Below are 72,089 nucleotides of genomic sequence, written 5' to 3'. Positions count from 1 at the left end.
TCCTACATGGACGACACACTTACCATTAACAAAATCTACGCAACCATCCAAACCTGGATGGAAGCCAACCACTTATGCCTGAATGATGGCAAGACAGAGATTCTGCTTATGGGCTTGCCCGCTCTGCTCAGGAAACCTAATGGTGAATTCACCTCCTTCAAAATATATGGTCTCCAGATACCAATATCCTCCTCAGTAAAAAGACTAGGGATACACCTGGATGCCACGCTTTCCTTCACCAAACAAATGAACGCTATTGCCTCTTCGGCTGCTTGCACAACAAAACTCATAAACACTGCCAGACACTTCCTCTCTCCAGCAAATTGTCTCACCATCTCCTAAGCAATAATCGGAGCAAGATTAGACTACGGCAATTTCCTCCTCGCAATGTGGATAAACCACGGATCATCCAAAATAATGCTCTGTGGGCAGCTCTGAACATTTCCAAAAGAGATCACATCTCAGCCACCAGGAAAAAAACGTCATTGGCTACCGATTCGGGAGAGCATCATATTCAAAACTCTATCCATCACACACAAATGCCTCTATAGTACTGCTCCCCAATATCTAAAGCCAGTAAGAAAAATCCATGCAAACCACCTATCTGTTCCAAACATCAAAAGGACAAGAGGAGGAGGGACCAGCTTCCCATCAGTCACAGCCAAACACAGGAAATCCCTACCGCCTGAACTAAGAGCAGAAACCTCTTACTGGCCCTTCCAAAAGGCTCTAAAAACCGGGCTCTTTGAATAAACATGACCCATCTTTCACATGACCTCCAACTTCAAACTCCTTCCGAATCTGAGTGCAATTGTTTGCAACAGTGCTCTTATGCCTTTGGACTTGGGCGCTTTCCACATATAAAAAAGAAAATAAATAAATAATTTAGTGCTTTATATAGCGCCTCATGTAATTGGACACTTTTACGCGCTGCATTCAGTGTCATTACCCACTGATAGTACTTGATTAATCGTCCTCGGAGCGAAGAAGGGCCTAGTCGGTGCCACCAGGGTTTCATACTTGTTCCATGTCATTGCCTCATTTCCAATCCATATCCTAAAAATGCTCACAAGAATATGGAAAACTAGCCACACAAAAAACTGCAGAAATGAAGTTGAAATCGAATACTGTCTGGTCACGTTTCTAGCAAGTCAAAATATTGGCACCCCCGAATAATGGGGTCTTGGATACAAAAAATCTTGTACCCTTTCAACAACTACAAATTCAACTCTCCTAAACTCATTTAGCACATTTTAAACCATCTCAGGAAAAAAGTGTTAGAACGTGTAACATCTTGAAATCTTGCTTTATAAATTGTGCAGCTCAGAATCCTACAAATATCCCAGGCCTACACATTACTCTCTGTGAATTTGGAAATTGATATTTCCAAAATAGCAGAACTCTAGCTCACAAATCAAGAGATAATAAAAGAAGTAGGGGCGATCAGCCAATCATTGGAAAAAGCACACCCTATGCTTACAGCTACAAAACTCCATTGGCAGCCCGCAAAGACAGTGCTATATCTTGTGGCAGCAAAACCTTTAAAATGAGTAAAACAAGTCATCCACGCCCTTGATATCAGTGCAGAAATGCAGATGTTGAGCATAGGTGAGCCAGCTGCTAGGTCATCTCTAATTTTGGGAGACATTCTTTTATTTATTTTATTTTTAAATGTATTGTTTAATGTGCTGACCTAGTATTGCAGTACTGCGAGCTGCAGTCCGTGCTTCCATTCGCATTAGTCCATGGCCAGGTGCTGTTGAAAGATGCCACGTTTTGAGAGATTTGTAAAATTGGATAATTGTGGGACATGCCAAGCTGATACTCGGATTTAATTCCAGAGGGTGGGTGCCTGGCAACAGAAGGGTTGTTTTTGGGTCCTTTAATACAATTATCTGGATTTGTGATACAATACTGGCACCGTCCCATGCGACCATGTTGTAATGCTGCCTAGAGTTGTATGATATCAAACTGTAGCCTAATAGTAGTTAAAAGTTGGCTGAAGCCCAAACGACCAACATGGTGACAGTAGATGTCAGAAATCTGGGACTCTTACCCTGATAGCATCACAGGTGCTATACAGGCCCGGGCGAGACCATTTGAACTTTCATGGGAATTTATATGGCGAACAAGTCAAACTTTTTAAACTGAGGAGAAGGTCCCTGATTAACAGTTTTTGAAATGAACTTAAAATAAGCTGAACATTGGAAGTATTTCTCTATTGACAATTTAAATGGAGAATAGGCCACGTTTCAATAATAAAAATGTGCTAACATTGTGTTCATGGAATCTTCGTACCTGATGAATGAAAAGGGCGTGAAAGCTTTAATGCCCAGATGATGGAAGTCATTGCTACAATGGTAACAGGATGAATACTGATAATAACTCTGTCTGTATGGGTAAAGGCAATAGAGGGAAACTGTAAAGAAATAACGCCCAGAGCAGCCAGGACACTAGCAATCAGGTAGTGGGAGTAAAAAGAGAAATACACCCAAGAGATTGATGGACTTACTGTGTAGGGACCCGTTGTAAGCACGCACATCTTGTTAAGTGCCTGAATGTGTACATGTCTCTGAGGTTATTTTCTTTCCTTTGTGTTTTTTGCAATGCCAGTATGTAATAATGGGAGTTTTGTTTCAGATTCATTAATAGTATTAAAAGCATTGTTGGGGCTGATGCCCTTAATTTGATGTGACCGATGACTTCAAGTACCATAACGCATTGGGCAGACAAATATAACCCGGGACTTCTCTTGCGGCTATATTAGCAGCAGCTAGTCGCCCCGACTGGCTGCATGTGAGTATATGGATATAATTGACCACAATGAAATACTGTTTTGTACTAAACGCTTCTCCAAAATAAACGTCAGATAAAACAGCATTAGTTGACCAAGGGTGCCTCATTTAGAATATTATATGAACTTCAACTAGTCAGCAAATGTTATCAAGGACAAGCAGACCGTCCTTAAATGTACACGCACGTTTTAACTTTCTATTGTCTACTATGGTGTATTGTGTGTTTATTGAGGATGACATTACTTTCTGCAGGCAGAACATTGTGAAAACAGTGCATTTTCAAGACATTTATACAAATAGCACATGGTGTTTGTTATTGACCCCATCTCATCCAATCAGAATGTTCCGAATGCAGTCAATAACTACTGGTATTAATTTCATTCCAAGCATTCTTACTTCAAAAGCAAAACAATCCTCTGCATTCACGAACAGCAATGCCATTTGCCAGCAACATTCATTTGAACAAAGCACTTCAATTTAGCACATCAATGTGAAAAATAAACAATGCTTTTAAATTCATACAGGAAAACTATTTACTTTAACATTACACCTAATGTGCGCTCATGATAGACATTTTTCAGCTCAACTCAGTTTACAAAGAAAATGCTTACCCAACACATACAGCCTTGTCATTGAAATATTTCAAAGGAAAACATTTAATTTACTGTCAGCTTGACAGATTACACTCTCTCGGAGTCTGTGATTTGGCACTCAACTGGATTGTCCCATTCCTCACTAATAGACAGCAAATTAAGTCTCTCCCCCTTTCATCTTCACTGCACGCCCAGTGATCACTGCGGTGCCCCAAGATGGCTGCCTTTCACACCTTCTCTTCAGCCTTTAGCTGATCCCTCTGCTAGGGATCATCCAATCTCACAACCTCACCTGCTATAACTACGCTGATGACACTCAAATCATCCTCAGAATTCCTAAATTGTCCTCCAATTCCCTCCCTGACCTAGCAGCATGCCTCACAAATATGGTCCTCTGGATGATATATAACCATCTCCTTCCGAACCCACGGAAAATTGAGATCATGGTGTGTTTCCTCAACCTTCTCCCTGGCCACCCTCCCTCGGCAACCCCCACCACTGTCATAAACCTGTGCTGCACAATGGACTCTGACCTAACCCCTTCTCATCACATAATTAATGTATGCAAATCCTGTCACTTCCACCTTAGGCTTCTGAAGCGCATCTTCCCTTACCTCACCTACCCCAATCGACTGACTGTAATTATGTCCACCTTCTTGTCCAGACTTGACTATGCAAACTTCCTCTACCTGTGTGCACCGGTCTACCAACTAAACAAACTCCAAAAAGTCCAAAACCTGGCTGCCAGACTGCTACTTGCACTGGGATGAAGGGATCACATCTCTCCTGATCTCCGTACCCTACACTTGCTCCAAATTGGACGAAGGGCCACTTTAAAAATCCTGTGCATTACTCACCGAGCAGTGCTTAAAGCCTGCCCCAAATAGCTACAAGATAAGATTCTGCCTCACCTCCAAACCTGCACCTTAAGGTCAAGCACAGCACTCCCCCCACCTCCAATTTAGCCAGGATTGCAGGGTTCACCTACTCAACTCTGGAACTCATTGCCTCCCCACATTTGACACAACCAAGTCTACATGGCTTTCTAGAAAACACTAGACACCTAGCTCTTTCCATAAAATAATTGTATGGCACTATCTGGAATCTAATACCTAAGACTCCAAAGCCGAGTCCTAGTAGCACTTATGTTGTCACGCCATGACTGATCTTGATCACTATCTTCCTGTGGGTATGCACTACGTTATCAGTCCAGGTGTCTATCTCTGCTTATCTTACTTATCTGGGAATTATTACACAGAACTATAAACTCAGAGCCTAGTAGAACTTAAGTTCAAACAATACGACTGGGCCTGCTCTTGTCAACTTCCAGGTATGCAATGTGGTTTAGGATCAGGTGATGCTTACACTGATCTCTCTGGGAATTGATGCCCTGAACTCCTTTACCCGGAACCCAGTATCACCTATGCCCTGATGCTTTGTTTGCGCGTTCTCTTCAGTCTCTTGTGGATATGCACTTCCCTCTCCTAACATATGACCTTACTAGCACACTCAGCTGTAGCAGGAGACAATGATACTGCACATTTCCACAATTCAAACCATAATTTACGTTGGGACTGCCCTTCCACCTGGTGTAAACAAACACCTGGGTCCCCGGAAAATGGGCCCACTAGCAGCTATACTACAGCATTAGAATTGGACTGACGTCATTCGACCTGCAAGGGAATACGCTCCTAAATCAGGCAAGGAATCTGCCAAGGTATACTCCCACAAGTGACATTGATGTGCTATTGCCTGCCATCTATACTCAAGCTACTCAACAGACCAGTAACAATCCATGCTCCACTGCATGTGACAATGTCAGTTAGACACACTACAGTTAACATAGCCTGGTCTTTTGCTTGACCTTCGGGTTCACTGAGTACCAGTTATCATGTTTGGTATGTACACGTAAGTCCGATAAAACAGAAATGGAGATACGTCATCTATTAAGTAATAGAAGACTCATCAAGACACAGGGATGACCATGGATGCAGATGATGGACCTTTGGGCTCACTCGGGAAGCAAGACAATGCTGAGCAACACAGGTTTGATCCCCGGGTCTGTGCTTAGAAACCTCTTGGTAGTAAGCATGTTATAAATAACAAATTACAATTTACAATGTACAATTACTCAGCACCAGTCATCTAATCTAGACTGTACTCGTGGGTCCGATAGAACATAACTGGATGTAACAGCACAATGAGAAGATGTCATCCAATAAACAATTGCAGACCCAATGAGAGACAGAGATGACCATAGAACTGCAATCAACTTAGTCCAGTAAAGTTTTAAATCGGACAACTAAACACTGATGGCACTGGCAAACAGGGAACAACACACTCAAGCCTGGTAATCAGAACAAACTCCACACTCGACCGAGAATGCCTCAGAGAACGAAGGCTCTGAACCTCTAAAATAGATACGGTCACCCCAGCATAAACTGGAAGGTAATGGGGAACAGGGATCTCCTTGCAATTTGTACAGACACTCACAAATACCAATATGCTCACTCTCTTCTCTGCACAAACAAACAACAGAATGCGGCTATATCCCTCAATCAATTCAGCCTAGTTGCACACATACCTATACACATCCATGAACATCTCAACAGTCTTTAGAACGCAGCTATACCCCATGAACAATCTGCCTAGCTGCACACATAACCTCACACACAAGCTCCACCACCACCAGAATGCAGATCCTGAGGTCAATTCAGCCTTGCTGCACACATTGTACTGATCTGACGCAACCACATCACAACACCTAGCATTAGAATGTAGCTACACACCACGTAATCCACACTGGCTGCACACATACTTAGTGTGCCCAAGCACTATCTACCACCCTACTCTCTCCACTGACCTGGACTATGGACCCCAAGGGTGTCAATCCGCAGCGCTTTGTGATCATACAGTGATAAAAAGGCGCTATACAAATGCCCAATAAAATAACATAACTTTTTGTGAATTTCTTGTACTCACTATTAAAATAATGTTTCTTTATTTTACCAACATAACTCTGGACCCAATTTTGCTATTCCAGCAAAGTCCTAATAGCCTTATAGACCTCAAGAGAGGTCATTATCGCTTGGGATAATGATCCTTGCCTACCTGGCTTTGCCTCAGGCCATAACATGAAAGCGGGTTATTATCCCAAAATAATGATCCCTCCCTTGCTCTAGAAGGCTATATTAAAAATACTTTAAATACCTACAGTAGTATTTGCATATAGAAAAATATATTGGAGAATCACATCCACAATGGGGGCTCCCAGGGAATTATTCTAACCTCTGGTCCATCAAGGATCTGGCAATGATTCATGTTTATGTACCTGAGACTCATTCATTTTGGGGTTCCCAAACACCCCGTGCCACCAGCAAATGCTAAGAGGCCTTGCTTGCTTTTACTGAAGCCTTTGAGGCTGTTGATCAGCACTTGCCCCTGACGGAAAAACATGCAGCACAGTGTGTGGGAGTGCTCAGATGAGCAGCAGCTAGCCACACATTGAGGGAGAGAATTTATAAACAAGCAGAATGACGGAGATGAGTGAACCATAAAATGAGTGCAGTAAAATCTGTGTGAAAAAATAGATAAAAGGAAATTTAGACTAGTCCTGCATGTTAAGCGGAAATAAGGGAACAATATTTTGAATAACTTCAAATTAAGCCTTTTTTTAACATGAAAGGCTACTCATCATGCTCCCCTTTAATTAGTTGTTTTAGTATGATCAGATAGCCTGGTCAGCCTGCATAAAGTAATATAATTGTATTCGTTTATTTTTTATTTCTGCCTTTGTTAATTGTCTTAAAAAATAAAAGTAATGACTCAGTGATAAGGCTTGGACCTAGCACACGTCGCTGCTCACTTCTTCTGAGGTGAGTGTTCTAACCTTGAATACACCAATGACCTGCCTATTACATGCCCGGGCGCTCTTCAGTGTCTGCGAGCAGGGCACCCAAGGGCTTTGTGGTCTGAGAATGCATGTATTCTTCGACCCCTGTTGATTGACAAGGAGACGCCTCATGGCAGAACAACAGACATGTTTATCTCCCTTACATGTATCAGCCATGCATTGGGGATATCCCACAATATTGGCAAAATGAGTCCATGAAGTGACATTTTTTGGAAATAAATCAGAGGAATATCATTCAGTTCCGGTCCTCAAATCCACAAACATTTGGTGCCCAAGGAAATGCTGTCCATGCATGCCTTGCCACTTTTATAGAGTGACAGATTTAGAAAAAACAGAGAGAATGAAAGAAGAAATGAGCTCACTGATACATGGGGCAACGTGCTCGCCTTGGAAACAAAATGACAAGGAGCAACACGGGTTCGATCCTGGGTCCGTGCTTAGAAACCTGTGGGTATTAAGCGCGTTATAAATAATCTGTCATCATATTGACTCTAGATAGATGCCATCCTTATGTGAGTAAACAGTATTTCCAGGTGATGACACATAGGAGATACTGTCAGGAGGAGAAAGAGGCACAGTTGCTAATAACAAGCAACTCAACGTAAGTCCTCCATTTTGAACAGTTAGTCTCTGCCTTCTCAACGAGATGGAAGGAGGGCGTGCACCTATGAAGATAGAATGCGTGAATGAGTCTGCCGTGATGCTCCTTTCTGTACGTTGAAGCCATACCAGGCAACCTTCTATTGTGAACTGTTGCAGAATATCGTGAAACCATGCTTTTTGGTGGGGAACGGAGATCCCTTTGAGTTTGTGACAATGCCCACCTAAAACGTATTAACCAGTTTGATCCGTTTAAGGATGAGCTTGAGAGCTTTTGACGATTGAGGTGGTAAGCTTTCTTCAAGAATTAAAATTAATGGGAAAAAAGAAGCTGGACCTCAAAGTGACCTGAAAGGTGCTCGATGCGTTGGTTAATCCTTAGCTAGGTCTTTCTCTTTTTTCTTGCTTGGTTTAGTTATTTTACATTTTTTCTTACTGATTATATTATGTAAATCTGTTTTTTAATGACTAATGTTTTTTTTCTCCTTTCTTTTTCTTTTCGTAATAGAAATACTGAGTATTAAATGCGTAAAAAGTACAGCTTTTTTGTTGGTTAATGCACAATAAAATATATATTTTTAAAAAATGATGTGCTTGAGAACGCAAGCCCAGAGTTGTAAAGTCAGGCACAACGCACTGCAGTGACACTGGAAACGGATTCCTTGTAGCCTCATGTATGAAACGTATAACATTCTTCACTGGTCCCATGTGGTGTGCAAGGCAAGTAGCTAGGGTGTATAGTCCCTTAACACAACTGCATGTGATGCACTAGAATTGAGGCTAAGCAGGCAGTCCTGGAAAAATAAAGTGAACTACAGTATTAATGATATATGTGTTTAATTTTCTTTTTTCTGCAGCACAGACAAGTTGTTTGCATTTTCCTTTTGCTTATATGTTTTATTAGAGTTTTATAAGGAACATAATACTCTTTTCACCAGTTGATATATGATAAGTCATTTATAATGCCCCTCTACATAAGTGCTTCTAGGCATGACAAGACAAGGGAGGGAAGGCAGAGGGAGGCCAAGACAAACGATCTTACTATGCTTCATGTCATTCAGATCGTGCAAGTGCGACAACGCTAAGTGCAGGTGGAATGAAGATGGGGAAGTGTCAGGGAGAGGGAAGAAGGAAGTGCAATCAGGGCAGCAATGCTCTGAGTAAGTGCAGCCAGGGCAGCGCGGTTCTGTGTAAGTGCAAGGAGGCAGGTGACTGTAGACGTTACCGTTACAACCCCTAAGTGAGCGTTAGGCCCTGAGGCACTGCAGGGGAGACTGATCCTCGAGGAGCCTGGTACCCAGTGAGAGTCTGAGGGTAGCCAAACAACCAGTTGGCGGTGCAGACAGTTGGTCAGCAGGGGTGGGAAAGAGAGAAAGCAGAGGAGAAAAGGAAAGTCTGGAGCTGCTTTGGGAAATTCAGGTGGTCTGCCTCAAGTCTCAGAGGGGCAGGGAGGCCATTCCAGAGGGAGGCGCCTGCAGAGAAGAGAGATCTACCCTCCACTCTCTGCCTGGAGAATCTTCTGACTCTCAGAGAGTTAGAGGTAGATGAGCAAAGGGCGCAAGAAGGAAGGTATTTTGGAACAGACAGTTGGATGTAGTGCGGGCCTGGCCCCAGAAAGCCTTTTGGATGATGCAGAGGGTCTTGAACTTGATCCTTGCAGCCACCGGGACCCAGTGGAGAGATTTCAGGACTGGAGAGATACTGTCCCTGGGCTTAAGGCCAAGCATACGTCTCGCAGTCCTGTTCTGGGTTAGTTGCAGAGTGCGGAGAGAAGAGGAAGGAAGATTGAGGCTGTTGCCGTAGTCCAGCCTAGAGAAAACCAGGGCTTGAGAGATAGTGAGCTTCTTGGGGAAAGTGAGAAAAAGAAGAATACCTCTGAGGAGGTGCAGCTGGTAGTGGGTCTTCCTGGCAAGGTCTGTGATGTGCAGAGAGAAGGAGAGGGTGGAGTCGAAGATGACACCAAGGTTTTTTGCATCCCAGGAAGGCAAAAGAAGAGGGCCCAAGGAGGGAATACAAAGAATCATCTACAAACCTTCCCCTTCACAATGTTCCTTTTTATCAACGTCATAGTCTGTCAGAGTTCCTAAGGACTGGGTGGAAGAAGAGGATGTGTGGAGCAATAAAGCTGCATTATAGTGCAATGTACCTTGAACCTAATAGTGCCTCAATTTCAGGCCAGAAACGAATGACTCTGGCAGATCGCCCACTATATAAATAACCGTATACAACAATTCCATTTGTTGAAGCTGACTCATTAAGATTAAACTTCTGTAAGAAAACCTAACAGCTTATGTTAAAATCACATAATTCATTATTTAATTTTAGAGCCTGCCTCTGGATGAACAGGATAGCTCCAGATATAGGTTTAAGGTGTCTCCACTGTGAGCCTAAAATGCACCTGACTTGGTCCTGCAAGAGGTTGCCTGACTTGTAACTATTTCTACCTGCTTATGAGTTTTTTAATGTGTATTACCACAAAGACAGCGGAAAAATTAGGATGCTGTAGCAAAAGCAGCACTCATGTTTTCAAATCCACCCCACCAATGCAGATCTTGGATACCACTTCAGTGAAGCAGACTACTGGGGCTTGTAAACACATCCCATGCGCTCTAATACCCGCTCATAAAAGGTTTCAAGAAATGTTACCATATCTACCTCATTTTAAGTGACCTACACTAGATACCCATCACCACCAGTATTCTCTTCAAAATCACTGGTATCACATACAAAGCAACCACCACCCAAACGCCTGCCTACTATGCTGCCAAACTTACCACCTATGGTGGCACACGCTCCTCGAGGATCAGGGACCCAATGGGCTATATGTAGGTTTTCCTTTCTGGATACTGTTAAAATACAAGCAATTATTTCTGGAGAGGTGCAGTACCACTGACAGCATACAGAGTTATTATTATTATAGTGTATAGAAGTTGGTTATAGCCCCCCCCGATTGTATTGGGGATAGACCCCCTCCATCTCAAACCGAATGTTCATAACTCATTAGGTTGATTAATGACTCTAAATGTTGCAGAAGCACTTTAAAGGATGATCTATTTTTATGAGGTCAGAATGTCCTGTGTGATAGACGGTTTGTTAAGTAGTATATGCTAAGTATATTTTACTAAAAATCTAGATTCGAATCGGAGCAGTTATCAAAATATGACAACAAATTAGGTAATCCACCATTTTGTGATAGGTCAGGCATGGTCAGGCGATTCCTAAAATGGTGGATTTCTGTGAGTCTTAATGACATCAGTGGAGATATTTTTTTTATAAAAGTTCACACAGAGGACACTGGTGGGGAGGATGAGTGAGTAAAACCTGTTTAGACTAGTTCTGAGTGGCAGATAGGCCAACGATTCACAAGCAGGAAGAGGGGTTGTACATTGATCATGCCATTATAGGCCACTAATCACAGGCAGGAAAGGGGATGTACTTTCGATCAGGCCATCAAATCACCTCCCTAGAGTGTATATAAGACAGGAAATGCTCAGAATTGTAGCAGAGTCCCAGAGATGTCATGGAAGCTGTATGATGTATCCTGCCTGGAAGAAAATAAAACAGATGTCTTTTTGAAACCAGTCTGAGTGTCCTGCTTTGCTCCAGAGTGCCTTTGTTGCCCAGAGATGCCAATGCCCAGTGTGGGGATGATGGGACCCACATTTACAATGATTATAAAATGTATAAAGCGCAAACTATGGCCTGAAAGAGAATCTAGGCACTGGGAGAGGAAAAGCAGCTAGCAGCAAGCAAAGCCAGAGGATAACCTAAGCAGAAAAAAAGGAGCTGAATAGATGAGTCTTCAGGGCTTTCCTGAGTGAAGAACGCTCAACAAGTGATCTCAAATGTAACTGCAGAGCGTTACACAAACTAGGGGCCAGTACTGAAAAGGAACATCGACCCAAACGCTTACGTTTGTATTTTGGAATCTTAAGAAGTACAAGAGATTTGGACCAGGGACTTCTTACTGGATAATACCTTTCCAATTTCTTCTTAAGGTAGTGTGGACCGACATTGTGCACAGCTCGAGGGACAGTGCACAGAATCATAAAGTCGATCCGTGCTGCCACCGGCAACCAATGCAACCACTGGAGAAAAGTGACAGAAGAAGTCAAACGAGGAGGCTTGAGTACAAGATGCTCTGCAGAATTCTGAAGGACTTGCAGTCACCGGATCTGGTACTTTGGTTGACCCAGCTAAATGCTGTTACAATAATCTAAGGAGCCCATTGTAATAGACGTCACCAGTGTAATGTGGTTTTCTGAGGGAAGCAAGGGAAGAATTTTCCTCAAAGCTTTTAATCTTCCAAAGCCCGCACTGCAAATGGCAGAAATCTGGGATTCCCTTGATCGATTTGGAAGGAGTTTTACTCCCAAACTCTTTACTGAGGCACAGGGGGCTGGGCAAGGACTGAGTGATTCAGGCCAATATTGTGGATTCCCGAGGTTGTCACTTCCAGGGGGCCCAACCCCCAGTTCCTCCGTTTCTGTTTAACTGTAACCAGTTGGCTTCCATTCACCTGCCCTCTTTCTCCAAGCAGTCACGCAGCCTCATGGGGGATGCAGCTTGAGAAGAGCCCACCCGGAATATTAGCTGCGTGTCATCTGCGTAAGAAATTCTGTAATGAGGTCAGCCAGAATACGCACATACAAATAAAACAGAAGAGGGGATAAGGCCGACCCCTGTGGGACTCCACAAGGCAACTCCACAGGAGAAGAGAGACCTGCTTGAAAGGACACTGTTTGAGAATGGCCTTCCAAGAAGGACCTAAACCATGCCAATAGCGAGCCAGGGACACCGGCCTGCTCCAGCCTAGTCAATAGGATTTCATGATCAACCGTATCAAAGGCCACAGAGAGATCCAGGAGAATAAGTATTCTGGTCTCTCTGTGGTCCTGGAGCAGCGCTCGACCATCTAGCAATGAGATCATTACGGCCTCCGTTCCCATGGGATGATAACCTGATTGAAAGGGGGTGAAGGCAGTCATTATCTTCCAGAAATTTAGAAATCTGAGGACAATCATCGCCTCCAACAGCTTCATCATTGCTGGGAGCATAGAAAAAGGCCTATAATTAGCAGGCACTCAAGAGTCCAAGATGTTTTTTTTTTAAAGTGGCAGGACTACTGCATGTTTAAGGGCAGACGGCACAATGCCCATTGAAAAGAAATACTGCAGTGCGTCAGTTAACAGACACCTGACCCTTTGAGGAAGAGCTTTTAAAATGTGAAGTGGAACCGCATCAAGGGGTGAGGCCGATTTGAGGCTGAGCAGAGCTTTCCTGATAGTTTTGTCACTTTCAACAAACAAACAAACAAACAAACAAACAAACTAATTGGATTGAGTTTAAAATTGTTGAACAAAGTAGAGGAGGCTGAGCCACTACTATGGCAATTTGCGAGATAGCTCCCATCCCATCATTTGTCGAGCGTTAATGCCCTTGCGAATATCCAGAATATTTTCAAAGAAAAAAGTGCTGACTTTGTCACATCTTGATTGGGCGCCCAAGGGATCACCTGGGTTACCTGCCTAGCATAATAATAGCTCTTTAGCTACTGCGAATAGTTCTCGAGATGCACAAGTTGCTTCAGTGATTCGTGTAGCATAATATTTAGCTTTTTCTGATTCATCTGGTGATAAGCGAGCACGGCTAACTTATAAAGGCTATGGGAGTCTGTGTCGTATTTCAGATGCCAATTTCTCTCGAAGCGTCTACACAGCTGTTTCTGGATTCTCATTTCAGAAGTATACCACGCCTCAGAAGGCTTTGATCTACCAAAGTGAAGAAGACTAGGCGCTACTTTGTCAGCTACCGTGTCAAGGGAGCTCAGGAGGGAGGAAAAAGGATCATCACCCTTCTCCCAAAAAAAACCTGCATCCCTAGGAGAGTAGTTCTGTCATGTCACTCAGATCAACTTTGTGCCACCTTCTACGAAGTTGAACACTGTGAGAAACCTTCACAGGCCAGAGAGGAATCTGAACCAGGAAAGGAATCAGGCAATGATCTGACCAGACCACTGCAACCGGGGTACAACTAGAGACCATTCCTGCCTCTGCAAAAATGAGGTCAAGCGTATTGCCACTCTCATGGGTAGGGAGATGGTTACACAAACTCAAAGAAAGATCCTAAAGACATATCACTAAATTGTTAGCATAGTGGTCCAAGGGATCATTAGGATGCAAATTGAAATCGCCCAACACCAACAAAGTAGAGTGTGCCAGACTCAAATTGGCCAACAGTTGAACAACAGTAATTGCACAAGCCACATGGTTGGCGGAAGTCGGTCTATATACCAATAAGAAGTGGATGGACGTGTTTACATTAACATGTGCTCTCGTCAGCAGTAGTTCACAGGGCAGGGAGTGAGCCACTGGGATAGAAAAACACTGGTAAGAGTTACGAAAAATGATTACTAGCTCTCCGTCCCTACTGGGACGGAGCATATCAACGCGCAATGCAGCATAAGCGGTGGGCATTAGTTGGCAAATATCAGAATCTGAGCTCTCCGGAACTAAGTCTGTGTAATGCACATACAGTCCGGCGTGGTATCTTTCAGTATGGTGTAAATATGATATCTATGTGCTCTAGCAGATCTAGCATTCATTAGCACACATGCCAAGAAGGTTGTGATATCATCTTCCCTCCCCCTAGAGGAGCGAATCACGGGCCCGATGAAATCTACCTGTAAATCTGACCAAGACAGTGTCATCCCCCTCTTTTGGAGGGTAGCTCAGTGTGTGAGTGATGTTGGCTGAAAATGTGCACACACAAGACACCCCTCCAAGTATTGGTCAAGGTCCTACCCCATGTGTGGCCAGTATGCAACCTCTCGCAAGATTTCTAATGTAGTATCAAACCCCAGGTGAATGAATGTGGCCGCATCAGGGGCGTGACTTAGCATCAGGCTTCGGAATGAAGTAGGGACCATCCACTGGTCACAGCCAGATATGGATCTCCTCACCAACAAACTGTCTTGGATTCGGAACATTTTTGGACATTTCATCAACACTCTGAGGTCCTCTTTCCCAATGCAATCGGTATCCGTCAGGGGAAGGTTTCCAGGGTACTCAATGTGTTGATAAAACTTAACAATGATTGGATCCCCTTTTTGAGCCATGATTAAATCAGCATCTGGGGTCTCGTTTTCCACTGGGCAGTTGAGAGTTCACTGTGAGCATTTGTTTGGGACCTAGTGATAGCAGTGACCTAGATTTCCCCAAACAGGGACTCGGTCTCAAGGAGATCCCCTTGGATGGCTCCAGTTTTGGCCAGTTGATCAGCTAGGTCATTTCCAGTTTTGTCTGGTCCCTCTATTCTGGAATGACCCTTGATCTTTTTCCAGTAGATGGTCATCCCACTAGATGTGACCAAATCATCAATATTTTATATTAGCTTGCCATGTTTGAGTGGTTTGTTGTTAGCACATAGCATGCCTCTGGTTTTCCAATTAACCAGGTTCTCCACGAACCCGTTCCGGACATAATCTGAATCAGTGATTATGACCAGTTTGTGGAGTTGGTGTTGGACAGCACTGAGGATGGCTTGATTAACTGCCATCAGCTCTGCCACCTGACTACTACGGGAACTGATTTTGTACCCAGCGGAGGGTTCCGGGGCATCATTCACCCAGGCATTCCAACGCTGGCCACCAGTTCCATTTCCCCGTTGTTGTCGACATGGTAGGAGCACCCATCCACGTAAACAGTGGGCATTCCCTTGAACTTGCTTTCTTCATAGACTTTGTGCGGGGAATTCAGGTACGCCTCCATGGTGTCCTAGGTTTTGAGTCTTTCGTCCTCGAGACAGTTTTCTCTGGCACAATCATGCAAGTCAGCCAGACCTTGCGCGAGGGGACTCTTCTTGTTTTGGCCATATCTGACCTCCACAGGAAAGCCTTGCATTGACAGAATCCAGGAAGTAATTCTGGAATTACTCACATTTCCGGGCCGGATTCCATCACTTTGGAGTTATTGCAAAGGCTGGTGTGGAGTCTCCACTATGATGTGTTCCCCCTGGATGAACGGGCGGTAATTCTTCAATGCCCACACCGTTGCCAGGAGTGCCTTCCCACAAATGTTGAATTTTTCCTCCACAGAGGATAAAGTCTTACTTGCATAGTAGATGACTTTATTGACATTGTTATGCTTTTGGTATAATACTGCAGTCAAGCATGTATTTGAGAACCCTGTCTCCAAGAGAAGAACTCCTTGTTTTTGACAGGGTAAGATAGACAAGGTGCTTGTTGGAGAGTTCTTTTGAGTTGCTTTACTGCCTCGGCTTGTTCTGGACCCCACTCCCACTTGACCCCCCTTTCAACAGACGGACCAGGGATCTTGTGATCTCTGCGTAATCCTCAATGAACTTCCTACTGTAATTAGTCAGTCCAAGGAGGCTCCTTAGCTCATGCAAAGTTATGGGGTCTTTTAGTTTCAGGAGTGCTTCCACTTTCTTTTCCTGGGGACAGAGATCTGTAGGAGTTATCTCATGCCCCAAGAAAGACACGGGTCCTGCACCACTGTGCCTTTTGGAAGGATAATTTTGCTCTGGCAACCCTCAACTATGTCAGAACATAACAGATTTCTGGCTATGTGTTCCTCCACAGTTGAGCTTTTGATCAAGACATCATCTACATAGGCCAGGTTACCCCTTTCACCCAGGTCGGGCATGATCTTGTGTAAGAATATGTTAAATTTGTTGCCGGAGTTGATGTATTCGAAGGGAGTTTGGGTCCAAGTGTATTGCTACCCCCGAAGGTAAAGGCCAGCTTGTATAGGTCCTCCCTACTGACAGTTACGGTCCAGTACCCATTGGTCAGGTCAATGGCAGTGTATACCTTTGACCCCAGATCTGGCCAGCCCTTGGTCAATGTAGGGGGGGGCCATCGGGACATATGGACCCATTTGATTAGCTCCCTTAGGTCAGCACAGAGTCTCCACTGGTCATTGGGTTTTAAAAATCCTAAGCACCGGATTATTAAAGATGCTGTGGACTAGACGAATTATCCCACGGAACTCAAGGTTTTTGATTATTTCTGTGAGGGACTCCATGTTTTTTGTATGGACTTCGGTGTGACCACAGTCATATGAGTACACTGCAAAGAGATCTTGAAAATCTAAGAAAACTTGTTTCAACTTTTTCTTTTGCTCCAGAGTCTCACAGGCATCAGCTAGGTTGACTCTCTCTTCAACAATTTGCCTGAAGCCCGGAAAGAAGCCCGGAAAGCTATTTCAGCGGCCTCCTCCAGCTGGGTGGAGAGGTCCCTGGTTAAAGTATTGAACTGGAAAGAGGGTTCCATGCAGGAGAGGCAGTCCTTGTGGACCTGGAAGATCACCTCATCCCTCCTGAAGTCACAGGTCACCTCTTCCTTACCATAAGGGCAGGAAGAGCACATCAGGAAATTCCCCCTTGCCTGGTGAAGATCATGTCTGGTGTCATGTCATTGTCGCTATCACTGTCAAAACAGTCATTGGGGATTGGTCCAATCAGTTCATTACCTAAATCTATGGAAAAATGTTGGTCATCAACCGCCATCACAATAATGGTGCCTGCGCCCAGAGTGATACTCCTAAGGTCACTGTTATCCATCAACATTGGAATGGTGTTGTGTTCTACATTGACTAATAGTTTTGGGTTTAAATCCAAACCCTTGTTGTTGCAGATGGGCGTTGAGGTGAACATATGCATCATGATTCTGCTGTTTCCGTCCTCTTTTGATTTTGAAATTCAAGTGGGAATAGACGTGTCCGTCCTGGGATGGAGACTTCCTCTCCAGTTTGAACTTCAACTGCATACAGCAGCAATTGGGCTGACCAAAATGCTTTTTCTGAATCATCAAAGTCCATGGGATTACCCCCTAATCGGGAACAGGTTTTGTAGTTTATCAGGTCCAACTTAATGCCAAAGCAATTGAGAATGTCACTGCCTAAATAGAATGCAGCAGGGACATCTCGCACGACCCAACAATTATGTACTATGCTTCTGTTACCTATAGAAATATTGAGCATAGACCTGCTAGGCAGGAAATGTTTGGAATCGAGGGTTTCCAGGTCCATTTCCCATTTATCAATCAATTTAAATGTGGGAATGGCTGGATCTTTTCGGAGCTGTCGGAACATGGCTTCACTGATGAAGCTCTTACCGTTGTTCACGCACACTCGGGAGAGAACAGATTCCATCCCCTCATTTAACTAAATAGGCATGAATAACTGTTCTCTAATTTTCTAAATGTCATCTAAACTTTGAGCTGGTTTCTCATAATTTTGGACTAAGAAATGGGATTTTCTGATTGTGAATTAGTGTAGAATCTTAGGGTATTTCCTTCCAGTGTGGAATGTCACTTGAAACTGGAAGGAAGGTTGATTTTCAGAAATAGAGAGGAATTCTCATCACCAGTTTGCTGTCCTACAGAAATTACTGTCAGATCAGGGATTTGGTGGTTTTGAAAATGGAACTCAATATGATCCTGTTCTTGTTCAACCATGTGGCATGTACCATTTAAACTAACAGGGTTGACACTATGTTTTAATTTTATTGGCCGGTTAGTCTGGGTCTAGAGGACCTTGTAGGACCTTTGCAGGATGTCATTCCCCAGTAGACAGGGTGTTCCCTCTGGCATCACGACTATGACCAGGTGTTTCACCTTGTGTCGCCCAATTTTAATTTCCAGATCCGCAGTCCCCTCGACAGGAATTTCATTCCCATCGAAGTTCTGAAGTTGTCCAGGAAGAGGGGTGAGAGGGATCTGGTATCTCTCTCTCCCCTTCCTGAATTCAGCAGATCAAAGGCCCTCTTTGACAGATGAGTTGCTTGGGATCCAGTGTCCACCAGTGCCGACACTGTACACTGCCCTTGTACTTTGACCGGGGCATAACATCTTCCCTCCTTCTCTGCAAGGGGTCAACGATAATGTGCATTTTGGGCAAGTTGGCTGGTCAATTTCCTGATTCTAGACTCCGACACAGGGGTAGTTTGGGCATGATTCTGTGTGGGAGCTTGAGGATCTGCAAGGGAAATATAGCAGTTGGATATTTGGGGAGTTTTGGGCTCCCCTTTTTCTGGCTCTGGGTGCCCCCCCCCTTTTTGGAGGTAGTCACCAGAATAGGTTGGTGAGGTTTGGGGTTTCTCTTGTGGGGTTTCTCTTGTGCTGGTTCTAGGCTTCCCCCGCCTTCTGGGAGGCGCTCCCCTGAATGGAGTGGCATAGTTTGGAATCCTCTTGTGCTGGTGTAGGGCTGTCCCCCCTTCTAGGAAGCAGTCCCCAGAACTGAGTTGGGTAGTTTGGGAATCTGAAAAGAAACTTTCGCACTCAGGGATTCGACGAGACTCGGGATCCTCCTTTTCTGATTCTGGGCTGCCCCCCCTTTTTTGGAGACAGTCACCAGAATGGCTTTGGGGAGCTGGGGAAACATCCTTTTTTGATTCTGGTCCACCCCCTCCCCCTTTTTGAAAGCATTCACCAGAATAGTTTTGGGCAGTGTGGTTTTCTTGATTATCGTTCTGGGGTTCAATGATGGGCGATTCTAACTCAGTCCCCATATTCACCCAGTCTTCATTAGGATCTCTTGGTACCCATTTTTCTTTGGGAAGAGTTCCCCCGTCCCTGAAGGAGAAGATCTTTTTCCCAGAGTCCTCTAAGGATCTCTCTCCTTCAAATTGGAGGATACTAGCCTCCTCCACAAAATGGGTCTTTTTGGGTTCTTTATTTCTCCTACCCACCCTCTGTTCCTTGGGTTGCAGACTTTCGGGGCAGGAAATTTTAGTTCCAGTTCCTGGGTGTCCAGGGGCTTTTTACTGGTGGGGAAGGATGCTTCCTCCAAGGCTTTACACCTCCCTGTCCCCCGTGCCTCCTCCTTTGGAACCAATGAGTTGTCAGGGTTCTCTCCCCGTCATAGTTCTGGAGTAGGAGACCCTTGGTTTGTGGAGTTCTGAGCCACTATGTTCATCTGAGGGTTCTGTTGAGCCCCCAACGGGCCCCCCAGATCCTGGGACAAGTTCTGGACCTGGCTCTCCAGTTGAGACACCTGTTCCGGCTGGTACCGGGGTCTCTGTTCCATCCTAGGTGATTCACAGGAAGGGTAGCTATCCCTTCTCCCATAGTACCCTGGGTTTGGAAAATTGAGGTAACCCTCCACCCTTGGCCACCCCTCTCCCGTTTTGGGCTGTCTGGGCTCTGGAAAGTGGGGAAAGAAAGGAGGGTTGTTCTGTAAATTGAAGTTTTGAGGGTACCGGGGAAAGAAACTCAACCTGGCGTTTGGGGGATTACTGCCCTCCTGGGGAAAGTGAGGAGGGAAGTTTCCTGGGATGTTACCCACCTGGTTGGATCCCACCCAGGTGGGTAACAGCCCATCTGCTTGGACTCCCCCAGCCCCTTGGGCTGGGGGAGTCCAAGCATACCCCAGTATGGGTTTGTTACCCTTGTATCGGGGACTGATGTAATCAGGGGGTTTGGGGGTCCCATTTGTGGAATTACCTCCCTGACTACCACCTGTCTGGGATTGGCCCGAGGGCCTTCTGGTTCTTTGGCTGGATGGATTTTTACAGGGATAGTTTTAGGCCCCCCCATCTCCAGATCTAAAATGGGGGCAACCTTCACCTCCGCCACCTTAGCAGCAGCAGGGGTGTTGCCTGGTTTGGGGATTTGGTTTGCGTTCTTGTTATCTACAGGTTTTTGTACCTCATAAATGCAGGTCGCCTGTTCTATGACCCAGTCCAGGGATCTCTTCTCATGAAAGTCCCTCACCAGCTGGGTCATTATATATTTGGGGAGTGCATGGAAGAAGGTGGTGATGAACTCCAGACTATCTGTGCGTACCCTGCTGGTGGTCTGCGCAAAGGCACAAATTCTTGTGGGTCCTGATCTTCCCCACACTGCAGATTGTATTCCACCTTGCGGGCCTCAGGGGGTTTCTATGTAAAGAGAAATGTTTTAAGATGGCCCCCCTGTAGGTGGACCATCTTGAGTGGTTCTGATCCTCCGGTCCCGCAAAGAAACTTGAGTATTCAGGAGGGAATGTCCATTTCACATACTGTATGCAATTAGGGCTGTCCTTCAGATGAAATGTGTCCATCATCTGTTCATATAATTCTAGGTGTTCCCGGACAGAATACTTTGCATTTTTATGATATGGAGTTAGATCACTCCTAATGGCCTTTATCTGCTTAAGGGGATCTTTTTGCATAGCTCTCTTAATTTTGTTTGCCTTTTGGTTTTAGTCACCCGAGTCCACTCGTCCTCAGACTCAGAGGAACTGCTACTGGAGGTGGCTTCTTGATCCTCTCGGCACTTTACTGATTCTGCAAGCTTGAGAAAGGCTTGCGGAATGTTGGGGCCTAGTTTCCCTATTCCTGTGATGCTCAGAAGAGTCTTCTGACTCCCCCCTGCTCCCAGGATTGGAGGAGTACCCCCTACCACTGCCATAACTAGGTAGAGGTCTTCAGGATACTCTTTTGGGGCATTATTTCCAGGAGTTCCTCACCAAATTTCACAAATGGATCTTTTGGAAGGCGGTATTTTTGTGGATCCAGTTCCCTGACTCTCTTCTCATAGGAGTCTTCCTGGTCAGAGATATTAGCCCTAACATTTGGGGATCTGTACAGGGATGCTCTTCCATCAATTTCTGGGGGGTGCTGATCTGTCAGTTCCATCTTACCAACTCTATTGAATTCTACCATCCCCATGGCCCCTGGTTCATATCAGCCAGTGGACATGAAGGTGGCAGAGTTCATGGTATTGAAGGGGTTTGAGTCCCTGAGTACAGGGGTCCTTATGTTTTGATCAGGGGTTGCTCTGTCCCTCTCTAGCTTTTCTTTTTCAACCCCTATTTCCTGGTGATAAGCAAAAATCTGAGCCTTTTGTTCCTCTATCAAGGCCTTACTGTTCTCAATGATTCGCTCTTGCATTGCCACTTGTTGGTGGAGAACATCATTCTTTTCGCATAGAGCCTCATTTTCTCTATGCGCTTCCTGTCTGCTCTCGGAATACTGGGCCAATTTCTGCTGCAGGAGACTCACCTCCTGAGTTTTAGCATCTTTGGTCTGAGCATCCTCTACCCATCTGGTGTGCTCTAGTAGCTTCCCATATTCTGTCTTTAATTAATTGAGCTTGTGGAGGGTCAGCTTTCTTCCCTCTAACTCGGTTTTTAATTGGCTTACTTCTTGGCCTCTCTCTCTTGATTTAGGATGCCCCTCTGTTCAGCCAGGTCATCCCTTTGTTTTTTGATGGCATTGGATTTCTGGCGCTTCTCGTCAAATTCTGTTTGAGAGTGTAGGTCTCTCATAATTAATTTATAATTTTCCTCTTTCAAGGTTTCTATCTGGTTTTGTAGGGTAACTGTCTGTTCCTCGCAGGCTCTATTATAATTCAATTGTTGTGCCAGTTTCTGTTGACTCTGTTGCAGAGATTCAACCCTTTCCTGACACTCCTCTTTAAGTGTCTGTAATTGGGTGTCTTGCTCTGCATTCTCTCTCTGTAGAAGAGACAGATCTTCTTTTAATTGTGTGACATGATCTCTAGATGTTGCCTCTAATTCTTGGCTCTTCGGTAGCCTTTGTTCTGCAGAGTCTGGATCTTTCTGGATTCTCTCTAGTGATTCAACTTGATTCTGTGCAAGAACTATGTTTTCAGCATGCTGTTCCCGCATCACTCCTATGTGAAGGTATAGGTAGGCCGCAATTCTGGCAATTTTGCTTTGCTCCTCTTTAACTTTTGGAGCCATGTACAATTCACTGAGAGCTTGGTGTAATGGGCCCTTGTCCTGCCATCTATCCAGGTCCATGGCAGAGACCTATTCTGTGATTTCCTGCAGACAGACATGTTCATTCTGTTCTGGCCACTCACCCCTGACAAAATGTTTGTGCAGGAGTTGCTCCCTAGCCATTTTAATTTCTACAGGAAACGCCATTTTGAAAATATCAATTTATTTATTAATTATTTTGGGGTTGATTTACTTTTACTTTTACAGACCGGCCTGGTCTTGGAGTATTTGTTTTGGGAGGTGCTTGTACAGTGTAGCACAGTACACCAACCAAGCAAGGTGTCTCCACGCTGCAGGTTAGTCCGCTGTGCTAGACTGTCACATGTGGTAACTCAAACTCAAAACACAGCACGAGCCCCCAAATCTGTTAATTATTTCAGTCAGGTGATACACCCTGGCCTCAGCCTAATTTGCAGCACACAGCTCAAATGCTTATTTTATTATGTCTATAGGTTTAATATTCTGAGTGATATACTACTCATATCACACCCCTTCTCAAATACCCCAGGTCACAACGGACCAGGAATCAGGCTGGTTGGTAAAGGTAATATTTATTTATTTATTTATTTAAAATTCAAATCAAACATATACTTAATAATAGGGAGCAGCAATCACCAATGTGATGACAATAACAGATAAAAAGGTATGTAATGCACTTAAATCACTCTTTAGCAACACAGAAGGAAAACACCAGAGAAAAGAACACTTTTGGCTGGTTTGGAAAGATAGCATTTAAGTTAGGATTTCCCTCTGCAATATTCCTCAACCCACAAACAAAAAATTCTAAATAGATATAAGAAAGCAGCAGGTGATCAGGAATATGGAATGGAAGACAGAATTCAAATCCAACCTTCCCTCCCAAAACAAGAGAGAAAAACGGATTTGAAATCTTACACTTTCAAATGACATTTCGGAAATGGCTGGGTAAAACAATGAATGTGTGCAAAAATCCTTAATTCAGTACACATCTTTAAGGGAGCAACATTGGAAAGATGCTAACAATCATGAGCTATAGTTTGAGAAAAAGTAAACACTTTGAATCTGAATTGAAGTTTGAAAATAATTTAAAATAAAAAGCACACATGTAACACTTTGCAAAATTGCGTATTCCTGCCTAAAACTAACCAAACGGTTTTTAAGGAAAACGGGTGAAATACACTGATTTGTGTGGTCTTTGGGTTGTGATATAGGTGTAGGTCTTGGATATAATCCAGAGTTGAAATGAAGTCTCTAGCTAGCAAACTGATGGAGATATACAAGGTTGAATGACAGGCGTTTTTAGCAAAATCGGGCAGTGAAAACAGAAAAGAACCTCAGTTTGGACAAGAACATATTTACTATAGTTTTACTCTAGACTAGAGCATTCCGGCTAGAATACCAAGGAGGAACAAAGTAAGCTCTGGAGTTGTTTCATGACTTCAACACCAAATCCCCAGTGCCCACACCGGCAGAACCAGTCGGAACACTCGAAGTAGTATTGTTAATTTAAGATTTACACAAAATAAAAATGACTAAAGAAATGGCGCTTAGGTAGATAAATCAAGACAGGATTACAATAAGGATTCTGACAATGTTACAATTGATTAGGGTAAGGATAGGATGATTTAGAGTTTGCGATAGGACAAGGCAAGGCAAGGTATGCTATGATTTTCTATGCTTCCTATTAATAATTACAGTCCACTTTAATTTAGGATTTTGGATTGTCAAGGGTTCTGGTCATCACACGGATCAGGTCTAACCAAGGACAGGTGGTCAACTCTGGCTGGACAGGATCATCTAGGTTGTTCTGGTGGTTTAGGTCAAAATTACCGAAAACAAATGGTCGCATTGACCAAAAGTTCTAAAAATGCTACCATCAAAGGTTCGAACACCAAAAGTTCGAACCTTTGGTGGTAGCAATGAAAAAAAATGGGGGCTACTTGGGTGACCCCCGCATCCCCTGCTCACTATACTTCATGGTATAGTGAGTGGGGGCGACGGGGGACACCCCCGCAGCCTTCCGTTACAAAAAATAAGAAAAGAAAAGAAAAGGACTCTGAAGCTCTGATTCCCGATCACGGAAGTGAAAGGGAACTGGTGCTGCAGGAACCCAGCGTGAAGATGAAGGTAAGTGGGGTTTGTTTATGTTGAGGGTGTGGGTGGAGGTGTGCTGAGGGTGGGGGTGTGCTGAGGGTGTGGGTGGGGGGGTGTTATGGGTGTGTTGTTCGCATGAGAAAGGTGCAAACTTTTGGTAGTTTGCACCTTTCTCATGCGAACGATTTGCCCGCGGTACTTTCAGCCACGGGCAAATCACTTGGATTCATTCTGGTCAACGATTGGACTGGACTGGGCTTTCTGGTTACTGGAGACTGGAGATCAGTGGGATGGCGAGTTTGGACCAGGCATGCATTTAGTAGCAGCAAGCCAGGTTGGATCAGGATGCTTCCCTTGGGTTTTTGGGATTTTTAGAGTTTGCAGCCTAGCTGAAAAGGAGTTCAGCAATGCATAGGTCTCGGCTTTGCAATGAAATCTGGAACCGGTCCGATAGCACAGCGAGTAGACGCCCGCTTTGACATCCGTGCAGAGCCTGCTACCGCAGGTTCGTATCCCGGCAGGGCCAAACTCAGCCTTTCATCCTTCCGAGGTCGATAAATGAGCACCACACACCGTGGGTAATAATAAGCAGCGCTCAGATACCTGAGGGTTCGTAGCGCTATATAAATGCCAATTTATTATTATTTATTTTTATTTAAGTAGGATGAAGATATCAGGAACAGGACACCACAGAGGAAATCAGGAAGAAAGTCAGGAATCAGTGTCTTTTTGTGTGTTGTCAGGTTCCCTTATTTATCATGCCAGATTACATCACTAAAGTATATGGCAGGGACAGGCTTACTACCCACACCCATAATGCTAGGATTGGGCAAGAGCATAGTTTCTGCCTTGCTCTTCGCTTATTGGATCGCAGAAAAGGATGTCATGTTCATGGTGTTACTTTTACAATGTCTAGAAACCTCCCCTAGCCACTGCAACCAAAATCTAACTTTTCCATAAATACATATGTATACAGTTATAACCTCTGAGAAAATCAGATGCACGGGCTACATATGTTGTGGGTCATGTTTCAAGCGAAACCCCAAGTCTGTGGGACCTCTTTTGCTTTTCTGCTACATTTCAGCAATAATAACCATGAAAGATTTGGCCTAAAATTTCCCAACTGTGTACATATATGTGCATCTACCACTGGGATGTGTGTACAAAAGGTTATGTTTGCAATATCAATACTTTCCCCACAATCTGTCATTCTTTACAACTTCTGTTCCTTATGCAGTAATGAGTTCTACCAGGTCTTCACAGAAAGAGCATGAAATTTGATTATAAACTACAACTTTTCATATTGTTGCTCATTCTTGCTGCAAAGTTAAATGTCTTTAAAGTTCAGTTTCATAATAGACTTATTAAAACCAACAGGAAGTCTATTGTCACTTATAAGTTTTTCTTTTCTTTTCCCCAACTGCAAGCAAATGTCAATTCCTTTGAAGCAGGATGAGGGGCTTCTCTCTTGACTGAAGTTTACTGCCCCTCCCACTTGACAGTTGAGAGTCTTGTCTCATCCTGGAGCAAAGGCGAATGTCTGATGAAGACTTGGCAAGTCCCTTTGTCCTGGGTATTCAAAGCCTCCAAGCTAGTAATTAGCCTTTACTGTGCCAGCAGTTTATGAGGTGTCACCCTTTCTCAGGGCTAGTACTGGCAGATCAAGTTTTTTATATATATATATATTATGTATATATATATATATTTTGCCTACTCAGCCTGGGATTTAGCTTTGATTTTCTCCTTTTAAAACTTGATTTTAAACCTATTGTAATAATTATCACACAAATATTTTAGCATGGCTTGAACAAAAAATAGGAAACACCTACCTGAATCTTTTCCTTAGGACTTCTCCTCTGAATAGGACGAGAATGGGGAAATACCTAGAAGTCCCTCCGCTGACCGGAACTACAAGGTCCAGCCAGGGGTGAGCCCTCCAGGGAAAACCCCTGGAGGGGAAAAAACCCTGTGCCAGGAAGAGCTGCTAGGGTTCGAGGTTTTAGACAAGTATGCAATAGGTCGTTCTTGGCCCTGGTCATCTTGTTGTAGCAAGACTGCTCCTAGAGCATGTTGGGAGGCATCAGTCTCAATGATAAAACCCTGATTTTGATCGGGAGTCCTCAGTATAGGAGCGGTGGTATACCGATTCTTTAATTCCTCAAAAGATTGAGTGGTCTTGGTCCAGACAAACTGAACTCCTTTCTTTAGTAGATTAGTCAAGGATTGTGTAAGGGAGGAGAAATTTGGAATAAATCGCCTGTAGAAATTAGAAAATCCCACAAATCTCTGGATCTCCTTACAGCTTGTGGGTACTGGCCAATTTTTGACGGCAGAAACCTTCTCCGGATCCATTGAAATACCTTGAGCAGACAATATGAATCCCAAATAAGTCACCTGTGGTTGATGGAACACGCACTTCTCCATATTGCAGTATAAATGGTTCTGGTATAATCTGCTAAGGACTTCCTGGACCTGGGATTTGTGATCTGGAAGATTGTCTGAGAAAACCAAAATATTGTCAAGATAGGCGATAACTGAATGAAGGAGAAGGTCGGAGAAGAGATGGTCCATGAACCTCTGGAAAACTGCCGAGGCATTCGAAAGACCAAAAGGCATCACTTGGTATTGATAGTGTCCAAATGGAGTCCTGAATGCAGTTTTCCATTCGTCCCCTTGTCTAATTGGTTTTAAATGATATGCCCCTATTAGATCTAGTTTGGTGTATATCTTGGCCCCTTGGACGGCTTCTAATATATCCGGAATTAGGGGCATTGGATATTTGGCCAGAATGGTGATCTTGTTAAGGCCCCTGTAGTCAATACAGGGTCTGAGCTCTGAAGAATTGTTTTTTGGAATAAAGAATAATGATGCCGCCGCTGGGGATGTGGACTCTGTAATCAACCCGTTCTTTAAATGAGTGTTTAAATATTCTCGAAGTACTTCTTTCTCGGTGTTAGAGAGAATATACATTCTACCAAATGGGAGAGGCTGTGCAGGCACCAGCTCAATGGCGCAATCATCGCAACGATGATGTGGTAGTTTCGTATATTCTGAGGTAGAAAAAAAGTCAGCGTAATTCTGATATTCCTTCGGTAAACCCGATATCTAGCTGACAATCTTAGTCCTCGGACTCTCTAGGACTGAGAATTTTGGAGCTTCTATCTTCTTTCCCGGGTCTCCAATACAGTGACCCACACAGAACTGCGACCCTAAGAAAAGGGATCCTGCCGTCCAATTAATAAAAGGGTTGTGCTTTCTTAACCAAGGCAACCCTAATATAATGGGATAGTGGGCGGCACGGATTATGTCCAGAGTTATGATTTCATGATGAGGAGATATTGACATAGACAGACTCATAATTGGGCCAGAGGTTAGAGGACTCCCGTCCACACTCTAGACAGGAATTGCTTCGGGCTTTGCAGAGCGGGGTATGTTCTTTTGTCTAGCCCATTGGTCATCAACGAAATTACCAGCGGCTCCACTGTCCACCAATGCTGAGATCTCGGGAAGGAAATGTTCTCCGAATCTTAAAGTTACTTTTAGAACCAACATATACGTCAGAGAGGAATCGAGACAAAGGGAATATTGCAATTTGTGTGAGGAACCTGAAACTAGAGAGGGTTCCCGAACCGTGGTTCCTCCTGCGGCCGGGCGCTGGCGTTTCCCGACTTTCTAGGGGGAGCGACGGGACAATCTTGTACCACATGAGTATGTGCTCTGCAATACATGCACAAGTTATTGGTTCTCCTCCGGGTACGCTCCTCTGCGGATAAAGGACCTCACGGAGTAGTGGTTCCCAACTGCAAAGGTTCTTCTGTACTGGGTTTGTTAGTGGCCGATAAGGACTGCGAAGGAAAAGGGCGTAAGACTCTGCCTTTTCGTTTTTCATTGTTCCGTTCTCGAATTCTATAATCCAACTGCATAACCAGCGCCACTAATTCTGCCAAGGATGATGGGCGAGGTACCCTGGAGACCTCATCTTTCAGCTCCTCTGACAGACCTCTACGGAATATTGTAACCTGGGCATCGTCTGACCATGTTGTCTCGCTAGCCATCTGTTTAAACCGGGTGATGTAGGTTAGTATGTCTTGGTTTCCTTGCTTGAGATCTAGTAAGTGTTCTTGAGAGGCCACCCTTATTTCCTGCCTAGCGAACATGGTTCGGATGCTGTTACTGAATGCCATGTAGGAGTCCAGAATTTGATTATTGGAAGTAACCAATGGGGTGGCCCAAGCTAAGGCTGGTCCCGACATTTGAGAAATCATATAACCAACCCGGTCCCTATCATTATGAAAAAAGGCATGTTTGAAAGCAAACTGTACGGTGCAAGCATCGAGAAATTCCTTTACCCGATGAGGGTTCGCATCAAACTGTCCCCCTGGTAGAGCCCCAGGGGGAACCTCTGAACACTGAGGGATCCTCCCTCTTGCAGCCTGCTGTATAGCCTGCTGTTGTGCAATTTGTTGCTGGGCAGCCTGTTGGGCTGCCTGCTGTTGATTCTGTAATAGTGTAGCATTTTCCTGCTTGAGGGTCTGAACTTCGCTGGATTTGCTGATCCATCCTACTCTAGGTGTCACTTGGATATGTCCAAGCTGTGTCAAAATACTTTCTCTCTATTTCTTTTTTGGGCGTTGCTAACTGTAATAATTATCACACAAATATTTTAGCATGGCTTGAACAAAAAATAGGAAACACCTACCTGAATCTTTTCCTTAGGACTTCTCCTCTGAATAGGACGAGAATGGGGAAATACCTAGAAGTCCCTCCGCTGACCGGAACTACAAGGTTCAGCCAGGGGTGAGCCCTCCAGGGAAAACCCCCGTAGGGGAAAAAACCCTGTGCCGGAAAGAGCTGCTAGGGTTCGAAGTTTCCTGATACCAGCTCCCCAGGGATGATCCACATGATACGGATGTTACTTCTCAATGTGATAAATGATCTTCACGCAGTCAGTAAGGACTATTGGAAACGAGCAACAACAGAAGAGGACATTTAAGTTTAACCCACAAACATATTCATATAAACAAGAATGGAGTAGAAGAAAGAGGAACTAGGAGGCTTACCCAGATCTAGCAAAAGATATGCTCCGAAAGAGGAAAAGCAAGGCCCCCGATCTCAGACCCGGGGTGCTAGTAGGAACTGACCAAGAGGCTGTAAAATAAGCAGAGGAGTAAGAAATGAATAGAAGAGGGATCTTGAACTAACTTCCTAGAGAAACTCTTGGGGAATCTTACCCTCAGAGAAGGATGGTGGAAAGAGATCTGTTCTGAACGTGGGTCGGAATAAATAGCTAAGAGAGCTGCATCCCTTGTGGACGAATTGAAGCTTTTGCCCGATCAGCGAGCGTTTGTTGTCAAAGGAGACGTCTCCGCCACACCGTGCTGGCGAAAGTATCCTGGAGCGGAGATGGGATTCCTTTCCAGATGGGGAGCGTAACTGGACTCGGTGGAGAGTAGCAACACGTTGAACTGCCTTCGCCGTCTCCTGATAAGCGTTGCGTGCGTCGGGGGACGTGGCAATGGGTAGGTCAGTCACTGCCTGCAACACTAGTCCACTGCCTGCAGTACTGAAATCCACCATGTTACAGGAAGGAGACCGGTATTGCGCTGCCAGATCGCCGCGCTGTGTCCTCATCTGGACAGTGTTTATTACACCTATGGAATTAAAACAGTTTGTAGGTGTATTTCTATCAGTCACACATCCTTTTACATTTCTAAGTAATCAGGTCTTTACACAACAATGTACTTTTAAATAGGCGATTTTTCTCTTCATTCAGGAAAAAGCACATTTAACTTATTTCTTTAAATTCGGTTTTCTTCTGCAACAAATATACACTTTGTGCAGCTCTCGTTCTTTCTTGGAGTTATTTTCAGCATGGATACATGTATGAAGCATCTGTTTAGAGTCTTTCTCTTACCGCTGATTCTTTAGATACACTTGCAAAGTTTTAGCTGCGTTCCCAGTGTAAAATGAAAAATCAAAGCCCCTGGTTGCTTTTCCTAAAATACTTTTGACAGGAGCTGTCATTCAAATGAGGCCCGGTTCCTCTGAGACTCAAGGATGATCCTGGGCATTGCAGGGCCCTTTTAATCACAGTGGTTCATGAGAAATTATGGATTTAGCACCAATCAGCACTTTTTAAGGTTGAGAAAGTGTCATTTTAAAGAGTTATTTTGGGTTTTCAGCACAATGATGCTGTCTCTTTCACTTTTCTCCGTGTAAAATGCTGCAGAGCACACTGGAACATACCTGCAGTGAGTACTCTGTTCCACCCCACCTGAAATGTGTGTTGGCAGGGCGGTGCAGCCATTTTCTGGTTGTTACAAAATGCAGTTTAGAGATCTTGGCGTGCACAGGAGTCAGCGCGGCCATTTTGTGCTGTTTCTTGTAGCAATGCAGTAATGTGATGTAGTGAGGCACATCTGAGTGGGTCATAATATCCCACAATTGTAACATGCAATCTGATTGGCCCTTGCAGGGGCTGTACCCGACCGGGAAACCCTCTCCTGATGTTCTTTTCCTTTGTCCCCGGCAGGGGTATGTGGCAGCCCCTCAGCCAATGAAGAGGCTCTGAACGGGGTAATCCCCGCTCCAAGCCACCACACAGCTGGAGGCTGCCATCCTCCCCCACCGGAGAGTGAGGTAAGTGTTTTTCCTTCCCCTCTCTCCTCCCCCCACACCCCTCAATCCAAACAATCCCTTCCCTGCCCTCCCAACCCCCCTTACCTTCATGTTGGTCCATTTAAGGAGCAGACACACTGGGAACACTTCGGGCCCCAGTGCGTCCACTTCCGATCTGCGACAGGCCATCATGGAAAGGGAGAAGGAACTACACGTAGTCCCATCTCCCTTTCCATGGTGGCCATTTTATTTGTTTACCTTTTCCAATGCACTTTTAATGGAGGGCATGGAAAGGTAAAACGGACTCCATTTTCCCGTCCCCGGCCACCATTTTTTAAACTTTTTTTTTTCTGATCCGAAATACTCCAGCGTTTTAGAAAAGAAAACAACGCTATTAGTACCCCAGTCTTGTGTGCCGGGGTACTAATAGCAATATGCCCCTCGCTGCGGGGGCATTACCGAGTTCAGTAAAGCCCTGGGGCCTTCGTTAAGGCCCTCGCTCTGCTCTGGCCTGTAACTATGGGCCTCAGAGCTTTACCAGACTCGGTAATGCCCCCGTGGGTCGGCGCTTATTGCTTAGTTAGTGCTTTATGCCAGGCACTGAAATGTCAGCAGGGGTGCTCCCAGTACTACAACACTGTGAGCATATATATGGTGCTACTGCGGGCAGGCAAAGTTGACAATATTTGAAGGATTAGCCATTTGTGCATTAAGGTGAGCCCTGCATTACCTTGTGGGATGCTAAATTAGAGCATCAGCAAACCTTTTGTGAAAAATATATTTTGGGGGCATTTAGTAAATCCCCCACACCATAATCTAAGATCACAGCTTCAAATGTAATTTATTGGTGCTTGCAATGATCCGGACATGGCTTCAGGGTGCCATGCTGCAGTTTATTGGGCGGTCACACTCAACTCAAGGAGTTCCTTTCCCCCCAAGCAAAGTGGCGCACACTGAAAGCGCTATTTATTTCAGATTCACTTTGGTGAGGCATCCAACCCGTCTTGCACCCACCACAACAAATATCCTGTGTCACCAACGGACTAGGAACCAGGCTGGTTTATAGTAAGAATAGTTATTTATTTATTTATTTAATATTTGACAAAGAAGACTAGCAGCCAATATCAGCCACCAATGCTGTGGCAACACCCAATATCACAACTCCCCAGTACTTTCTGTTATTAAAACAATAGAGGTAACATTTTGAAACATGCAGTCACAAAAACATTTAATTTAAATTTAATGAAAAGTATACATTCACAATACAATGGAAAAATAGTTTTGCAACACACATTCAAAGGATAGGCACTGCTTTGGGATTCTGGTTTGGGAGGCAAGGGATTCAATGGGAAATTTATTTTTTAGGCTTTCATTTGGAAGGCACAGTTGGGAAAAGGAACTCAAAGGGAAATTGTTTTTAAACACACATTCAAATGACAAACAATGCTTGGTAATTCTGGTTTGAGAAACAAGAGAATAATTGGGACATTCTGTTTTGCAACACACATGCAAATGAGATCTAAGACTTTGAAATTCTGACTTTGGAATCACTGGGAATAAATGGGAGGTTTTGTTTTATAGCCTCTACATTCACTTGAAAGGTAGCATTTAGGATTACTTATTTTGGGATTATGCATCCCCCTTTGGAATAGAAGTCAGGGGTTTCAGAAGGACAGTCACCCAGGTCGTTATGGTTTATACCGGCTCTAACACACTGGGCATGAACTTTGATATTTTTGAACTCTAACAACACTCATCTCGTAGTTTTCAATATGGGAATTAATTGATTTAACTTCAATTCAAGGAGCTAAGGATCTACACAGCCCCTCCTCCCACAATTTAATGTAAAGGATTAAGGTGGGTTGTTCCCAACACAATGCAATTTAAATGCATAGGGTGATTTTCTATAGTGGAATTAATTTGAATTGGATTTAATACAATGTGCCAAGGGCCTATCCAATTTCTCCCCCCTACCCACTAATAGAAAGGGATAGGTGAGGTAGCTCCCCACACAATTGATGGCTTTTGGATTGGTCTACTTACAGGGGAGACTTGGTCAGGGAAAACAGAAGGGCTACTCTGAGGACAGCGCAGATATGGTCAAGGGCTTTCAGTCAAAGATTTTCTCCTGCACCCAGACTTCTTCTGCTCCTCTGATGGGGTCCCAGCTAGCTTCTAGATTTCCCTGTCACTGTCTCTAATGCAAGGATTGAGTCCTCTCTGCTAGTTGTTCCTGACAAGAGTGTGTCAGCAGGAATAACGTCAAAAAGCATTGTTCTGATGCAAACATGCCCTTTATAGAGCTGACGACACTCCAACATTGTCATAATTCCAACAGTAAGGATTGGCTAGCACTCTCCCTTCACCTCCCTTCAAGACGCCCATTGGCTGCTCATAGGACCAGAAATTGTGAGATTTGTATGATATAGACTGAGGGAGGAGAAAGATTTGTCATCTCAAAGTGACATGTGGGTTTTACATTTTGTATTCTGAAAAATCTCACAATGTGGCAACTACCGTAATCTTTCAGATAACCACATGAATATATATATTTTGTGTTCTGTATTTTATGGCAAGTCAGACAATACAAATTTTGTTTCGTCGCACCCTTCCTGGGCTGAGCCACCATTTTCTGCTGTTTGCTGCTGCGCCAAAATAGTCACAACTTTGACACTACATATACTTCCAACATTCATTTCACTGTCTATTAATCAATTTTTACAATGCCTCAGATTTATGAAAATGCCCAAATCATAATTTTGATCATAACATATGTTATGTACATCACAAAAATGTTGTTTTTACATGGCCAAAACTGTATTTTTATCCCCTTTAAAATTAACCCAGGCTCAGCCCACTGGGACACACGAAGCTCACTTTATTTAGGAAAATGTGTTCAATGTTTAATCAATGGCATTGCATCCCATGAGAAGTAGTTTCATTTCTCCTCCAAGTTTTCATTTCTACATAAGAATGTGACCAGCCATCTGCTTCAGCCAATGTTTATCCTATCCTTTCCTCCTGAGCTTCAAAGGGTCTTTGTTAAGAGCTAATGCACATTTTAGGTGAAACCTGACCGTAAAGGTCATTTCTGTTGGTCATGTTATCTGTAAATCCCATAGTTTCAATATACTTATTTGTATATCTTAGCATATAAATTGGCAACCAGACCTGTTTCCTTGGTGGGCCCAGCCCCAAAGCTCTTGGGGTCAAAGTTTCAGCTCAAAGAGAAAAACAAGTTGCAGTACACAATTCTGAAAGGCTGGCATATTGTATTTACCCACAGACTTTCCCTGTTGATTTTTCATAGCAATGATATTGAAAGAGTTTATGATATCCAAAAGTACACACACCTCAGTTATGGCTATACATATTCCCGAGCATCCATGTTCTTTGTGCTAAAATGCTTATGGTGCATACAGCGTTTGCGAAAATAATACACAACACACAAACAAAGCGTGCAATTAACTCACCAAACTTTTTCTATTATTCCCATATCGTAAAGCTGTTCGACAATAGCAGCGTCAGCTTACTCTGCAAGATGCTGTGTAAATATAGGGATGTTGGCATAGTGGAAACTAAAGAAGGACTTGGCATGACATCCAATGTATGTGTGTGTGAGATTCAGTCAGCCGTGTTTGTCATTACAAACATGAGATAAAGGATAATAAATATGCTGAAAACTACCAAACTCGCCACTATCCTTGGTGGTATCACAGCAAGCTACAAAATCAAATTGCTGACATTTCACAGGTGTATTGACCTGAATGAAGCAGCACATGATGTCTGATAAGAAACGGAAGGGCCCAACACAGTGTTGTACCCCCTGATTACATATCCCTCAGAACTGTGTATTTCCACAGATATAAAAAGATATGAAATAGCATTGGGCAGTACATGTGTAGAATGGTTAAGGGTTGACATGATCATTCAAAGATATGTTGATTCCACTCCACACATATATTCCATCCATTCTTAACTGTGTCTAACCTATAGATCCATCGTTGCCCTAATCAATGTAATGTTTTTCCAAGGTCCCCCCCTTGGGCATTGGATTTAATGTCCTGAAGAACACACCATTTAAAATTAGTGTTTTTATGGCCCATTAATTTATAGTAGTCGACCAGAGGTCTGTCTGGGACTTGGTTGCGAATGCAGGACTGATGTTCTGAGATCCTTTGTTTAATTGGACGGGTGGTCTGACCAACATATACAAGTTTACAAGGGCACTCGATAATCTAGATAAAGTTTCTGCTGTTGCAGTTGGTATGCAGTTGGTATGCGGTCTTAACTCACTTGTCCATATATAAAGTCATGCCTCATTTCTATATACTTGCATGCAATCAGTGCTTAATTTGTGCCGGTGTTTGGCGGTGGCCAACACCAGCAGTCTTTTTTGGGCATCGGCACATGTGCGCAAGTCGTGTGGTGTGTAATCTATTTTAACTTTAAGCATTATCCAACAGAAATGAGTCAACAAACAAAACTTTTTTTTTGTTGACTCATTTCTGTTGGATAATTTATCTTGTGCTGAGCGCTGGTCTACTTGCAGGCTCAGCCCAGCCCCTGCCGCCTGCCTGTCTACATCAAAGCAGTGAAACTATGCAGTATTGAAACATTCTGTATGGTAACACAGAATTTACACTATTCATCGGCTGTTTTCCAGCCAAGCAAATCATGGTCACGTGTGATGTGGGGGTTGGCACAGCACCACCTTCACATCAAAGTTGTTAAAGCGTGTTGGACTTGTCCTCTCGTGACTGAGCTAGCCTGTGGCCCAGTTGCTTGCCTTGCTGCCGGGCCCTCAGCCCCTGGGGGCCGTTTGTTTGGGGAGTTTTTTGTTTGGCTACTGACCACCCTGAGTCCCTGACCCCCGCAGAACTGCTGAAAGACGACAGAACGTCCAAAGGCAGCCGCAGCTTCAATCAACGCCACGGTAAGTAAGTGCATGACGTGAGGGAGGATGCACACATTGTGCAATGTTTGGGTTCCAAAACGAGGCCAAGGGGCAATGGGTCAATCGCAAGCACTAATGCACACGTTATTTGTGTTTAACAACTTAAGTACCTGTATGTCCTATTTGCTTAGGAATTCAAGTGTTTTCATTATTTTTACATGATATAAGATTTTAACTAACCCCTGCAACAAGCATCTCGTGGCCCACTGCTCCCTTCTGCCCACCCGAGGACCTTCACTCGGGTTCAGGGCTTGCTTTGTGCCGGTGCTTGCCAGGACTGAGCCTTAGCATTTATCTCGGCTTCATTGCCAGGAACAGAACCTGCTTTGCACAGTTCCCTGCGCAGTTAAAATAACTGTATCAACACGAGTCTGATGAAAAGGAGTACCGAAATTAGTCTGGCTTCGAGGCACCTGCAGCGGTGTCCCAACTTTGCCCCTCCAACTTTGCATTGAAGGCCTGGCAGTGGGTGGCACCAACAGCGGGCACACAAGACATAAGGGAAGGGTGGTGACAATGCTGAAGCCCTGGCGCTTCCGTTTTTAGGCATTAAGCACTGCTCAAGCACACACGCACAAAGTATGGCAACAAGGGAAGTAGTGAACTGGTTGAACCAACTGTATATTTACTCGGCCCTATTGCACAAATAACGGCAGAAAAAGGTTCCAGAACGTTCAGTTTCCGAGGCAGAGTGGAGGGAGCTTTTCAGGTCTTATTCAGAATAGTAATAATAGCAATACTTTGAATAAGTGACCCCAGAAGTACATTATAGCGCTATTGTAACACATGGCACTTTTTTTTAGCACACTGTTGGAAGTCTTTTATTCCATATAATATGTGGGTTCCGGGTCCCTCTCTCCACTGCCTACTCCAATGTTCTTCCAATGTTCTTTCCCTTCCACCAAGTGGATAGCGTACAGGTTCAGCACTCGCCTCGGGCGGGAGGCAAGCTGGCATCAGGCAGGGCTGCCTCTCTGGCATGAAGGCCTGAATGGTGACACTTTCTTTTTCTGTAACCTTCTTTCTCTATTTGGTAGTTATTCTTTTGTTCTACCTTCTTTTCGTGGGTCTATTTCCTGTACACAGCTTGAATCTGATGCCTTCCCGTCGCTCCTTACGTCTTATAATACTGTTTTCTTCATTTTTCATTCCTTTACTGCCCTCCCATTTCTGCCCCACTTTCTAGCTCTACCCTTGCCTTTTCTCGCATCTTACACTGATACCTAATTTACCTTTGTGTAACTCTTCTCCACACCTGTGAGAATAAACAGCTCTCTCTGTGGAACGCCACGTGCTGGGGTGACATCACGTGCCAGTGCTGTAATAAGCTATTACAGGCGGTAGCCAGTGATCTTGGTTGTAACAGGTACGTTGCGACATCGCAACTCGCTTGTTTTGAGAGAAAGGTGCTGATATTCATAGGGCGACCGCATATGGGTGCAGTCGGTTGAAGGTGCTGCACTGAGCCACGCCCCTCTGCACAGGCGTTCACGCCCCCCCACCTCACCTCCAAGTCCTGCGCAATCAAAGTTTCGCCAGTGAGCCAGACCCATGCAGACCCATGTGTGCCCGCCCCACAAACACACGCACTCCACAGAGATGCCAGCCAGTCCTGCGCAGATTACAGTGAGCTGCTAAATTCCCCTCCACCCCCCCAGAGACACGGTGGGAGGGGGGGGCGGAGACTAACGTGGCACACTCCATAACCCCGGCATCTGTCCATTCATACCGTAGCCAATATAATACATACCCTTAACTCATTCCCTTTTCCCCAGAAAAGTGTTGAATGAGACCGGTTAGTTTGTTGGCATAAGAAGGCCGCAGATTTTATTCCACAATAACAAAAACCACACTGCACACATTTGTGGAAAAAATTGTTCGCAAGATGCGGCGACTGGTCCGTGTTCCCAGAACATGCTTCCCCCTTTCTTTCCTGAGAGTCCGTAAGTAGGCCCAACTCCCCGCACCTTGTTGTCCGAGCCTCACCTGCCCATGCAGGTGCCCCAGGGCGGGGAGAGTGCTGTTTCCTTTGGGGGAAGCTGAGCCGTAATTGTTCTTCCCCGACGCCCCTGCCGCTTAGGCTCCCAAGGGGTGCTGGGTCCAGGAAGGGCGAAGACCCTTCCTGCTTTCTCCTGGCTCCTCCGGAGTCTGCCTCCTGTGTTTGTCTGGCCAAACACCGCCACACCGCCTAGTCGTCCTGCGACGCTGACGATCAGGTGCTTTGTTTCTGTTCGTAGGGTTGGTGGGTGGGAAAAACGAAACCCTCTGTAGTCCACGAGCGGGGGTCCACAGTTGCAGCTGGATGCTGCCTTCTGTGAGAGCCCCCGCTCCCTATAAAGGGGGAAACCCCTCCCCTTTCTTGTGTTTGCCCTTTCGCGGGCTTTCTCCAGTAGCTGCCGCGCTTACTGGTTTCGCAGGCTTTTCCGGCTTTTGGCGCTCTCCTTTTCGCGGGCTTCTGCCCGTTTTGCCGCCTTATCCCGGCGCCTCCCCCCTCCTCGCCAACGGGAAGGGGGAGGGTGCGGGATCCACCAGGAGGACACTGCCCGGGTTATCGGGGGTGCCTCCTCCATTTTGCAGGGCTTTTGTCGTCGGCCCTTGCAGACACACTGCAAAGCATCCCAGGGAGGTCAGCACCAGGCGCAGCCCCCCCCCCTGCACAGACATATCCAGGGAGGGGGCAATGGGCAGGGGGCAGACAATATCCATGGGTGGGGGTATGGCACACAGCGGAGTGCATGGAAATAGTCCGGTGGGGGCGGGAATGATAGGAAACAATGCACAGAGAAAAATGCACGTACTCCAAAGGAGGCATCTAGCACGGTGCACTGGCACGGGCTAGAGGACACAGGCATACCCCAGAAAGGTGGGTACATCCAGTGCTGCCCGATGCCTCCCCCGGTCTTGCTACTGCCAGCAGTCACAGCCAAGCTTCGCCAGTATAAAGCAGGCCACACATCCGGAAGAATGCTTCTTTATACGTTTCTGAAACAAATGATTCTATCAACAGACTGCTTCGCTAATGAGACACAGCATATTCCAGAAGGGCACATGAAGTATGGCCATAGCATTCGATGTATTGGGTATTTATAGTCAGTATGGGATGCAGCAGGGAGCTGTTTTCCATTTCATATAGAAGGTACTTGCTGCCCATTTCCTGGTGCGTTAGTATTGTTTATGCGTATGATCTGAAGCAAAGTACAATAGTATAAAAATGTCTGCCATGTATTTTGCAAACCTTGGGCAGCCCTATGAGATAGTAACGTTGTCGCGCGTTTGTAGTGATCCATGTTTCAGTATTACAGTAGAGGGTGACGTGTGGTGCTTAGACGACTGACAGCGGGCAAAATATCAGGACATCCCATTTTAAGTACAGGGACTTTTGTGCAGATGGCCCTGAGGGGAGTGGGCGCAGAGCTCCTAAGTACTTGGCGCCACTGGAATGCACAATACGCCAGCTTGAAGTTGCCCCCGAAGTAGCTCCCCCAGAATTAAACCCTTGATTCCACCACCACACCCCAAAGGCAAACGCTAAGTTGCGGTCTACAGTCCAGCTTTCAGTGAAAGCACATTTATTGAGCTGCTTGTAAAGTGGATAACAAGCATCATACCTCTGAGAGTTAAGCTGCAGCGCCTGTTCATCTTGCACATGCGCGACTGCTTCATGCATTAGATGAGAACATTGCATTTCCATGACATGCCTTTCGAGTTACATAAAACGCATTACAATGCCACATTGTATAATCACCAGTCTCATGGCAAATGTGTGTGCGTTTGTTGGATGGATCCTGTGGTCATTGATGAGGTGAAGCGCGGCGGTTGGCAGTGAGAGCTGGTGTGGGTGTTATGCCATTATTTCTTCAAGAACCAATGTATCTTGTTCTTACAATGCCGAGGCCCGGCCGGATGATCCCCCAAGATGCTAAAGTGAGCAAAGTACAAATCAGTGGTCCTCAGATTAAGAGGCAGGGATGGCTTGTTGTGGAACCAATCAGAAATGTTGTTGCTGTCAGTTTTGGAAACTGAACAAATGCTTGAACGAAATGTGGATTGACCTAACCAGAGAGTGTTTGCAGGTGGCAAAAAATTACTTGTTTGTCCTGTACTGCGTAATCGTTCTTGAAGGGGAATCCACGTGTCCATTTCCATTGCGCAGGAGGAGATGGCCTGGGGGATACACTCATGGGGGTGCTGTGATTGTGCCAGCCAGCAAGTGTGACCAAGAAATAGACCTGGCAGTTGGGCAGGGTGTTAAGGGGAGTGAGATATGATATAGGGTTGTGACTGTGGGTATGACCGTCACATATCTGGAAAAGAAGACAGTTTATGGTGCACTTGCACTGCTCTTTAAGAATTTTTGGGTTTAAGACATGAGTAATTCCTCCACAGGTTCTTGCAGGAGGATGCAATAGAGGCCAAAAGAAGTTGCACATGTGAGCAGCCCCTGTGATTTGCCCAGCTGCTTTATCTGGATTGCTTGCCCCCCATGCTGCTTTTCCGCAATGTCTTCTAAGATATGCACACGTTTCATAGTAGGCCCCCATGCTGCTTTTCTGCAATGTGTGTACTCTTTTGCCTCTGGGTGTCCCTGAATGCGGGAACCACTACACCTACCATAACAATTAAAAGCATTATACTTCCTCAACACATGTGTGCCCTTCCCCATCCATTCCACTGCTAGCCTGTGCCGGCAGTTGCTGCAACACCAAACATGTGACATGGACCAGCAGCTGTGTGATGGGCTGGTGGTGGGCCGATCTAGCTCTAGCACTGAACTGGCCCAAGGGGGCCAAGATTTTTTGGGCACTGGCACTTATTTTTTTACAAATTAAGCACTGCATGCAATACATGAGCTACATTAATAGTGGTCAGTTATCGGGGGCAATCCCCAGAGGGATCAAACTATCGATTCTGTTGTCTGTGTTGTATAGGTATGGACTAACTTTTGATTGAAGAAAAAATGCTCCACACTCGAAGAACTACGCCACAATGTATATTTGTGGAAACTGAAATTTATTGATAATAGTGCCTTTTTGGATAACACTTGTTTTGACACACCAGTGTCTTTTTCAAATCAGGGCTGGTGATAAAAATTATATTCCAAATCAAAAGTCTTCAATTCAGTAGAACAGAAAGTCATGGGTTAAATCCCCCTCCGGCTTAAACTCAATCTCCTTTCGTCTGGGTCGGTCAGCAAAGCCTTTTTACAAAAAGCGTTAGTTTTAGGTACACATGGGCTTAAGATATTGTCAATGAACTCACTAATCTTCTCTGTGACCCAACCAATATCGCTGACGATTGGTCTTGCCTCCGGTATTTTATTGAATGTTTTATGTACTTTGGGTAAAAAGTATATGGTCGGGACCACAGGATGTGAGACAGTTAGATAAGCTCGTTCACTGTCAGTGATGAGGTCTTTCCTTTCCCAATTTCGTATTTGCCCAGCTATTTGGTTTTCAATTTCCATAGTGGGGTTTGTTCAAAGTTCTTCATAACAAAGGGGGGTTGTTAGATGATTCACAGCCATTTGTATATAGTCAGCACGGTCCATTAAAATTATTTTCCCCCTTTATCAGCTTCCTTAATGACTATGGATTGGCCCATTTGCAAATTTCTCAAAGCTTTGAATTCTTCTTGGGTCAGGTTCTTCTTTTTGTTCTTGAATCTCATGTTTGACTTGTTCTTTCACTCAAAGAGATTATTAATCTCCATTTGAACTACTTTATGGAAGGCGTCAATCATGTTGTCTTGACCAAATTGCGGAGTAAATTTAGATCGAGCCTTCATTTCCTGGGTAGTGAAGCTAATGGGTTGGATTTTCAGATCATGCAGTGTTTCATGTAGTTCCAAATCATCTACTTGAAGGGTTCGCAATAGATGGATATTCTCTATATCTTGTATGGAGAATGGAGTTGGTAACGGTTTTTCTTTTCTAGGTCGATATTGTTGAACTTGGGTAGCAAAAAATGTCTTTAGTTTTAATTTCCTTGTGAATTTGAACAGGTCAATCTGTATTTGAATTTGATCATATCTGTACGTAGGGGCAAAGGAAAGGCCTTTATTAAGTAGTTTCATTTCATCTGCTGTTAGTTCTTTGGATGAGATGTTCATTACGAGGTCGTTACTGGGTTCGTTCCTGTAGCTAGCCGAGCTCTGGCTCTTGTTCGACGTCTGTGATCCTCTAAAGCATCTGGGTTTCCACTGTTTTGAACCCCCCCTCCTTCCTCTCCTCCGGTTGGTATTGGTTTGGGGTTTGTTGGTGGAATTGTCTGAAAATGGACTTGTTTAATATTGGCAAATCTATTTCCTTTTTTGTAACGTCTTATCTGGTTAAAAAAAACAGAGCCTTCAGTATTCGATCTCCTTCCCTTGATTCCTCTTTATCAGTCTCGGAATCCACATCAGAACTACCAGGTGAGGTATTAGGTGTACTTTCCTTAGAAGATGGTTTAGACAGTCTATTATATTTTTCTTGGAAGTTGTAAACCTTATCTTCACGGTAATCTCGTTCATCTCGATAGAATTTGCGTACTTTCCGTATCTTAATCTCATCTTGGTATTCCATGAGTATTTCGTGCATTGTGTTGAAATTTTTCTCTTTAGTTGTCTCTAATGCTTGTGTTTCTTCAATTTCTTTTGTAATGATATCTATTTGTTCCTTAGCTCGTTTCTGTTCCCTTGTAGCATGCTCAATAAGGATTTTAAGTATTTTGGTAGAGCTAGTTTCTTTCCCCAGTCTTCCGCTAAATCTTTATCGTCATCTTTTGAGAAATCATGGAAGATCAGTAACCTTAGGCCTCGAGGTATGAATCCATGGTCTAAATAGTTCTTCAGGGAGATGATTTCCCAGAATTTATCAATTTCTTTTTCTGAGATTATTTTTAATTTAACAAATTTGTATCTCAGATCTTCTCTTCTAGGTACTGAGGATTGAAATCCGTGTGTGGTGTCTCCTCTTTTGGAGAACAGATTTGTGTCATCCTTTTCCCGATTCAACATATATTGAGCCATACCAGAATTTAGGCAGCACAGAGAGTTGGTTACTTCAGAAACAGATTATGCCACACTGGTGGGGTTTTTCTTTGTACCAACTGCGAAAACGTTTCCATGCGCCTAGTTAAATATTGCAAAGCCATGCTTTGCTGACCGACCCAGACGAAAGGAGATTGTGTTTAAGCCGGAGGGGGATTTAACCCATGACTTTCTGTTCTACTGAATTGAAGACTTTTGATTTGGAATATAGTTTTTTATCACCAGCCCTGATTTGAAAAAGACACTGTTGTGTCGAAACACGTGTTATCCAAAAGGGCACTATTATCAATAATTTCAGTTTCCACAAATATACGTTGTGGTGCAGTTCTTCTAGTGTGGAGCATTTTTTCTTCAACTTTTTCCTCAAGGGGTAGGGGTCAAATGCCCCTTTGTTGCCCCACATCAACTGCGACATTTTTCTAAATTGCAATATTTAACCAGGCGCATGGAAACGTTTTCGTAGTTGGTACAAAGTAAAACCCCACCAGTGTGGCATAATTTTGATTGAGATTGGAACTTATTTTGAACGCAAAAATGGGGGTTCTGTACAGGGGTTCATTTTGTTTTATCAATTGTCAGTTCTTGTGTTTGATTCTTTTTGCTTGATTGCTTATCGGACTATAGGTTGATACACATACCAGCCTGTCTGGCTTTGGTGTTTTGGCAGTGGTAAGAACTGTTTCTGTGTCCGTGTTACTGACTCACTTAAGAGAGTTACTTACGGCACGCATGGGATAACCCCCATCAATTCCCCTCTTCCCTAACTCCGATCTGCTGGCAACAATCCATCATCTCAAATCAGCATCCCCGGCTGATGCTATACCTCTGGCTATTTTACAAAACACATCCACTGAGTTGATTGGTCACATTACTACTGCAGTTAATGTTTGTTTGTTTGTTTGTTTGTTTTATTATTTGTAATGTGCGTCAGACCCAAAGGTATCAGGGCGCAGCAGATACAAGAATATGCAAAGCTTAGTTACAGTGAGTCACAAGGTTACAGGCAGTCATACAAAGCAATACATTACTATACATTATTATACAAGCAGGATATACAGATATTTACAGATTATTACAGGTATTGTACATAGTAGAAGTGAGGTTAGCGCCAAGGGATTATCAGGCAGTGTTGTGAGTTGCATTTCAGTTACACAGTCGTGCGGTTAGTGTTAAGTGGATTTTAGCCATAAGATGGTATTGGTTCTGAAATTCGGATAATGCCTCTTTCGTCACTTGTGTAATTCCCTCCTCTTTGAAGCATGCGTTGGTCATCACTCTGCTGAAAAAGCTGATGTTAGATCCCAACTATCGCCCCATCTCGGTTCTTCCATTCTTAATGAAGGTCCTTGAAGCTCTAGTCTCTCCCCTTTAATCCAAATTTCTGGAATCCTCCAGTTATTTTGATCCTTTCCAATCTGGATTTCGACCTGTGAGAGGGACCGAATCTGTGCTGAATTCAGTAGTTGATGACCTGCAGCGTCTAGTAGATCAGGGTGGTGTCAGAGCATTCCTGTTAGATCTCTCGGCTGCTTTTGATACTGTTGACCATGCTACCCTGATCTCCTGCCTAACTGCGGCTGGTCTCTCAGCCCAAGTTCTAAACTGGTCTAAGGCCTTTTTGTCCGACAGATCCCAATCTGTCACCCTGCCCCCCTTTTGCTCTGATGCAGTTCCACTGTTTTGTGGGGTGCCACAGGGCTCAGCACTTTCCCCGATCCTATTCAACATCTATATTCGACCCCTTTTGCATCTCATCCAGTCGTATAGGTTTCATTATTACTCATACGTGGACGACACTCAAATTCTTGTCCACCTTGAACACACCCAATCTGAGACAGCTAGCTGCCTCAAAAGATGCCTTGGGGACTTTGGGGCCTGAATGGGGACAAACGGGTTAAAGTTGAATGGCAGTAAGACTGAGGTCTTAGTTGTGGGTACTACACCGCCCCATCTATTTTGGACCACTGAGTTCTGGCTGTCCTCTCTTTGACCTCTTCCCACCCCTGTCATGTCAGTTAGAAATCTGGGGTTTAAATTTGCTGCATCCCTCTCCATGGATGAGCAGGTGGCAGCAGTGTGTAAATCTGGTCACTTTAAGCTTCACATTCTCTGAAAGGTTCTTCCTTTTATTCCTGATATTTGCCAGGCTCCAGTGGCTGCAGCTCTGATTCTTAGTGTGTTGGACTACTGCAACTCACTCTACCTGGCACAGCCCTGTTACTTGATTAAGCAGCTCCAGCTACTGCAAAATGCGGTGGCCAGAGCTATTTTTCATCCTCCATTTGGAACGCATATATCTCCTTTGCTTAGGAAACTTCACTGGCTGCCAGTGACGGACCGGATCTCTTTTAAGTCCATGTGCATAGTACACCGAGCTTCTATGGTCTCGGAGCGGAATACCTGGAAACTAAATTCATGTGCTATGCACCCACCCGATCCTTATGCTCCCACTCTGCTCTTCTGGTGGCTGTCACCCTCATCCGACTTGCTCGAACTTGAGGACGGGCCTTCTCAGTGGCAGCTACGAAAGTTTGGAATGAACTTCCACTTGTGTTACTTGGCACTGTTGATCATCTCTCGTTCCGAAGGTTATTAAAAACGTCTTTATTCAAAAAAATGTAGTCCATTTTCTAGATGTTCTCTCACACTGCCAGTGCCAAGATGCCTTCGGGTGTACATGCGCTCATCTAAGTTCAGTTAATGTAACATAACATAACATCCAGCAGTCTCTTTTTCTGTTGATTGGCATGATGTAAAATCCTGTTTCGCTGTACAGTTTCTTCTCACCCTCAGAAATTCTACTTTTCTCAGGCTTCTGAGGTGAAAGCTGGAAAAATGCAAAAGACTATTCCTATCTGTAGGTTTTCTGTAGAGGGTAGTCTTCAAATCATTTTGACTCCTATATATAGCCAGATCTAGGAACTTCACTGATTACCGATCATATACCATTGTCAGACTGATGTATACAATTATTCAGCCACTGATGAAAGTTGGACAGTTATGTTTCGGATCCAGTCCATACCAAGAAAATATCATTTATGCAGCGTCTTCAGGCGGCTATGTAAGATGTAAATGGATTTAGTGCTGAGAAAATGTATTGATCCTAAAATTGAGACATCTATAATTGAGTGTCACACCCATGCTCACTCTTTGCTATTGTTTGTAAATGTGTTTCTCTGTCATTGCCCAGTTAGCACAATCTACAGTGAAATGACTAGGCAGTTGGCGGGGTGGTGGTCGATGTTCTAGGATAGAGAATAGGATTAATTCACAATTTCATGGATCCTGATAGCTCACTAGCACAACTCTCTCAGCCTGCTGTACTTCTGCTCCAGCTCCATTCCCTTGTTGCCAAGAACCTCCTTTACCAGCTAGGTACTTTTCCACCTACCCGTGCCAGCTGTGTCTCTCTCCCCTTGTATCTGGCCCTCGTTTTCACTTATTTTATAGGACATTCCCAATGGCACCCCTTTAATGTTCTCTTTCAATTTTAGAAATGTCTGTGGCAAAACCTCTCTGCAAGCATCTACCAGCATTTTGATGGTGGTCTGCTTTGAGTGGATTCCTCTCATGTTTGAACAGTGGATTTCTTGTTGCATGCTTACCCTTCGACATGCTTACCTTGTTACTCAATGTCTATGTGAACAAAAAAACCTTTTTGTTGACAATGTTAGTCCAGATTTAAAACAAAATCACAGTTTTGAGGTGTCATTTATTGGATGCATGTTAAATATAAGATGATGGAATTGTATGTAGGATCTTTCCAAAGTCATACAGCGCCCTCTGAACAGCACTGCACTCCTTGCTTGCATGCAATGGGTATAAAGGTCTTGGTATTGATCATTCTCCTCACTTTGATTTTTAGCATCTTATGAAGAATATCTATTTGACTTCACAAGCTCATCCCCTATTCCGCCTCAGCATGATATTTTCAGTTAGTCCGAGAAACGGTGTTGAAACTCGAACTTGTGCTATTTATTTTTACACAAAGTGTAATAATTCCTGCAGATCAGTGCTAATAGCGTTAGTGGCTGCAGGTGCCTCCAGTATTGGCCACTTAAATCTCCTTGTATTGCATGTTATTGATGCATGTAGAAGGGGTGATGAGTTGCAGAACAGTAGGATTGCAGGGGCTCACAAAAGCAGCAGTGGCACATATTCATGAAAACTGTCTTGGATTCGGAATGGGTACATTACAAAACTGACCTGTAAGAAGCAAAAAGAAAAACCTGTTAAGATCCACTTGCTTACACACGTTCCCTTGTGTTTCAGGAGTGATGACACTGTGCCAGTGGGCACCAATCAGAAAAGAAGCAAAATCATACGAATTGCAGTCCTTGCTGTTGGGACTTACACGATCATGGATATAAACCTAATAAACATAAACAGCTCCCTCGAGCTTGGAAAGGAGTGTGTAGTTTTTCCACGTTGCATTCATCAATACTTCTAGTGCCTGACACTTACCTCGCTGTTGTTAATGTCCCACTCCAAGTTAAGCCTGTGCCATCTCCCCTACAACGAGCTTCTAAATCAGTGACCTTTGAATTCACGCTCCAATTATTTTTCATTGACAGCTTCAGAGGCACTAAGGAACATTCCAAGCACTACAAGCTGTTCTGCAAGACGGAAGTGTGTTTTAACCTCCCTTCTGGCTCCTGGTGTTCAGGCTGCTGTGAATGCCAAATGGCTTCAAGTGACTCGGTAAGAACTGGTCCAAATGGATAACCATACCAAGCATAGGTTCAATGCTATCAAGGAGGAAAGGAGAGCAATTCTATTGATAATGCTCCAAAATTAGTACATACCAAAATCTGATTCCTGCAGACAGACCCTCACCGACATCCTCTTTGTCGTTCCTACTACAGGCCTATGGACCCCCCATATGGTCTCTGTTCTCTCTCCTTTTTCCTCATCTCCCATTAATGGTGGTACCCAGTGGGAGGCCCTCCTGGACCCCTTCCACTCCTCTAAGACCATCATTAATGTCTACTTAAAGGGCGCCGTCTTGGTCCAGGGCCCTTATGCCAATCTCCTACTTTTTGATAGACGCTTCCCATGCCTTATCAACTTCCTTTCTTCTCCTACTAGCCCTACTTACCTCTCTCTGGTTCCTCTGGCGCGTCCTTCCTCCGCCAGCTCTCTGGCACCCTCCGGTGCTTCTTTGGCCACCCTGTTGCCTCCTTCCGTTGCCACCTCTCTGGCTCTCTCTTCTTCCTCTCTGACTAACCTGCCATGTCTTGCTTCCTCCTCTGTCCATTCTTAGGCACCTCCACCACTTCCGCAGGGCGTACCTCTGGCCTGTACCCCTACACAGAAGTCCTTCAAAGGTGGCAACCTGTTCCACATCACTACTCTCAACTCTCACTCCGCTGTCAAACATTCCTCCAACATCTGCCTTCTCCTGGAAGAGCTTGATTTGATATGATATGATATTATAAGGCATTTATAACGCGCCTATACACAAGTGTTTCGAGGCTCACTGAGAGTTGGTTCATGGCCAGCTCTGTCACAAGGTTTGACACTCTCCTTCCTGATGGCTACAAGATCCTCTCCGAACCCAGAACCAAATGTCCCAGCGGAGGTGTAGCCCTGATTTTCCCGGAGTGGCTCACTGCTTCTGTCATTCCAACACAGGACTACTCCTCCTTTGCATGCCTGGTCTGCAGGCTCTCTATCTCTCCTGGCCTCTCTCTCACTGTGGCCAGTGTCAACAGGCTACTCTTCTTATCTGAGTGGGCTGACCTCTCCTCCTCTCTCCTTGCCACTACCTCTCAACTTCTCCTTCTCTGAGACCTGAACATCCACCTGGATGCTACTAGCCCCTCTTCTGGGCTCTTTTGGAACCTCTGCGACTCTCTCTTTCTCTGTCTCTCTATTATTCCCTGTGGCCTGACTCACTCTGCAGGGTACAGCCTGTATGTTCTGAGCTCCTCAGACCTCCCCCTCTCTAACCCTTTCACCACTCCTCTCTCTACGATCGACGACTTTCATCTTTTCTCCCACCTTTCTCTATCTCTACCCCTTAGGCCAAGCCAACCCCAGCACTGCCACCCACCTTCTCAGTCAGCCGGCCCATGAATTGTATGTCAGTTGAGGCTTTTGCCACTACTTTCTCTCCTCCATCTACACCTTTGGCTGACTCACATTCTTACACAGCCCCATATTACCTCCATCTCTAACCCTCTTGACATCCTTGCCCCTGTCACGAGGATCTGCTTGAAGCCCACATCCAAGTGCAACTCCTAGTATGATTCTGACCTTGCCACCCTTAAATGCAAGTGGTGGGGTGGCTGAGAGGAAGTGGAGGGTGCACCCCTTGAAAAACTGGCCTGCCACCTGTTCCAAAGGCAGTACAGACTATCTGTCCTCTCTAAGAAGAGAGCCTACACCCAAGCCTATGTATCTGTGGCATCACACAACTCCGCCAAACATTTCGAAATCTGTAAGGAGCTGCCCAATCCTGCTGCAGTCTCTACCTCGCCTATTCCCTCCAAGGCCCTCTGCATGACCCTGGCTTCTCATTTTACCACTAAAACTCAGGACATCCTGTCCACTCTCTCTTCCTTCTCTTCCTCCTCCTCTACCACCTCTGGCCCCTCTTCAGCCATTTCTTCTCCTTCTTTCTCCTCCTTTCCCCTATTCACCCCATAGAATGTTTTTATACAAATCCGATCTATGAAAGTCTTGTCAAAGCAGGTTCTTGTCTGCTCATCCGGAACCAGCAAGGACCATATCAAAACCCTTGCTCCAGCCTTGGCTGATTTCTGCAATCATTCTTTTGCCACTGGAACGTTCCCCCTCCTGTCATGGGTATCAGGCAGGTAGTTGGGGTTAGCTGGGTGGAGGCTTGACAGGCCTGGCATAGGCACACACAGATCCCATAACAAATCCCTCCTTTCATTCCTTCCTAGTGTTTGTAGAAACTTCCTGGTTACCACTTCCTGTTGCCAAACAGGAAGTGCATGATAACTCATGAGCTTCTTAGTGTTTGGGTGTGGCTGGCTATATAAGCCATACCCAAGATTCTTTCAGTGCTTCATGTTGCTTACTGTGAGCTGTATCAGCAACACACATGCTGTGCTCTGGATCAGCCAGCATCTGCTTACCTGCTCCGGATCATCCTGTTTCTGCTTACCTGCTCCGACTCATCCTGTTTTTGCTTACCTATTCCGGATCATCCTGCTTCTGCTTACCTGCTCAGGGTCATCCTACTTCTGCTTACCCGCTCTGGTTCATTCAGCTTCAGCTTACCTGGTTCTTACTCCACATCGCAGCTATCTCCAGTCAAGAGGGGACTTCTACACCAGCACCTGTAAGAACAAAGAAGAACAGCGGTAACACGCGCACATCAGTAACACTGCGCATACTCACTGACTCTTCCCGCGACGCTGGAATCCAGGTTAGTTGCATGAGCGCACAAACCCCTGTAAGAAAGAAGAGACATTATTCATTGCGCTCGCTCCAATAACTTGGACACTTATTTCACTGCGCTCTCTCTCTCTACGCGGTGCATACTTACCAAAAGCCTCCGTGCAAACTTACCTAATCACCAAGTCTCCAGTAGCGCTGAACCTGGACTCGAGGCGCTAATACCACATAATTTCTCCTGCAAGGGAAAGGGAGAGACATTGCCAGGCGCGCTCGAATTAAAGGCGCTGCGCAAACCTACCAGCGGCTAGCTCTACACGCAGCGCTACTCACCCACAAAAATACCAGCAAACAAAGACACTACGGACAATTTTGGACACTCAACATTCTCTGCGCAATGCTCACTTGTGGGAAGGACTTTCTAGCCAGTGAAGAAACTGGCGCCTTGAACTCTCGGCCTTGCTGTGAAGGCATAAAACAGCGTTTGGCATCTGAACTCAGCCTACAGACATTGGCACCAATCACATGAGTGAAACGCGCCCATGCAAATGCAGGATGGAGTGCACACCCTACTAAAGATCGAGGTAAGCCCATAGGGGGAAATCACAGTACACAGTAAAGAGAAGGGAAGAGCCCAGGGGAATCGGGTGAATTCAGGTCTGAGTGTACACCTTGTATTTGACAGGTATTCCTATGGGTGAAACAGGGGAAGTGAAGACTCGGGGTCAAGGGAGGCTCGTCCATCACTCCTGCAGAGACACAGGTGAGTGTGACACCTCCCTTAAGCATTCCCTTGAGCACCCCTTTATAAAGAAACCCTTGGCCAATCCTTCCTCTCCGGCTAACTATCACCCAATCTCCATCACTACTTTCCTGGGCAAACTCCTGGAAAAGCTGGCCATCTCCCAGCTTAATCTTCATACTGAATCTGTTGGTTGTCTCCAGGACCACCAGTCTGGCTTCAGAGTGCCTGAAGCATAGAAACTGCTCTTCTGAACACACGTGAAGACTTGCTCTCTAATCTTGACTCTAACCTTCCTTCTGCCCTCATTCTACACAATCTATCCTCTGCTTTTGACATCCTGATCAAACACCTCTGCTACAACCTGGGGATCACTGGTCAGGCCCTGGCCTAGTTGACCTCCTTTCATACTGACCGACCCTCCAAGGTCCAACTTGGGGCTCCCCTCTCTTCTATCTCTCTCTCTCTCTCTCTCTCTCTCACTCTCTCTCGCTCTGCTTGTGGTGTTCCCCAGGGGTCTAACCTTTCTCCCTGGCTTTTCAACCACTACCTGGCACCTCTTGCTCACTGCATGCTACATTCTGCTCTAACTTTCAGTGTTTTGCGGATGACACTCAGATCTCATTCAGGCTCCCCTCAGCCACCTCTTCTCCTTCTCTCATACCAGACTATCTGGCCGCATTTAAGGAATGGTGTGCCACCAATGATCTCTGCCTTAATGCCAGTAAGACTGAGATCCTCCTCATCGGGACACATGCTCCTCCTTTCCTCTCTCTCTCTGGCCGCTCACCCTGGGCCCTCTTCCTGCTGCTTCCTGTGAGGGTATGAATCTAGGTATCATCTCTGACTCCACCCTCTCCTTCTCTCCTCACATCTCAGACATCTCTAAGAAGTCACACTATCTGCTGCACCTCTTCAGAGGTATCCCGCCTTTTCTCACTTTCACCCATTAAGCTCACTGTCTCCAGGGCCCTGGTCCTCTCTAGGCTGGACTATTGCAACAGCCTCTATCTAAATCTGGCTGTCTCTACTTTTCAAACATTTACAACTTATCCAGAACAGGACTGCTAGACTTGACCTTGGCCTCAAGCCAGGGATAGTATCTCTCCAGCTCTGAAATCTCTCCACTGGCTCCTTGTGTTCTTGGCCCTTTGCATCATTCATAAGGCTTTCTGGGGCCTGGGACTGCACTACCTCCAGTTTTCTCTTCCTAAACGTGTTCCTTTTTGAGCCCTCTGCTTATCCACCTCCAACTCTCTGAGGGTCAGACGCTTCTCCAAGCAGAGAGTGGGGGTAGATCTCTTTCCTCGGCTGGGGACTCCCTCTGGAACAGCCTCCCTGCCTCTGTCAAACTTGAGCAGAACCACCTCTAGTTCTGGAAACAACTCATGACCTTCCTTTTCGCTTCCGCTTTCTCTCTTCCTCTCCCTTGCTGATGTCCCAGGCTGCTCTGCACACTGGTCACCTGGCCACCACTGAACTCAGGCCCAGGCTCCTGCATGTCAGTTGCCCTTGTACTGCCTCTTGGCTCCTCCAGCACTTAAGGGTCTGCACATGCAACCCTACAGTCACATGTTTCTCTATGCATTTATGAGCCATCCTCCGGCAGCCCTTATTGAGTTACCTGCACTTCTCCCACCCCCCCACCACTGGCACTTCTCCCCTTCCCCACACTTGTGCGATCTGAATGACACAAGGCCTAGTAAAATTGTTGTTTTTACTTCTTCTGTCCCCCCTCCTTTGTCAGAAAGCGTGGGCAAGGAAAGGTAATTGAGGTGGTGGGAGCCACTTTGAGCACCAGATGTCATGTTTGTCCCCATTGCAGGTGTCACTGGTGCTGCACACGGAAAAGAAAGTCAGGAGAAAGTCAAGACAGGAAGAAACCACACTTCCCAGCATGCTCAGCCTCCAGAACTACAGCCCCGGCAGCCCAGAAACCTCAGCTCCAAGAAACAGGCACACGTGGCCTGTCGAGGCTGGAGCTGACGCCCATACTTACATGCATGCGCGCAGGAACTTCTGCGCATGCCCGAACATCCCGAATCTGTTCGCGCTCGTACTTTCCTCCGGGCGGACGCATCTCTGACGACCTCCGGACACAGCATCTTACGCGGGGCCAGACCTCGCCAGCACTCCTGTTGCAGCCCCGCGAGACAAGAGATAAGTAAACCTGTAACGATATCCATCGATCGGACCCCGCAGTGCATGGACCAGTGTGGGAGGAACCCCGGTTACCCTGCATGTCACGTTGGGAGATCCGAGGGAGTTCTCGCATGATACCCGGTGCTATAAAACACTAACCGCATGTGGCGCAGCACGCTTCTCGTGCATTGGTACTAATGTGAAAGTCATGTGCTTGGATAGGTGCATGGTAGAAAGGCCATACTAATCATTTCCTTCTTGGCAGGCATTAACGCCGCTTCTGGCGCCCCGAGGCTGCGAGCCCCGACCTCCGAACATTGCCATTAACCATATGGACACGAACACCAAGCTAAGTGTACCATTCTGTTTTATGTGATTTAAGTTTTAACTTGGTGCAACACAATCCAGCAGTTATATTCATGCTATGATTTAGTGGGTGTGAATACTAATATTATACTTATATGTACGAACTGTGAAGGGGCAACTCAGTGCTGTCTACAACTGGGAGCAGTCCCTCAGAGGTTACAGGTGTGAACATTGTACAGTATAACTAATAGGCAAGGGGTAAACTCAGTGCCGATGCTCAACTGAGTACAAGAACCTCAGCCAAAAATAAGAGTGATATTGTAATTGTAAGAGTTGTAACAAGGCTCTCAGGACAAGAGCCCTGGAGCATGTTTCCCTTAACTCCCCCTACCCAATCTCCTAACCCTCTATCCGGTGATCCTCTTCTCCCGAAACCTATCCAGTCCAAGGACCCTAACCCTCTTTCCCTCAGGGGGTCGCGGAGGCCTGTGCTTTGAATAAACCAGGCGCCAAGACCGCCTGGGGGAGGTAGGTGTTCGTGCTGCTTCTGCGCTGAGGACCAACAAGAGAACCTGACAGTAGCGCGAACCCACGTATTGTACAGTGCCTAAGCAGCACGAATACGCCGCAATGGAGGAAATTGCCCAAGTTCTGCATGAATTAAAGACCGAGTTAGCTGCTATTAGGTAGGACTATGCCACGTTGGCTACTCGGGTCCAGGTTTTAACAGCCCAAGGGAGCCCGCTGCCTCCCAGAAGTCCCACTCCGGTTCAGGTACAGGTAACCACCGAACCCCCTATGCCCCTAGCCAACCCAGAAAGGTACGGCGGTGATCCACAGAAATACTCAGTGTTCCTGACACAGTGTCAACTGCACTTCCTCACAAAACCCACAATATTCCGCTCCGACCAATCACGCACAGCCTTTGTTATTTCTTACCTCACGGGGGACGCTGCAGCTTGGGCTACCCCCCTAGTGCAAAAAGATGACGCGGTTCTATACGATTGGAGGGGTTTTCAGGAAGAATTTGGAAAAATATTCAATCGGAAGGCAGCTTCGCTAATCAGGGACAGAGAGTTGCTTACCCTTCGGCAGGGTAATAAGGATTTGATCACTTATGTTACAGCCTTCAACCGTCTGGTGGTTGAGGCTGATTGGCCGCATGAAAAGAGGTTGGCACTCTTCTATCAGGGGCTCCGAGAAGAGCTAAAAGATCTCATTGCTCAGGTTGATCCACAACCAGACACCTGTACTCAAATGATCGATATAGCCTTACGCTTGGATCACCGTCAGGCTGAGAGGAGGCAAGATAAAAAGAAGTGGGAAAGTAAGCCAGGTCCACTGAGATTCGACTACCACAAGCCCGCAGTGACCACGGGAAAAGGAGATAAGGTTCCTGACTCCGAACCCATGCAGATAGGGATGGTTTGAGGGCCCATCACCAAGGAAGAGAGAAACGTTGACGAGAAAAATTATGTATGTACTTTGGTAAGTCAGGACACTTTGTGAAAGAGTGTGAGGCCAAGTCGAAAGGAGTTCCGCCACAGGAAAACGCCGGTGCTCGCCAGTGAGAGGGACGGATCTGTCGAGCCAAAACACCTGTAACACCTCTAGACATATGCTAGCCAACGTCACACACATACTGGAAACTCACATCACTGTGACTGGAGTTCTACGCACGTCTCAAAAGGTTCATCCAGTAACCCTGATGGTGGACTCCGGAGCTACGGGAAATTTTGTGGACAAGTTATATGCACAGAAGTTAGGATTACCCGTGAGTGCAAAAATGAATCATGAAGTGGTATGTTCAGTAGATGGGTCACCGTTGAAATCTGGGCCAGTGACGCAGCATACTGGGGAGATGGTGTTGGACATTCAAGGGCACACAGAATGTATACGGTTCGATGTCATAGCCGCCCCTCAGTTTGGGCTGATATTAGGTCTTCCATGGCTTGCCACTCATAACCCAGCTATCAACTGGACTTGCGGTACGGTACAATTTTCTTCTGGCTTCTGTAACAGCCATTGCATCAAAGAAAAAGGACGCACAATTAGAGTCCTGGGGGCCACTCAAACAGGAAGCTTGGAAGACTTGCCTGCTGAATATCAGGAATACCAAGACGTCTTCAGTAAATCTGCGGCAGAGACCCTACCCCCTCATCGGTCCTTCGATTACAGAATTGATTTAGAGCCTGGGGCTACACTACCGTGCAGCAGCATTTATGCTCTAACGGAAGCCGAAAATCAACACCTGAAAGACTATACAGAATCTCATCTGCAAAACGGGTTTATTCGCCATTCCACGTCACCGGTTTCCTCACCATTGTTTTTCGTGCCAAAGAAACCCGAAGAGCTCCGGACGTGTATTGATTACCGCGCTATAAACCGTATTACCGTGAAAAATCGTTATCCTCTACCCCTCATACCCGTGCTGTTGGACCAAGTTCGTGGAGCCACCGTCTACACCAAGCTGGACATGAGAGGGGCCTATCATCTGGTGCGGGTGCGTGAAGGAGACGAATGGAAGACTGCCTTCAGAACGAAGTTTGGACTATACGAGTATCAAGTCATGCCATTTGGTCTCTGCAACGCACCCGCTGCCTTTCAACATTTCCTAGATGAAGTCCTTCGTGGCTATTTGGACATCTACGTTATCGTCTGCATCGACGATATTCTGATATACTCCCAGAACATGGAAGAACACGTGCAGCACGTAAAATCTGTTCTACAGCGACTGCGAGAACACCACCTGTACGCAAAAATAGAGAAGTGTTCATTCCATTGTACCACGGTGGAGTTTCTCGGATTTATCTTGTCTCCAGACGGAGTCAAAATGGACATACGCAAGGTTCAAGCTATCCTGGATTGGCCAGCCCCAAGGAATATCAAAGAAGTGCAATCTGTATTAGGATTTGTAAACTTCTATAGGAGGTTTATTCAAGGATTTGCTCAAAAGGTGTTAGCCATAACACGGCTCCTCAGAAAAGGAACACCTTTCGTGTGGGGTGTGGAAGCCGAGAAAAGTTTTGAGCAGTTAAAAGAGGCCTTCACCTCGGCACCAGTCCTCCTGCACCCAGATCCAACGCAACTATTCCTGGTGGAAACAGACGCTTCCAGTTATGCATTGGGAGCTGTCCTCTCCCAACGAGATCGATCTGGTCAGCTACACCCAGTGGAATACTATTCCAGAAAACTAAACCCAGCAGAACAAAATTACACCATCGCAGACCTCGAGTTGTTAGCCATCAGGGCCGCCTTTGCTGAGTGGAGGCATTACCTCCTAGGAGCACGACATACGGTAACAGTATTAACTGATCACCGAAATCTGCAGTTTTTAAAGTCAGCACGTGCACTCACCCCGCGCCAGTTGCGATGGGCTATGTACTTTGCGGATTTTGATTTTGTGATCACATATCGGCCGGGGCAAGAGAACAAGAAAGCCGATATACTATCCAGATATCCAGACCCACCAGCCCTCGTCAACACGGAAACTACTCCCATTGTATCACCAGAAAAAATCATAGGGAGTGTGACTAACACTTTGTTTGAACAAATAAGGAACAGCACGACGTCGCAAGACTTGTTACGTTGGGAAGATCCAAGGAAGGAACGCCGAATACTGGATGGCTTACCATACCAAGGGACCATGGTGTACATACCAACCCGCAACCTGCGCACTAAGGTACTCGAATGGTGCCATGATTCCCCATTGGCCGGGCATCAAGGAGTGAACAAAACTCAAGACTTGATCCAGCGACACTACTGGTGGCCAAATCTCCACAAGGAAGTCCAAGAATACATTAAGAACTGTGAAGTGTGCTCCCGTAACAAGACAGACCACCAAAAGCCAATGGGGCTACTTAGGCCTTTATCCACTCCAACACAACCCTGGCATACGATCTCATTGGATTTTGTTGTTGAGTTACCTCCAGATCAAGGATACACTACAATCTTGGTAGTCATTGACTCTTTTTCCAAATTAGCTCATTTCGTCCCAAGTAAAGGGATACCGACCGCTAGTGAGTTTGCGCATCTCTTTTTGCAACACATCGTCCGTCTGCCTGGTGTACCACAACACATAGTTTTGGACCGAGGCTCCCAGTTTACGTCTAGGTTCTGGCGTTTATTCTGTAAGAAAATAGGCATCAGTTTACAAATGTCCAGTAGCTACCATGCCGAAACAGACGGGCAAACGGAACGCTTGAATCAGACTCTTGAGCAATACCTGCGTCGTTTTGCCCATAGTACAGAAGGAACTTGGGTTGAAACTCTTTGCTTGGCAGAACTCGCATATAACAATTCAAAGCATGCCTCCACTGGTTATTCCCCCATTTTACATAACATACGGCTACAATCCACACATTCAGCCCACAGTCACTCGTGTCCCCGATGTCTTGCCCTCTGTCCAAGCTAGGGTGGAACTGTTAGCACAAACATGGAAGCAGGCACATCAGAATTTACTAACTGCTAAAGACTCCAGCAAAAGATATGCAGATAAGAAACGCAGACCCAGCCCAAACTACAAACAGGTGATAAAGTGTGGCTGTCGACTCGACACTTGCAAATACCGGGGTCACAAAAGTTAAAGCAACGGTTCTTAGGACCATTTCGTATTCTGCAAATTATAAATCCTGTGGCGATGAAACTGCAGTTACCACAGCATATGAAAGTCCATCCAGTTTTTCACGTGGCTCTTTTAAAACCAGCTGCTCCCCACATTCGAATGAAGAGACCACCACCTGTTATAGTAAAGGGGTTTCCTGAGTATGAGGTTCGGGCTATATTGAATTCACGCATGAGGGGGGGTCTGCTTCACTACCTGGTTGATTGGGTGGGTTTCGGTCCGGAGGACCGGTCTTGGGAACCTGCTAGCAATATACATGCTTCTCGGCTCTTGCGCCAGTTCCACTCAAATTATCCCACGAAAACCGGCCCTTTAGGGAGGGGATGTACTGTCAGAAAGCGTGGGCAAGGAAAGGTAATTGGGGTGGTGGGAGCCACTTTGAGCACCAGATGTCATGTTTGTCCCCATTGCAGGTGTCACTGGTGCTGCACACGGAAAAGAAAGTCAGGAGAAAGTCAAGACAGGAAGAAACCACACTTCCCAGCATGCTCAGCCTCCAGAACTACAGCCCCGGCAGCCCAGAAACCTCAGCTCCAAGAAACAGGCACACGGGGCCTGTCGAGGCTGGAGCCGACGCCCAGACTTACGCGCATGCGCGCAAGAACTTCTGCGCATGCGCGAACATCCCGAATCTGTTCGCGCTCGTACTTTCCTCCGGGCGGACGCATCTCCGACGACCTCCGGACACAGCATCTTACGCGGGGCCAGACCTCGCCAGCACTCCTGTTGCGGCCCCTCGAGACAAGAGATAAGTAAACCTGTAACGATATCCATCGATCGGACCCCGCAGTGCATGGACCAGTGTGGGAGGGACCCTGGTTACCCCGCATGTCACGTTGGGAGATCCGAGGGAGTTTTCGCATGATACCCGGTGCTATAAAACACTAACCGCATGTGGCGCAGCACGCTTCTCGTGCATTGGTACTAATGTGAAAGTCATGTGCTTGGATAGGTGCATGGTAGAAAGGCCATACTAATTATTTCCTTCTTTGCAGGAATTAACGCCGCTTCTGGCGCCCCGAGGCTGCGAGCCCCGACCTCCGAACATTTCCATTAACCATATGGACACGAACACCAAGCTAAGTGTACCATTCTGTTTTATGTGATTTAAGTTTTAACTTGGTGCAACACAATCCAGCAGTTATATTCATGCTATGATTTAGTGGGTGTGAATACTAATATTACACTTATATGTACGAACTGTGAAGGGGCAACTCGGTGCTGTCTACAACTGGGAGCAGTCCCTCAGAGGTTACAGGTGTGAACATTGTACAGTATAACTAATAGGCAAGGGGTAAACTCAGTGCAGATGCTCAACTGAGTACAAGAACCTCAGCCAAAAAATAAGAGTGATTTTGTAATTGTAAGAGTTGTAACAAGGCTCTCAGGACAAGACCCCTGGAGCATGTTTCCCTTAACTCCCCCTACCTGTCCCTAATCAATCTCCTAACCCTCTATCCGGTGATCCTCTTCTCCCGAAACCTATCCAGTCCAAGGACCCTAACCCTCTTTCCCTCAGGGGGTCGCGGAGGCCTGTGCTTCGAATAAACCAGGCGCCAAGACCGCCTGGCGGAGGTAGGTGTTCGTGCTGCTTCTGCGCTGAGGACCAACAAGAGAACCTGACATCCTTGTCTTGTCGTGCCTATAAAACACTTGTGTACAGGTGCGTTATAAATTACTTATTATATCATATCATGGTATTAACCACACCTACTGACACTAACACTAAAAAAAAAAACATCTAGGGTGAGGCCTGATGGTGATTTAAATTGAGCTCAATCATAGGACAGCACAAAGAAACTGTGTTTTAGGCCCATGGCCTTGACCGCGCAATTTAATATATGTAAGACTACTATTTGAATAGTATTCCAAATTATTTCCATAAAGGGGACATTATGATAACAGACTATGGGGCTCATTACGTGTTTGCTTTTAACCCCTGGTGATTCTGTCGGGCTGCCAACAAAGCCGCCTTACTGTTAACGGTGCCTAATATACCAGTATTAATGGGATATTTCAGGTGCCGCCAAAGGCAGTAAGTTCCCATTCTAAGGAGTGCCATAGACTACATGGAATGGGTATGTTGCAATCACCGGCACTGGTAGTACCTGTGTTGGTGATTGCAGCAATTATTTGGTGGCAGGGACCTTAACTTCCGGCAGGTCAGGCCTGCCAGTGGATCAGAGCCGGGAGTGTGCCGGCACGGTACAAATGCCAGAGCTGGTATTACTGGCAATTTTTACCAGACTGGCACACTCCTAATGACCGCTTATGACTATAATAATGAAATGACATCTGTAAACACCTGTAATATATAAGATAAAGTTCCCTACTGTACATTGCAAATATATTCCAAGGCACAAAGGCGTTCCATGACCAAACAGAAGAACAACAGTGAATGCGGATCTCCTCCATAAGTTTGTGCAAGAACACGATCTCCTGCAATGCCCTTTTATTGTACAGTAAGTGGTACTTTATTTTTTGTAATGCATTGTCACATGAGACTTTCTTACTTGCTCCGGTGCAAGAGATCTTACAGTTCTTACAATGTGGAATACATGTAGAATCTCTGCGTGCTGTACATGCTTTATTAAAAGGCATTTAAAAGCCTGGGCTTTTGGTTTGAGTACGTGGTAACATGCAGCTAAATTCATGGTCGCCTGAATTAAACTCCTGCAGTGCACTGAATTACCTTACTACCAGCCACGCCTCCATCTTTATCACCCAATGGCGGCAAATTGACAATGAAAATTAGTCGAACAAAAACATCCAGAAAAAGCGACTCAATGCCTGAAGCGTGCTGGCTGTGACAGCGGCAGGCATTTTAACGTCACAACTAAACTGTATTCAGCGGTGATGTTATTTTTGTATTACAGATGGAGACTTTCAATATGTACGGGTTTATGCAGATATTACAGACTATTATGCATTCTCCACACAATAATGTACCCCCACCGTGCAAGGATAGCAAAAGTCAATGAGGAATTCTGTACCATGAAAAGCAAGAGGTTTCAGGCCAAGTGCTTTATAAAGACAGCTCATTACAAGTATGGCGGTGCGTAAGAAAATTGCCATTAATGGAATTACCGCTGCATTTACGGCACTGCCTTACAATGCGTATTCCGCTGTAAACCCAACACAAAGCCCCATAGAGTCCAATGGGCTCTGAAAAAATGGGGATTTACTCCAAAACCGCCACTTGTAATCTGACAGTAACTTTAATTACGTTGGGCGGTATTCCAGCCGATTTACCACCCGAATACCACCCAACTCGTAATGAGGCCCATAGAACTCTGTGGTGACTTTTACTATCCTTACAATGCAAATTCTAGAACAGGTATGCTATTCATTAATATACCAAAACAAAGAAAGTTAAAAAGTATAGCTTTTGTATTTTGATTATCTCAAATAAAACGTGGCGGGAATACTTTTCAACCTTTAGATGAAGCAATATTTTACTAAATTCCCTTGTTCAGACACTAGTGATAGGCACAGATAGGCTAAGGATGCCATGAGATGGCCCAGACACTGGAAATGTTTCTGGGGCTGAGATGGGCCATGGTTTGTGGATGGCCCTTCTAGCAGTGATGGGTGACAGTGCGGAAAGGGACTTGGAGCGGGCATGGACCATAAAGCATAGGTGGCATTTGTGTCGGGATGGGCCTTGGGCCATGAATGAAACATGAAGGCCATGGATGAACCAGCAATGGACCACTGTCCATAAATAGGCCTCAAAGTACGGAAAGGACTCAAGCAGAGATGGGCCACAGAATGCACGGTTCTTGATTATGGATTGACCTCAGGGTGCGGTTGCCGCTCAGGGGAGAAAGGGCCTTTTTCAAGGAGCAGGGATGGTGGTTGGGTGAGAATGTGGAAGGGTCCTAAAAAGAAAGGTAATTTTGTCTGTGGCTGGAGTGAACAGTGAAACTGTGTCTCTCATGTGCAATGTTCTGATCATATTATAATGATCACTTAATACAGGAGACACATGTGCCGTCATAGTGTCACCGCTGACAGGGTGGCACAAAGAAGGTGGCCACCTACCCTCAGATACCGTGAGGGAATCTGGTGCCTAAACACCCAAACACAGACTCTTTGCACCAAGAGCAGGGCCAAAAACATACAACTATTTCTTCTGGTGCACATTGGCAGTTTTAGAGCAGCCACAGCTTGTACAGGTTTGTTTTCAGTGGGGGTGGAATGACAGCTGTGCAGGAAGGGGTAACACAGCTATGGCTACATTAAAACATACAGCTATTGGAAAAGGGCGATTGTGGGGAACCCTGGGGTGCTTAATTATTATTATTTTTTTAATTAATTAATTTATTTGTTTGTGGTTGCAAAAATAAATTTACACCTTTACAAATACTGCTTATATACAATAATCATAGATGGTCAAAAATATGTTTAAGAATAAAAACAGAGAAAACAAATCTTAAAATAGATCACATTTCATAAAATTTTAAAATAAGGTTGGTAGCCCACATAACACCTAAAAGAAAGAACACCTCAAGGCATTCATTTTACATGCAAGATAGCTCTGCACCTATATATATATATATACAAAGAGGCGTCAATTAATCCTTCATATTGAGAACAATAAAAGGAAAAAACAGCAGAGAAAAGTCAAAGGATAAAAAAATAATAATAATAATAATAATAAAAACAATCCCCAATCAAAATAATAGGCAGTTGCTAAATCAGTAGAAATGAGGAGCACCCTGGCTACCCACTATGGATGGCATTATTTAATGGTAGCAGTTAATGCAATTATTCTTACATTGTGATCATTCTAGTGGAATTTCAAAGAAACCATAAGCAAGCTCATAGTCAGGTTTCCCCTAATTATGTGGCGGAAGCTGCTACATTTAGACTTTTGAATAAACAGGTCCCAGTCGTGTCATTTTCCTCATTTTCACGGCAGGATACAAAGGGCGACTATACAATGGTGGCGCACTCGCCTTTATGCCACTATTTTGCACTTTGCCATGCTGAGCAAACGCTGCCTGCCATGTGCACACGGCAGGTGATTTTTGATTCCTATGGAATCCACCTGCTTTCTGCTGGTGTACATAGCAGGCGGCGGAATCCACAATATTTATGCCAGCATGAAAATGCATGCTGGTGCAAATGCGGACATGAAGGGCATGTCAGAATCATAAGTTACGATCCGGGCCTCCTGTCTGCCACACAAATGGTTGAAAATGACCCTTGGAGTTGTTGGGTGTCCTGACCCACGTTTGAGCTATCATGCTGCAACATTGGTGCTGTGGGCTTAGAAAATCCAAGATGGCCAAAAAGCCCACATGTGCGCCAGAATCCAGGAGAACCACGCAGTTTGTGCGCACACCAAAATGGTTGCCTAACATTCCACCCACCAGTGCGAGCATGATGGGCCAGGGTGCCATGAGTGGAATGGGTGCCAAAGGTAAAACAGCAGCGCCTGTTAGCAAAAAAAAACGCTTTAAAATTACCTTTGGTTTCTCTGAATGCCAGCTCAAAATGCCTATTTTCAAACATTGCAACGCATCCAAAAATCTCACTGAACACCAGCAGACATCTGGCAGAATGAAGTTTTGTGTGCCTACAAAATCTGGGAAGATGAAGAGCCCACAATAATGTTGATAACAAGACTGGCTGAGTGCTAAACTGAACTGAAAGACACTAAAATCGAAATGTTTAGAATACATGAGTGACCTACTTTTGAGTGTCACATAGTTTGTCACTGTTGAAATGTCATAGTTTTGAACTTAGAATCAGCATTCTAGCTGCATGTGTAAAAATTGTAAGTTTGATTTAAACTGGGAACCCAAAATGACATGTAGCTAAAAACTGGCTTAAAGAGATTCCAATTCTGCCTGACATCTACCCCCACAGGAGTTAAAACTTGATCAGCAGGTTCCCAGGCCTGGCTGCATTCTGTTGCCCCTGCCAAAAGGAGGTCACACACTCTCTGATTGAATTACCTGGGGACTGCAGGAAACTAAACAAAGGGCCCAGGCAGATGGTTTATTGGGGGGGGGGTCATAAATGGCTTTCTTTTGAACAAAGCCCTTCCTTGACTCAGGCAGATGGTTTATTGGGGGGTCGTAAATTGGCTTCCTCTTGGCAGAAACGGGGAGGGGCAGCCCCCTCTGAGGACAGGCTGAGCTTAAAGAAAGTGGATAGACTGGTTTCTCCACCATGTGACCTGGGAAGACACACCCCTGTTGGCCAGAATATGATTTTAAGAAAGATGTATAACTCATGGTTTGGACTTGTCAAAATTATCTAAATGATACCATAATTCTTGTGATTTTTGTGCCCACATTTTAAGAGGTTTTAGGACCCGGTGGTATGATCTGGGGGTTTACGAGCGGAAAAGAGGCTGTTACTCTAAATGTATGCATGTTAAAAATCTGACACTTCCTTATCTAAATGCCCACATGCCTTGCACACAATTGTATACATTTGGAGAAAAATCCGATATGGGGAAAGCTACTAAAAGCGCAAAAAGTTGCCATTTCTTTACCCAAGCTCCTAGAAATGCCAGGGTCGGAACAGTGCCTCCCATCAGTAATGCATGATGTGTGTATGCAATGACAAACAACTGTGTATCTGTGGAATATGTATTTGGGTCAAATATAGATTTGTGTGCAATTTGACAGGGGAGTGTCCTTTCTGCAGGCCATAAAACAGCATCACCATGACTCACATTTCCTTTCAAGGAAGAGAGAAAAGCTTGACCAATGATCAGTTGAGAGAGGGGCTGGCTTAGTGATGCTGCGCACACACCCACTTTCAAAAGACATAATAAGAGCCACTGGAAGCTAGAGAGGACATTCAAATCCAGTTGCTGCGGAGCGTTTTGCCGGACCACACAACATCCAGAACATACCAGTTCCAGACTGACTCCAGCTATATACTCCAGAACCTAGAACTTATACTTTAGAACCTAAATCAGAGGCCTAAAACCACAAGCTGAGTTCTCTGCAGCAGGCCTCAAATCATTGCAAGCTACTCACAGCCGGGCGAGCTGCTTGAATCCCTTGCCAAGAACTTTTGCCAGGACCAGTGCAGAGATCCAGGAGTCGTGCAGAGACCGCTGTATCCGGACAGACCAGACCAGTGCCAGACCAGACCATGCAGAACCGCAGACCCAGAGACCAGATCGCTGTGAAGTGCTGCTAGCCTGATTGATCAGATCCGTGACGAGGTCCAGTCCTTCCAAAATATATTGTGAGTACTTAGGTCAGATTGTGACAGAAATAAACTCTTAGTTTAAAATAATCTAATCCAAACTATTTTAATCTAACCAGAACTGCCTCCTAGAAGTTGTCACTTGTCATTTTGTAAAGCTGCACCACTGTCACTTGTCAATTTGAGTTACTTTAAATCCGAAAAACGACCCTTACAAAATCGTTCATGTCTCTGAAACCGTTCGTCCTAGGAACTTGGTTTAACTTTCATCTGAAATCTTAGAATGTAGGCTTTCCAACGAACCCAAAACCGACTTGCCACTCCTTATACTTTTTGCCGTAATCGCGATTCACGCACTCGCGAATTTTACCGCGATTTGCGATTTGGTTAAAATTCCAGCCACGTGTAACCATCAGCAGTCATTTCTTTCCTTGCTAAAAATGTGTTTGCCTCTTAATCACCATCCCTGAATCATTGCTAAAGTGAGCCTGAGCTCATCCCAAGTATCTATCACTCACCCTGAACCTCCTAAAGGGAATCAAAAGCATTTTCAGCATATTTCTCACTTCATTGCCACCACATTCAAAGCACTTGGGCCTGTGTTTTAAAACTCATACCTGATTTCTCTAAGTTGCTGGGGGGGGGGAATTGAACTGAATTATATTTGATTGCATTTCTAAGAACTGTGTGCTCTCCTCTTCATCTCCTTACATTGCATAAAGGGGGGGTGAATTGTCAAAGAAAAGTGATTGCTTGTTTTGTTGAAGTCATATCAAGTTGTTTCTGTACTGCATTTATTCCACCTTGCATTTCCTTGAACCGTATAAAGCATTCTCTACCCCTTTATTCTTCTGTTCCTATTCTCAAGTGTGCTACCTCATCCTCTACACTACTCCTGAGTAACCAAATCAGTTTACTCGTAGAACATTATTCATTGTTGATTACTGCTCATATTCTTAAGTGTGATATTACATATTAATTTATTATAAAGAAGTGTGCTAGTGTCAGATTACCCATTGTTGATTAACATTATATTTATAAGGGCGATATAGATTATTAATTTATTATAAAAGCGTGGTATCTATATTTTGTTTTATTTCTCAAATAAACCTTTTAAACTTGCAAAACAGAACTACTTTTTGGCTCATTGGGGTCAGGGGGATTATAAGAGAGGGGTGTTATATAGGGGTAGTCATCCAGAACTCATGAACTGGACATAAAGATATATCAATAAGGGTTTCCATTCAGTATCCCAGACTAGACTTTGGGCCTCATTACGACCCAGGCGGTAAGTTACCGCCTGGGCCGTGACTTTACCACCATGGCGTAAACTACGTTTACACCATGGTGGTAGGCGGACTTACCGCCCCATTCCGAGGTCGGCGGGGCGGTAAGTCCCCAATCCCCATTTACCCTTCCCCATTCCCATTTTTGCCCCATAGGGCATAATGGGAGTGGGGAAGGCGTTAATTACGCCACCGTAAATTACGGTGGCGTAATTAACTCCATGGTCCCTTAGCGCCATGGATTTTAACACCTGCAAAAGCAGGTGTTAAAAGCTCCATGGCGCTAAGGGACCTCGTACTCAGGCGGTAAGGGTCGGCGCTGTTTACGCTGCCGTAAACCCCTTACCGCCTGGGTCGTAATGAGGCCCATTGACTTAGCTGTAGTGTTGAATTGAATCCTCTTACAGAGTATATCTAGTGCCTAACAGGGTAATTCATAGAAATTCGCACAAAAGTGGTGCACGCGGCTGGCGCACAGTGTCCCAGTGCGATACACTGCGCCAGCCACGTGCGAAAAAATCCTTTTCATCGCACAGCAAATTCATGGACTTTAGCCTCCGAATCCAGCCGTGGCGCAGAGTGGTGCAGCGACCCTGCAGCAGCGCCAGTTACGCCCCCAAGAACGCCCTCGCGCAAGGAAAAGCCTTCAAAATTCCCAAATCATCGCAAAGGGCTGCGCTGACCCTGGACCAGTTCACAGGGCTGCCAAACAGCAAACGCCAAGTGGGGAACGTGTATTTCAGTGGTTCTCGGGAAGTTTCACACGCGATTGTCCTGGGTACGTGTACATCAGGCGTGCGTGGGAAGTAACACATGCGATTCCATCAGCGCACGTGTATTCCAGGGGTGCGCGGGAAGTATCACACGCAAAAACAGCAGGGTACGTGCATTTCAGGGGTGCGCGGGAAGTATCACATGGAATTCCATCAGAGTACATGTATTCCAGGGGTGCGCGGGAAGTATCACACGCAAAAGCAGCAGGGTACGTGTATTCCAGGGGTGCGCGGGAAGTATCACACGCAAATGCAGCAGGGTACGTGTATTTAAGGGGTGCGCAGGAAGTATCACATGCGATTCCATCATGGAATTCCAGGGTGCGCGGGGAGCACCACACGTGAATTACACGTGTGGGTCCTCCCAGGTGTACCCTCTACACCCTCCATGGCCCCTGCAGGTGGCCCACACCACAGGGGCCTACCCTGCACATGTCCCGCAGGCAGCCCATCCACCATGCCCATGCCCCCCAGCCAACCCACATGTCACCTTGAACTACTGCCCAACAACGCATGTCCCCCTGCACCCCCAGCATCCAGGGGCACCCTCCACCAGGTCCCCACTCATGTCCAACTCATGTCTCCCAGCACCCCCACCCCCAGCAGTGCAGGGCACCCTCCACGAGGCCCCACACATGTCTCCCAGCACCCCCACCCCCCAGCATATAGGGGCACCCTCCACCAGGCCCACACTCATGTCTCCCAGCACCCCCACCTCCCAGCAGTGCATGGCACCCTCCACCAGGCCCCCACACATGTCTCCCAGCACCCCCACCCCCCAGCATCCAGGGGCACCCTCCACCAGGCCCTCACTCATGTCTCCCAGCACCCCCAACCCCTAGCATCCAGGAGACCCTCCACCAGGCCCCCACTCATGTCTCCCAGCACCCCCACCCCCCAGCATCCAGGGGCACCCTCCACCAGGCCCCCACTCATGTCTCCCAGCACCCCCACCCCCCAGCAGTGCAGGGCACCCTCCACCAGGCCCCCACTCATGTCCAACTCATGTCTCCCAGCACCCCCACCCCCCAGCATCCAGGGGACCCTCCACCAGGCCCCCACTCATGTCTCCCAGCACCCCTACCCCCCAGCATCCAGGGGCACCCTCCACCAGGCCCCCACTCATGTCTCCCAGCACCCCACCCCCAGCAGTGCAGGGCACCCTCTACCAGGCCCCAACTCATGACCAACTCATGTCTCCCAGCACCCCCACCCCCCAGCATCCAGGGGACCCTCCACCAGGCCCCCACTCATGTCTCCCAGCACCCCTACCCCCCAGCATCCAGGGGCACCCTCCACCAGGCCCCCACTCATGTCTCCCAGCACCCCTACCTCCCAGCATCCAGGGGCACCCTCCGCCAGGCCCCCACTCATGTCTCCCATCACCCCCACCCCCCAGCAGCCAGGGGCACCCTCTACCAGGCCCCCACTCATGTCCAACTCATGTCTCCCAGCACCCCCACCCCCCAGCAGTGCAGGGCACCCTCCACCAGGCCCCCACTCATGTCCAAACCATTTCTCCCAGCACCCCCACCCCCCAGCATCCAGGGGACCCTCCACCAGGCCCCCACTCATGTGTCCCAGCACCCCCATCCCCCAGCATCCAGGGGCACCCTCCACCAGGCCCCCACTCATGTCTCCCAGCACCCCCAGCATCCAGGGGCACCCTCCGCCAGGCCCCCACTCATGTCTCCCATCACTCCCACCCCCCAGCAGTCAGGGGCACCCTCCACCAGGCCCCCACTCATGTCTCCCAGCACCCCCACCCCCCAGCAGTGCAGGGCACGCTCCACCAGGCCCCCACACATGTCTTCCAGCACCCCCACCCCCCAGCAGTGCAGAGCACCCTCCACCAGGCCCCCACTCATGTCCAACTCATGTCTCGCAGCACCCCCACCCCCCAGCATCCAGGGGACCCTCCACCAGGCCCCCACTCATGTCTCCCAGCACCCCCACCCCCCAGCATCCAGGGACACCCTCCACCAGGCCCCCACTCATGTCTCCCAGCACCCCCACCCCCCAGCATCCAGGGGACCCTCCACCAGGCACCCACTCCTGTCTCCCAGCACCCCCACCCCCCAGCATCCAGGGGCACCCGCCACCAGGCCCCACTCATGTCTCCCAGCACCCCCACCCCCCAGCAGTGCAGGGCACCCTCCACCAGGCCCCCACTCATGTCCAACTCATGTCTCCCAGCACCCCCACCCCCCAGCAGTGCAGGGCACCCTCCACCAGGCCCCCACTCATGTCCAACCCATGTCCCCCTACACCCCCACCCCCCAGCATCCAGGGGCACCCTCTGCCAGGCCCCCATTCATGTCTCCCATCACCCCCACCCCCCAGCAGTCAGGGGCACCCTCCACCAGGCCCCCACTCATGTCCAACTCATGTCTCCCATCACCCCCACCCCCCAGCATCCAGGGGCACCGTCCACCAGGCCCCCACTCATGTCCCCCTGCACCCCCACCCCCCAGCATCCAGGGGCACCCTCCGCCAGGCCCCCACTCATGTCTCCCATCACCCCCACCCCCCAGCAGTCAGTGCCACCCTCCACCAGGCCCCCACTCATGTCCAACTCATGTCCCCCACCACCCCCACCCCCCAGCAGTGCAGGGCACCCGCCACCAGGCCCCCACACATGTCTCCCAGCACCCCCACCCCCCAGCATCCAGGGGCACCCTCCACCAGGCCCCTACTCATGTCCACCAGCCAACATGTCATCACAATCTAGATCCCTGGCCCTTATGGTCAGCCTCCAAATGCCAAACACCCACCCGAGTATTGCATCCACCCACTTAGAAATGACAATAACATAATAGAACCCCAATTGCAAGTTTGGAAATGAACACATGTCCCTCACATATACCCAATGGGTGTCAGTGAATGTCAAAACCCATATCATGACATGCATGAAACCAATGAGATGATACTACACATTGAAGTTTGAAGAAAAAATATGTATTAAAAGCAACATAAATTGAATAAAAAATGAACAAACAATAATGGCATGTCCGTGAAATAATGCATAACCACAAATCATAATCCAAAGGAAAGGTGTCCAAAGTCACAGTCCACAAAAGTAAATTCAATGGAAAATCAAAATCGAAAACCATTGCTCCATGGGTAAATCATTAAAAAAATGAAAATCCAACAGTCAACTATATACAGATAAACAATCCAGGCTCCATGATCCCAACAGAAGAAATGAAACCTTTCTAATAACACTACCTAAAAAAAAAAACTATATACAAAAATGTGGCCCATTGTCCAAAAGGTCCAAAAAAAATGCAAAACCAAAGGAAACCTAACACTAACTACAGAACTGTTTACAAGGGCAGCGGGCTAGTCCGACGGCTCACTTCGGGATGTTCCGGGCCAGGGCATCATCGAACTCCTGCTCAATGTCCCGGAGGCGTTCCTCCTCCATGGCCCTGAGGGTCCGCAGGGCCGTCGACATGTTCACCCCAACTCCCTGTGGATTGCCTCGAGGCACTCTGCCCGCCTCAGGGCCCTCCGCATGGAGTTCTCCGCCCTGACCATCGTGAGCCGTGCCTCTTCCGCCAGCTGCCGCTCCGCATCTATGGCGTTGCCCAAACGCTGCCACATGGAAGACACTTCCCATCCTGGGTCCTCCTGCCCTCCGGCCGATGCCTGCCCCTCCGATGTCGAAGGCCCCGAGCCATCATGGCTCCCACCACGTTGCTGCTGCTGCTGTGCCTCTGCCCGTGCACTGCCTCCTGCTGCCTGCACATCCTCCGCTGGCTGGGGTGCAGTCGATGTGGCCACCTCTGCTGGACGTCCGACTCCCGACTGTGGCAGGGATGCCTCCTCCACCAGCCTGGCCGCACCGTCAGAGGCAGCTCCACAGGGCACCCAGGTGACTAATGGGTGGGAAGATGGCACGGAGGACGACTGGCGCATAGGGGGTTCAGTTGAGGAGGGGGTCGGAGCAAGCCCCATCAAACGGAGGAATCCGGCCTGGGTGGCCTGTCCCAGTAGGCCGACGCGGTCAACGAACCATTCGAGATGATGTGCAGTCTCCTCATGAAAAGACTGCAGGTCACCACGCATGGCCCATTGACGCAACGCCACACCAGTCAGGAGAGGCTCAACCCGGACCCGGATAGCCACGTCCTCAGGCAGAGGAAGGCCAGTTGTCGTGAGCTCATCCCCTGCCTGAAAACGGGTCTGGACGTAGGCATCCCTGCTGGTGCAAGAAGATGCAGTGACAGGATCAGGGACAGGATTGCACACAGGCACCTCCGCGGCGACCTGTGCTGCCTCCTGTCCCTGGTCCTGCACTGCACCACTAGCACCAGTGGAATCCCCACCTCCAGACCC

Source organism: Ambystoma mexicanum, chromosome 7p, assembly GCF_040938575.1.
Source record: "Ambystoma mexicanum isolate Mex_15411 chromosome 7p, UKY_AmexF1_1, whole genome shotgun sequence".
In the NCBI taxonomy this organism is placed as follows: Eukaryota; Metazoa; Chordata; class Amphibia; order Caudata; family Ambystomatidae; genus Ambystoma; species Ambystoma mexicanum.
Note: the sequence above shows the minus strand (reverse complement) of the source record.